This window comes from Sorghum bicolor, chromosome 4 (genome assembly GCF_000003195.3).
Source record: "Sorghum bicolor cultivar BTx623 chromosome 4, Sorghum_bicolor_NCBIv3, whole genome shotgun sequence".
In the NCBI taxonomy this organism is placed as follows: Eukaryota; Viridiplantae; Streptophyta; class Magnoliopsida; order Poales; family Poaceae; genus Sorghum; species Sorghum bicolor.
The window spans coordinates 13290556-13362644 of NC_012873.2; the positions used below are offsets into that span (position 1 = coordinate 13290556).

Below are 72089 nucleotides of genomic sequence, written 5' to 3' on the forward strand. Positions count from 1 at the left end.
TCGCGCCGGAGGCTGCAGCGCCGGTCGGGCGGGCCAACCGCCGCGGAGTACTGCCAGGCCGCGGAGGGACGAGGAGGTGGTGGAGGCGGCGGCGGCGGCGGAGGAGCGCAGAAGTCGCAGCGAAATCCGCTGCATCGCCGGAGCACGGAGGTCGTAGCGGCGAGGAGTTTGGGCTGGGCCGGCTCTCTGACTTGAGAAACGCAACGAGTCTGTGTGTGAAGGCTGGGAGCCGAGAATATCGAACTTCAATGCCGAGTTTCCCTCCTACTGCGACCCACACCGCAGTTGTGGTGCTCAAAATGGCCACCACGGCACCATAGTCTATAGTGCGATATGAGTTTTTTTATACTCCCCTCTGTTTAATAAACCACATCTTTTTTTGATAAATTAAATATTTTAAAGTTTAATCATATATATATATAATGATGTTAATGATATAAAATAAATATCATTAGATTGAGCATAGAATATTTTTTATAAAAAATATTTAGAAATATAAACATTGATATTGTTTTCTATATTTCTAGTCAAACTTTAGAAAATGTTTAGCTCCTCGAAATGCAAGATGTACGTTTATTCTCGTAAAAAATATGTATGTTTACTTTGGGACAGAGATTTTTTAATCTCTTAACTGCAGTGATCTGTGATGGGCAAAGCTTCTTCGCTTGGTAGAAAAGTCATGATTAGAAGTACTATTTGCTAATTTTTTATAAGAGAAAAATACTACTGAATGGCTAGCAGATTCGACAGATAAAGTCAAAAGAACATGCTCTAAATCATCTACTAAACAATTATTATTTCAATACCTGTGACGTGTCGTAGTTGCAGTGATGGAGCTTTCTAGAGGCCAAAGTGGGCTATGTCCCCTCCTCCCTTGGTGACTGAAGAAGCATCTAGGCCCCTATGAGTTTCGGTGATTAATGACAATGTTGATTACTGTGACTAACGTGTGTTTTGCAGAGGCAAAGTCATTAGTGTTAGGTCATGGTAACAGGCAATGTTTTCCTAAACGCTAAACGGTAAACAGTCGGTCACCTACCGTTTAGCCATTATTCGGGCTAAACAGTCCATTAAACGGGCTAAACGGTCAATTAAACGGACTAAACAGATGATTAAACGGAAACGGTGTATCATTGTGTAGCGTTTACACGGCGTTTAAACGGTCTAAACGGCCGTTTAGGCGAACAACGGTAACAGGTACTCGATGGACAGGGACGTACATGCCTACTTAATAGTGGAAATCGTTTCGGTTTTCAAAGGATGGTTGGACATCGTCAAGACTAGACTAGGTCTAAGTGCCATATGGTGAAGAAGGGCACTTAGAGTAGTTTAGGACTTTGTTTTTCTTTGACCGTACTATTAAGAGAGGCTTTGATCTAGTAGCTTGACTTAGGCAAGGCTTTAAGTTTAGGTGTGTGTTGGGTATTTTAAACGCAAACAGAAAAATCCGCAAGCGCACGGATACCGATGTAGCCTTCACCCGGGAGTATTCCAGAGTATCGATTTTCCACAGAGAACGTGAGTGTACTAATTAAGATCCAAGATCGCCCAAGGATAACTATATGAATATTTTTGGTGGGAAGAGAGGAAGTTTCCTGAGAGTTCTCTAGTTGATCTAAGAATCAAGAATTACTTCAAGATTATCTATATCGGGACATCAGAGCACTAACCACAGAAAGAGATGAGAAGGGGGCTAGGAAGGTCTGACTACGGTCCTACAAACACCGATCCGAACGAGGTAGAATACGTCGACCATTAGGGCTGTCACTACCCTAAGGCTACCACAACAATCCGCAGGATTGGGTGCAATTCCAGGTAATTGCAAGACTAAACACCACGTCTAATCTATTAATTACTACTCTAGCGTTATAAAGACTAGAGCACTTGATGCAAGCGGGAATCCAATAAATAACTTGAATGTAAATAAAAGTAATTAAAGAACTCAGGAATTATGAATTGAAGAACCTGGAGAACGATGAAGAACGAACCAGTTGTTGCAAAAGTACAATGTTGAGGAAGATCCGACAGATCCGGCTCCTCCTCTGCTCTCCTCTTCTCTCTCCCTATTTTCTAGATTACAACTATAACTAACTAGAACTAGAACTAGAGGAACTAGAACTAGAACTAGATGAACTAGAACTAGAACTAGATGAACTAGAGGTAGAACTAGAAGAACTAGAGGGATCCTCTCTACTTGGATGAAGAATTGAAACCCTGACTTTGATTCTGTAGAAGAGGTATGATCTCCAGGGGCCAGGAGGTCTGGTTTTATAGTCCCTTCAAGTGAATCTGGGCCATCGGATCAAACCGACATTAATCGCACGGTTTTCCTTGATCCTTTAGGTCGGTGGAGCATAATCCGCGAAACGTGTCCTGATTGGGCACTGTAGCTGGGCGAGCGCCCAGAAGAGTTGGGCGGGCGCCCTGCCTCCGAGCCCGATTGCCTTCCCGTTCGGTCCCGTGGCTTCTGGAGTCTTCTAGATGATAGAAAATTGTACGGCACGTTAATATCTCTATGTAAACCCGACGTGTGGGCCTTTCTTCCGTATTTCCTGATAACCCCCTGCAGAAATAGACAAACACCAAAACTCGTGGAATTCTGTCAGATAAAACCCTAAGTCTAGGTGTTGCTTGCATTTGGATCCTTTTCCATGATTAATTGATGGTTAAATGTGAGCATTAAGGACCGTCAACAAGCTCCCCCAAGCTTAACCTTTGCTCGTCCCTGAGCAAAGCTAAAATCATCAAGAAAACAGGGGTTACTTTTATGCCTTTTACTAAAGGGGTTTTAAGTTATCACTAAGGTCTTAAGTGATTGAAAAACAGAATGATCAAGTCAAGCACTATGTCTCAAGTTCTTCTGTCTTACCTTTGTTCTGGAGTTGTTTGTAAGTTTCCAAAATAAATCTGAGGCATTTGCCCTCTTCTCGAAAGATATATAAGTAGAGCTTTAAAAATTTTAGCATACTTACTTTGCATTTTGCTATGTCAATGCTCGGAGCAAGGGAGAGGAATGTCATACTCCTAGATCAAGACCTTTGACCTTTTTGAAGAGTTTGTCATCTCTTACTGGCATATTGCTTATTAGAGGGACCATGGGCTATCAATTTTTTTCCTTTTTTTTTCTCTTTTTTTTAGTCTCTTTTTTTTCAAGTGGGCAGCAAGTACCCCTAATTCTACTGTCGGACACATGTCCATTTTTTTCACTCAGGTGGGTATCTTTGTACCCCTAATTCTACTTCGGACACTTGTCCATTTTTACCTCTCATCTCACTCTTTTTTTTTCGAATCAAATTTTTGCATAGTCCCATGCCTCTAACGCAATAATACTTCGGAAGAGTGAATCTTTTATATTTTTAAAACAAAAAGATCTTGATCTTGGGAGCATGATAATTCTCTCAACCAAAACTACAAGAATTAACAATGGCTTGAACAAAGAAAGTACCCACAGTTTTAATATTTATTTCTTATAAGACTCTAGGTATTATGATCTCATTTTTTTTTATGAATTTTTAGATTTTCAAAAGATAAAATCTCCAGAACTCTAGCAAAACTTGGAACAAGTTAAATAGTAGCTCAGACCTTCTCATATCATGTTTGTCAATTACCTAGACTTGAATCAAACTTTCTTTTTATTTTATTTAAAACTTAGTATTACATAAAACTATTATATATTACTCAAAACAAAAACTGTGTTTGGTTTCATGGTTATGCATTTTTTTCATTTCTGAATACTAGTAAATAAAACTAAGAAAGAAAAATAATACTTATCTTGATTTATTTTTTTTTATTTAGCAAACTAAGCAAAGATATATATATAAGCACAAAATCTTTATTTGGGTTTCTATGATTATGCATCATTTTATTATTAGAGTAGTATAAACGTGAGTAGAATACTTAGCTGGATAAATGGGGGTGCTCTCCCCCAAGCTGGATTTTGACGTATTTTCTTCTGTTGTAGCTAGCACATGGCGGAGGTGAATTTGAATGTCTGCAGCACTCTGACAGCGAGTAGGATGTCCTCCGTCTGCTAGTCTTCTTTGATCCTTGAATTCTGTGGAACTCAAATAGACAACAAAGCTTTGTGGAACTAGTTAAGTGTTAGCATAAATATCTAACCTTTATCATGTTGAGCCTCCTCAATAAATATTACTTTCTTTGGTAGGATCATAAATTTATTTTTATATTTTTATTTTTATAGGATAGGAATATATTTATTTTATTTTTACGCCACCACTGTGAATGTACTTATGGGTTTTATGCCATGAGCATACTCACATGGGGCTTACTATTTTTAACATTTTTATTTTCTTTTCAAGATGATGTGAACCTGATTAACTAAGCAAACTATTTTAAATAATTGAAAGGAGAAAGATAACTACCAAGTTTACCTCTTGGCAAGGCGTTCGGTGTTTTTAAGTCCTCCGAACGGGACTCTCCGTTTCCTCAGTCGTCCTGGGATTTGCTGGATGGCGTAGTTGGTGGTTCCGGTGGAGCCTGCTCTTCATGTATAACTATCTTTTTTCTCCACACCTGACTCGATGCTACGGTCTCCTCAGGACAGTTCTGTTCAAGTTATATGACTTCAGACCTTACAACTTCTCCATCATAGTCTACCCATCCGTCCTTGATGATTTTGCCTTCTCTGGTTGCGGTTGCGTCTTCTTCTTCTTGTCTTGACCTGCTTAGAGTCTTCAACTATATAATTAAGGTCAGTAAAATAGCGGCGTACCTTGTTAGAGGGGAAGTGCATGTGGACTTCTCTGGTTCCAATCTAGATGATTGCTTTAACAGTACTGAGGAATGGTCTTCCAAGGATGATGGGTGGATCGTACTCGTCTTCTCCCATGTCAATAACCTTCAATCTTTCAGAATATCTGATCTACCATCTGAAGCTGAATGTATGTCGGTTTTAGGGGCATGGTTCCGAATAGGAGCTGATAGGTGACTGGCGGCCATTATGTCGACGCCTGACCCGGTGTCGCAAAGCATCTTCTGGAAGTTGTATCCATCAATGGAGCACTGGATGCTTGGCATACTTGGGTCGTCCTTTTTGGTTAGGAACGGTGACTTAAGTTGACGATCTTGACCTCCTTGAGCTGCAGTGACCATCTTAGCTGACGCGGTACACATTTGCTTGTTCTTGTTCCTCCTGTTGGTCCTCTTCCTTGGTTCATGTCGGGATTGCTCTGGGATTTGTGTAGTCTTGTTTCTTGAAGGAAAACGTCTCCTTCATCCCCTTGATGTAGAAACTGATCTTGGCAGCACTAGCGTAGATGACAGCTCCCGAAGTGTTTAGGAATGGCCTCCCAACTCGGACGCAGAGGTTCTTCAATATTCCCTGGGCATAATGTTGACGCTGGAGCCAAAGTCGTAGAGTGCTTCTAGGAAGTCCACCATGTCGATGGAGATCGGGATGACGGAGCGTCCTGGATTGTCTCTCTTGACCGGCAGAAGGTCAGTAATTACTTCCACAGCGGGGTTACTCCAGTAGTTACGTCCTCAAGCATCTCAGGGCAGTGATTGCCTGAGTGTCTAGTCTCTCCAGTGTGTTTGTGCTCGTAGATCTAGGTTCTTCACTTGGTGGAGTCTAGGAGTTGTAAAAGTCCTTCATATTTTGCTCAAAGTGTACCTGCTCATAGAGACAAGGCAGAGATCAAGTGCATGGGCCCTGTTGGTGAAAAACACCAACAGAACCAAAAGTGTATTTATTCTTCTCTATCCTTAAGCATAGTGAGCAAAACAAAGTTGATGGATAATAAGATCATGAGTGTAGCATTTAAAACATTCGTCAGATCAGATTACTCAACCTAATGGAAAGATAATCTATCTATACTTATCTTTTTTTATATATCTTCCAAAGATTGCATGTGCAACATTTTAGCTCATATTAGGAGTATGGGATCACAAAGGTGGAAGGACTAAACATGTTGAATCGATTGGGTTGGTTAATCTAGAGTTGTAAATCATACATGTTTGTCTCTTTTCTTCATGTGAATGCCAGAACCAAGGAGAAGCTTATAGAAGTGATAGTCAAGTACCTTAAAATGTTACCTTACTTGAAGAATGGTGGTACAGTATCACCTTGTGGAAGCTTTCCTCTCTTAGCGGTTGTGCATCGTGTTTGTGGCACCTCCATGGATCATCTCTTGTGAGCTATGCCTTCCTTGTGTAAATTATTAAACTTCATGTGTGTCTCTCTTTGTCTCCAATGTGAGTTTATCTCAGGACTTCCCAGGTCGATATTGAAAGTTTTCCTGCAGGGGTTAGTCCAACAAAATATACCAATGTCTACACAAGCAGTTTTTAGTTCAATAACCAAACTAGACTCCATGTCTAATTAGATTAAGGAAGGCTGTTTAACCTAAGCACCATGCTTAATTTAAAAACCAATAGAAGTATGTACAGTACTTCCAAACTAACACTTACTAGGATAAACAAAGGTAGCGTGATGGCTTTTATAGAGATCTACTCAAGTGGAGATGAAGTAGTGTGATTACTATTTAACAAATTGAGCATGTCTCAAAGGTAGGGACAACCAACATAGCAACATGGCAAATGATGGTTTTATGTAAAGTACTCCCCCAAGCTTGAATTTTGCAAAATTCAAGTTTGGATGAATTTAATTCAATGTTGTATGATGATTGGTTGTACATACCTTGTGCTTGTCATTCATCCGATCTTCTTGCTCCAATCCTGGAAAGGTTAGTGACAAGAATACCCGAAGAATTTTTTTTACAATTATCCTTATATGCTCAATACACAAGTTAATGTTGCAAATAATTAAAAGCTCATGTTACAATCTGATCAGTGCTTGTTTTAGGACACTAAGCTTGTCCTTGGGAAACCATCAATTTATGTCAGTGAAGTGGTTTCCCCTCCAACGCTGACCTATATCAAGATCAACTCAACGAGATCTGCAAAATTTATTATAAACATATGCATTGACAACCGCCCTTTTAAAGTTTTTATGAATAGAAAGGAAGAGGGGGTTGGAGATCTCGAATGTGGTGATGTTGGAGAGACCAATGGATTGTGAAGATGTTGCATATGAGCATGGAGTAAATGAAGTGGCTATGAAATAAATTCCATGCTCATTAATGCTTAGAGTGAAATCCATGTGGTGTGGTGAAAATGGTAAGGTGAGTGTGGTATAAAAGGAAAAGAAAAAGGATACACGGACGACTTGGTTCGAAACTAGCACAGCTACCGTTCCCCGGCAACGGCGCCAGAAAGCTTGTTGGGTATTTTAAACGCAAACAGAAAAATCCGCAAGCACACGGATACCGATGTAGCCTTCACCCGGGAGTATTCCAGAGTATCGATTTTCCACAGAGAACGTGAGTGTACTAATTAAGATCCAAGATCGCCCAAGGATAACTATATGAATATTTTTGGTGGGAAGAGAGGAAGTTTCCTGAGAGTTCTCTAGTTGATCTAAGAACCAAGAATTACTTCAAGATTATCTATATCGGGACATCAGAGCACTAACCACAGAAAGAGATGAGAAGGGGGCTAGGAAGGTCTGACTACGGTCCTACAAACACCGATCCGAACGAGGTGGAATACGTCGACCGTTAGGGCTGTCACTACCCTAAGGCTACCACAACAATCCGCAGGATTGGGTGCAATTCCAGGTAATTGCAAGACTAAACACCACGTCTAATCTATTAATTACTACTCTAGCGTTATAAAGACTAGAGCACTTGATGCAAGCGGGAATCCAATAAATAACTTGAATGTAAATAAAAGTAATTAAAGACCTCAGGAATTATGAATTGAAGAACCTGGAGAACGATGAAGAACGAACCAGTTGCTGCAAAAGTACAATGTTGAGGAAGATCCGACAGATCCGGCTCCTCCTCTGCTCTCCTCTTCTCTCTCCCTATTTTCTAGATTACAACTAGAACCAACTAGAACTAGAACTAGAGGAACTAGAACTAGAACTAGATGAACTAGAGGTAGAACTAGAAGAACTAGAGGGATCCTCTCTACTTGGATGAAGAATTGAAACCCTGACTTTGATTCTATAGAAGAGGTATGATCTCCAGGGGCCAGGAGGTCTGGTTTTATAGTCCCTTCAAGTGAATCTGGGCCATCGGATCAAACCGACATTAATCGCACGGTTTTCCTTGATCCTTTAGGTCGGTGGAGCATAATCCGCGAAACGTGTCCTGATTGGGCACTGTAGCTGGGCGGGCGCCCAGAAGAGTTGGGCGGGCGCCCTGCCTCCGAGCCCGATTGCCTTCCCGTTCGGTCCCGTGGCTTCTGGAGTCTTCTAGATGATAGAAAATTGTACGGCACGTTAATATCTCTATGTAAACCCGACGTGTGGGCCTTTCTTCCGTATTTCCTGATAACCCCCTGCAGAAATAGACAAACACCAAAACTCGTGGAATTCTGTCAGATAAAACCCTAAGTCTAGGTGTTGCTTGCATTTGGATCCTTTTCCATGATTAATTGATGGTTAAATGTGAGCATTAAGGACCGTCAACAGTGTGGTGCACACTTGGTAAATCTAGCACTAGGCAGCTCAGAGATAGTCCTTAGATCGAGAGAAACAAACTTCGTTTTGGAAAGATCGCTTTTCGACGAAGTTTAGGTGCCCAAGCAGGCACCGAACGCTCTGTGAATGCGTCCGGTGAGGTCGTTTTGAGTGAGAGTGCCTGAGTGCCTAGGGTTAGGCACCGGATGCTAGCACCGGACTCACCGGGTAGGGTCCGATCCTAAACCCAGGGAGGTCTTCAGATGACCTAGGCATCGGACGCTAGCACCGGACTCATCGGGTAGCGTCTGGTCCTAAACTCAGGGAGGGTGAAAGTTCACCCTCGCACCGGACGGTGTCACCGGACGCTCAGAGGTAGCGTCCGGTGCTCTGTCAGAAGCAAGTACAGTTAGCCGTTGAGTGTCACCGGACGCTCGGTGCAGAGCGTCCGGTGCAACATCAACAGCGTCCGGTGACTCCGTTTTCTATGTAAAACGGTTGGCCAGCCCTTGGACTTGATGGGGAGTATTTATATTCCTCCACCTCATCCATGGGAGGCCTCTTGCCCATTTGATCAGTTGAGAATCACCTTGTGGTGCAAGAGAGAAGCAAGAGCCTAGAGAGAATTGAGATTTGAGAGATTTCTTGTGAGAATCCTTCTCTAGTTGAATTCTAAGAGTCAAGTGTGCATCCACCACTCTCTAGTGCCTTGTTTGGGTGAAGTGAGAGTTCATTGCTTGTTACTCTTGGTGATCGCCATCACCTAGACGGTTCGGTGGTGATTGGAGGCACGAAGACCGCCCGGACTTCTTGTGGGTGACTCGTGTCAAGCTTGTGAGCGGTTTTGGGCGATTCACCTCGACGGAGTGTCAAAGGATCAGCTCGTAGAGAGCACTTGGTCCTTGGGCGGACCAAGGGGGAGCAAGACCCTTGCGCGGGTGCTCTAACGAGGACTAGTGGGAAGTGGTGACTCTCTGATACCTCGGCAAAACATCGCCGAGCACTTTCTTGCCCTCCTTCTTTACTTTCTAGCATTTACTTGGTGCAATTACTTTGAGTTTTTACATTCCGAGAATTGCCTTGCTAGATTGGATTGGAACTAGGTTGCAAAACTTTTATCCAGTAGCTCTCTAGTCACACTAGGCACAAGGGGTTGAATTGGAGCTTGTAGGTTGCTTAAATTTTTAGAGCAGCCCAATTCACCCCCTCTCTTAGGCATCTTGATCCTTTCAGTGACTGTAGAGCATCCCAGCCGTTTGGCAAATAGGCTTTGCATTCATGTATTTGCAAAAAAAAATATCTAAAAAACACATATCCAATGGTTTGGCAATTAAGCTTTGTAATTTTGTTAACTTGGCAAATAGAGGGGAAGGACTCCCATATATGTCAAGCCCCTCCGCGCTTGGCATCACGTCCCTCGCACGAAATCTGTCGCCCCTGCGTGGTCGCGCGACTACTCCCTCCTCCCGCCGCCAGATTTTCTTTTTGCCAAGTGATTAATGTCAAACCATTGGAGATTGTCTCCTTCACCTTTGCCATATTTATTTGGTAGCAAACTCTCTCATTTATCAAATAAACTATGCAAAACAGTTGAAGATGCTCTATAATATCTATGTTGAGTCATTAGAAACTAATAAAGATTTGCACAATATGAATAACTTAAGTACTATTGGCCCCTCTTCAAATCCTCTTCAAGCTCCGTCAATGTGTAATTGTGCAGTGGCTTCTAGGGGAACCAAACATCCTATAATATACTCACAAATTACATATTTGTTTTCTAACTTGTTCTGTATTCTTATTTGGGTCTGTTCGCTGGTCTAAAAAGTCAAGGCTGAAATTATTGTTGGCTGATTTATTGTGAGAAAAAAACACTACTGACTGGTAGAAAAAGTACGACCGAAAAGAAAAAAAAACCTTAAGTTTTGTTATTTGTAAATTACACACATGGTCTGCAGCGCTGTGTAGCACATGCACGCCACACCTGCGTGGCTGGCTCTGTCCTGCACCCTCTGCCACCAAGCATCTGGTGTGCCTACGTTGCATCATCGCCAGTAGGTGTCGTAAATGTTCACTCGCATTGTGCAAAGCAATGATAGAGCTAGAGTAAATCGAAAGGGAGTGTGTTTACCTTTATAAGTGCGAGAATTTGTAATGCGTAGGTGTACATATGGTTGAAATTTGGGTCTTATCACAATTTTTCATTTTTTTGATGTCACCTCACCCAATAACTTCACTATAGCCACATATGCACGTAGCAACGACGTTGCGTCTACATATGCACGTTGCCACAAAGTTGTGCCCTTGCCACGGTCCCTACTAGCCTACCAATAATGGTGTGGGTGCGCATATCCATGTGGATGAGCTCTTCGCGGCATGAGTTGAGGAAGACCAAGAGGGTAGGGAGTGTGTATGAGGAAATGATAAAAATGTGAGCTTGTGCAACAGGGAGAGGAAGGAGTGTGGCTGTTGGTGTCAAGTGCGACATGCGGGGCAAGGGTTCACATTGGTGTCGTGGTGATGTGTGGAGGAGGAAGTAGAGCAAGAGCATGGAGGATCATATGTGTGGGTTTCGATCAGCCACTTGGTGTTGAGAAAGCTTAGCTCACATGGCATGGTATGCAAGGAGCAGACGAGCGGGGTAGAACCTGGCATAACAGCATGGGTATGGTAATGCGGCACAGGTAGGCACAACAGCAGTTGCGTGGCCACCTACTGAGCCGGGCATGCGTGACATGGCAAGATGAGGGCGTGACAAAATGTAGAGGAAGAGAGATGGACCAAGATGGTACAATAATACAAGTTTAGAGAGTTAAATATGCAATTTGCAAGTGTTAACAATGAAAACTTAAAATAAGTTTAGAGAGCGAAGTATATAATTTATAAGTTAGGGATGAGAATTAAGGATAAATTTAGAGAGCTGATTGTATAGTTTTTAAATACTGAAATTAAAATAAGAACTCGAATAAGGGTCCAAGAATGCTCGTGAACTAGGGATGAGCGGAAGTGACAATTTTAGAGAGTTGAATGCGTAATTCTTAAATACTAGGACCGGAATAAAAACTCAGGAAAAGGTAAAAAAACGTCTCTTAAATTTACTCATTAGTTAAATTAATATAATTTATCTTTTATTTATAGTTATAATTTTTTATATGACTGTTGTAAAGTGTGATTCATCAACTACTGCGTAGCTATTTTTCTTACGATTTATTAATAATAGCCAGAAAAAAAAGTCTCAGTCTCAGCTGCTTTCAGCCGTATATATATGTTCTCCGTGCAGCCCAATCACAGCTACTCAGGCCTGTTTCGCCACTCCACGTTTGGCCCCTACAGATTTATCAGCGGAAGTGCTGATCGAACGCGTCGTTCAATTCGGTCTGTTGCCGAGACTGTTGGGGGGGCACCATGGCGTCTCCCAACAGCGGCGAGGTCGGCGCAGCAGGCGACCTCCTAGAGACCGGTCTGCTGCTGGCCGCCTCCAAGCAGGAGGAGGCGGCGCCGCCAGCTGCCGTGGAGACGACGACGACGACGACGTCGTCGGGGCGGCGTCTGGCGGAGCACGAAATGACGGCGACGCGCTCGCGGGTGCGGCAGGTCGTCCGGCGCGCGGCGGCGCAGTTGCAGGAGGTGTTTCTGGGCACGAAGCTGTTCCCGCTCTTCTCCGCCGTGCCGCTAGCAGTCGCCGCCGAGCACTTCAGCTTCGGCCGGGTACGTATACACAGCAAACAACCATGAACCATCGATCATCCCTTGATTTCTTGCCTTGTTACTCCAAAATCTAAATTTTTCAAGATTCTCCGTCATATCAAATCTTCGAATTCGCATGCGTAGAGTATTAAATATAAACGAAAATAAAAACTAATTACACAGTTTAATCAAAATTTACGAGATGCATCTTTTGAGCCTAATTAGTTTATAGTTAGACAATAATTACTACAAACAACAGTGTCGTGAAATTTTTTTCTTCACCCGGCCTAAGAAAAAAATTAAGCGAGGAAGTAGAAAACTGTTACCGGCGGCCTTTGATTTCTGCTCTAATTAAGCAACAGTTAATCGATCAAAACGTCGTGCTAATTAATTAAGGCTACCTAGGAAATTGCTTGCGTGGCAGCTAGTAGTAAAATGTTTCTCTGTTTCCGTCATTGGAAGACAGGTTTCTCTGTTTACGTTTGTTGGAGGTGAGCCAGCCAGGCGTATGTGGCCACGACGGCCATACCATATTCCTCCTCTCTTTCGCCTTTAAGCGCCTCACCGTGACCGTGGACGATGGATGGATGGCACCAACACACAGGGCGACCTCGTGGCTCAACAGATGAGCATAAGTCAGAAGTGTATGGGTCCCTGCAAAATTCTTGTTTTGTGGATAAGAGGCCCTCCTCATAGGGTGACAGTTAAGGGATCGAATGCCGTGTGCCAAACTGCTTTATTTATGCATGTGCAACTAGGAGATGCAGACGGGAGTGGTTCATTTCAGCATCAATTCAAGTTAGCTGGCGATCAGACCAGTGTACCCTACCATATAAGGCCGTATTTAGATCAGTTAGGGTAGCTACTAGTTCTTTTAGACTAAAAATTTCACCCAAAATAGTTAGGAGTGTAGCTAACAACTGGCTAGGGAGACTTGGACCACTGTTTAGACGAGCCAGGGCTAATTTTAACTCAAGATGTATTTCCCACAACTATGTGCGGCAACTCCAACTATTCTCTGTCTGGACCATGGCCTTGTTTAGTCCAAATTTTTTTGCAAAATAGAAATAGTACCACTTTCGTTTATATTTGACAAATATTATCCAATCATGTACTAACTATACTCAAAAGATTCATCTTGTCAATTCTGACTAAATTGTACAATTAGTTTTTATTTTCGTTTACATTTAATACTTCATGCATACGTCTAAAGATTTGATATGACGGAGAATTTAAAAAATTTGCAAAATGTTTTGGAACTAAACAAGGCCCATCTCTCTCTTCGGCCTTGTTTAATTTTGAAAAGTGAAAAAATTTCGGTACTGTAGCACTTTCGTTTGTTTGTGACAAATATTATTCAACCATGGACTAACTAGGATCAAAAGATTCGTCTCGTGATTTACAACTAAATTGTGTAATTAGTTTTTGTTTTCGTCTATATTTAATGTTTCATGCATGTGCCACAAGATTCGATGTGACGGAAAATCTTGAAAACTTTTTGGTTTTTAGAGTGAACTAAACAAGGCCTTCCTCTCTCTTTCTATCTCGATTCCAGCGCTACTACACTGCTGCCTTTTCCAGCATCGTACCACCAGTTACACGTGTCAAGGCATGGACCGGCGTGGGTGGGTGATGTGCGGCTGAAGATAACCTGAGTTGCTGCACATGGTTGTGGGATTGATTTTTCGATTTTCACTTAGTAGTTATTATCCGAACAAGCTCTAAGGAAGCGCCTTTTGTAAAAGAAAAAGAAGAGTAGTTAAGCAATCTAAATTGGGTTTGAACTTGAACACAACGGGTCTAGTAAATTTTTGGGTAAATTTAGTACTAGACACCATATTGGTATTGGAATCTTCTGATGACGTAAGGTATTTTATAGACTACACATGTATAACTTGTTTTTTTCTAATGGATGCTATTCAATTTACTACTTTCTCCGTTTCAAATTATTAGGAATTTTGACTTTGTAAAAACACTATTATATTTTACGTTGGACCTGCTAGACATAGTGTATATAAGTATATAGCAAAAATTATGTGTCTAGAAAAGCCAAAACGTTTTATAACTGGAAGCGCAAGGAGCATATCATAAAACTATAGATACATAGTGAAACTATATTTCGTGATGAATCTAATTGCACTTATTTAGTAATAACAATATTGGTATTTTTTCTATAAAACTTAGTCAAATCTAAGATAGTTGAACTTAAGAAAAAACCAGTACAACGTCATTCTTTTGGGACGGAGGGAGTATACCATAATGAAGATTGCCCAACAAACAATTCCAACATTAAAGATTGTCCACTTGTCAATTTGCTAAAAAAATTATATATATCTTTATCTAGAAAAGATATGAACGTTTTTAGGTATTTACTCTCGGTAAAACATATGTATGCACTCGACTAGAATCAATTTGGTGCACCAACATAGTCCCACAATTTTCAACTAGATTGGACATGTAGGGACATGTAACTGTGCTTAAGACGCCAACTAGTAGAGATATTATGGCCGTGGAGGGCCAATAAAGTGTTTGCCTGGCTGACTGATCAAGGCTTTTCGTACAACAAATTAAATGGGGCGCGTAAGCAAGCATTTGTTGTCGTTGTTGACTTGTTGTTTATACAGCGGGCGTAGCTAGGACACCTGTCAATCAGTCGTGAGTTCGTGACGGCCACAGGCTTAGCTTTGCCAAGAAAGATTTATTCAAGAAATGACTAGGACGGGCACTGAGAAAAAGTGATCCACGGGCACATCGGGCAGATGAGCCATTCACCGTCATGCCGTCCCTGTCAGTTTATCACCAATTCTGGGTCTATGGAGAGTAGTACAAGAGCTGTAGATCCTTGTAGATCATTTGATAGCTCGGTGGATTCCCATGGTAACCATGTGTTTTTTTTTTTTTCTGAACGCACTGATAGCGTGATAGGAGTCCTTTCTTTTAATTCTGTCTTTCAACTAGAGTAGAAAAGCGTTGATTCAGTATATACTAAAAAAGACCTAAACATGTTACCGAGATATGTTCCAGTAGAGTGCATGTTACCTAACTATGTATGCATGGTTAAATAAAGAATAGCCAACAAAAAGTTCCAAACATCAACAATATAGCCGGAAGGACCAGCACAAAACAACATGCGCGGGAGCTTGGAAATGTAACCGAGTAGCTCCAATTTCTTGCAAAGGACCAATTGACCAAAACCTAAGCCTCAAAGTCACAACATACACCTGTAGGGTAAACTAACACCACCTAAAAGAGATTGTTAGATATCATTGTTGCAAAGAGCTATGTCAAACCCCACAACACAACAATCTCGATTTGACCATATCCAATCTATCAAGAAGGTTAAGCATCCCTGGACAGTATGACACAACACCAAAAGATAGAGACTCACCGAAAATCGGCAAGAGTGCCCAGTGGCGGTCGGTCAACAAGATATACAAAACCAATGCTGCATCAGGAGAGTCACTGTCGCGCATCTAGGGAATATGCATAGGACTTTCACCAGAAGAATCTTGTAAAGTGGAAGGGAGGGTGTCTCAATAACGCACCGAATAAAGAGCGCGGCGCCCATAGACATAGCTATCATTGGCTTTGGTCACACCAGCCAAGCTTTAAGCCATTGGCCTTCCATCCACACTTGCTACGTCAAGGTGTGCTATGCCAAGATTTTTAGCTCTAACTTCTTGCAAAGGACCAAATCCTAAGCCTCAAAGTCAAAACATACACCTATAGGAAAAACTAACACCGCCGAAAAGAGATTGCTAAACATCATTGTTGCAAAGACCTATGGCAAACTCCAAAACACAACAACCTCAACTTAACCATATCGATTCTTTCAAGAAAGTCAAGCACCCCTATGCAATACAACATAACAACACCAAAATATCAGCAAGAGTGCCAAGAGGCGATCGATGAACAAGATCTTCGAAACTGATGCAGCATTGCAAGCGTCGCTGTCACTCATCAAGGGAATATGGATATGACTTTCACATGAATAATCTTCCAAAGTGGAAGGGAGGGCACCTCAACAACGCATCGAATATGGAGTGTAGCGCCCATGACATCGCTATCATTGGCTTCGGTCACTTGTCCAAGCCTTAAGCCCTTAGCCTTCTATCCGCACTTGCCACATCAAGGTGTGCTATGCCAAGATTCTCAGCTCTGACTTCTTGCGAAGGAACAAAGCCTAAGCCTCAAAGTCACAACATACACCTATAAGGAAAACTAACACCACACAAAAGAGATTGCTAAACATCATTGTTGCAAAGAGCTATGCCAAACTCCACAATATAGCAATTAACCTCAACTTCAACGTATCCATTCTTTTCAAGAAAGTCAAGCATCCCTATGCAGTACGACACAAAAATACCAATTGATAAAGCCTCATCGAAACTCAGTAAGAGTGCCAAGAGGCAGTCGGTGAACGAGACCTCTGAAACCGATGCGGCATCATGAGCGTTGCCATCACTCGTGCAGGTAATATCCATAGACTTTCAACAAAGAATCTTGCAGAGTAGAAGGGTGAGCACCTCAATAACGCACCAAATAGGGAGTGCGATGCCCACAAACATCATTATCATTGGCTTCAATCACATTGGCCAAGCCTTAAGCCCTTACCCTTCCATCCAAACTTGCCGCATCAAGGTGTGTTATGCAAGACTTTTAGCTCTAACTCCTTGCAAAGGACCAAAGCCTAAGCCTTAAAGTCACAACATACACCTATCAGGAAAACTAACATCACACAAAAGATACTATTAAACATCATCGTTGCAAAAGAGCTATGCCAAACTCCAAAACATAGCAACCTCGACTTCAACGTATTCTTTCAAGAAAGTCAAGCAACCCTATGCAGTATGACACAACAACACCAATAGATATAATCAACAAGAGTGCCAAGAGGCGGTCGATGAACAAGACCTAAGAAAACAGATGCAACATAGGGAGCATCACCATCGCTTGCCTAGGGAATATGGATAGGACTTTCACCCGAGGAATCCTACAAAATGTAAGGGATGACACCTCAATAATGCACCGAATAGGGAGTGCGGCACCCACAAACATTGCTACTATTGGATTCGGTCACACTGGCCAAGCCTTAAGCCCTTAGCTTTCCATCCACACTTGCCACACCAAGGTTCGCTATGCCAAGATTTTCAGTTAGCCTTCCATCCATGACACATTGAAGCTATGTAGTACTAGCGTAGCTCACCAACACTGCAATGTCTACACCAAACTGTGGTCACTGGTCGAGCTACTATTGTAGATGTCGCCTAAAGGGATAGCCAAGGTTGCTCCATAAATACCACTTGGAGCTAGTGAATAGTCGACCCAACGTGCGGTTGGAGCCCGACTGAGATAAGCCCTTAACTAACCTTTGGCTAGATTCGGTGTGACCCTCGTGCCACCGTGTAGACACATAGCATGGCCTTCATGCTGCCACCGCCGTGTAGCCCAGCATGGCCTCCATGACGCCCATATGGGTAAGCATCGCTCAAACTTTAGGCATCTTCCATGCCCCCTCGTATGTGACATATGTAGCCCTTGCTGCCACCTCTGGATCACGCCTCCATGCATTTCCATTTTCATCTAACACCACACGACGGTCCCAAAAGCAAGGACAGAGGAGACAGATCCGCACGCGCAGCGCGCTAGACAACGGATCTAGCCAGTACAACATTAGATCCATGCCAAGCCGCTTCCATTCGCATGATCTGGCTGGGAGGAGGGAGGGGGAGGAAACGAAGCAATGAGGATGCTCCGCCACCACCTTCGTCAACATCGGGATTTCGGCCGCTGCTAAATTGACCATGAGGGAAGGGGGTGGGGGTGGCCAAACGCAAGAGGGACAGGAAGGAACAGGTGACAGGTGGGTCAGATGGTTTGGTACCAAATAATATTTGCCTATTAATTTGGTAATACCATCAAAATTCAATCATTTGCTATAAGGGTTCCTGCGCTTAAAGAGGCCCTATAGCTACTATTTTTCCATGGTATATCGGTGTTGCCATTTTATCATGAAAAAGATTAATTTGGTATACATCATTAAATCTAATGTAAATCCTTTTAACTTAAACATATCCGTCTATAGAACTTTTCCTGTCATTTTCATCCAAAATGTTGAGTTATTAAAGATAACTAGACATGCGAAGAAATTGGAGGCACGCCAGTGACGCTACGCACGGGGATTTAATTATAGAATTATAATCAATGTGTGGTTTAAGTAGCTTGCAAGTGCGGTCACAGGAGTAGTCAAAAACATGCTAGGCAAGCCACGACTCGATGCAAAAGACCATGTAAAAGGCCAGCTCATGGCATCCTTGCCTGCTAGTTTCCTTCCAACCTGAAATTTAACATCTGAAACTTTCACGGAAGATTCTTTTATTCGCCTATAACATATATTTCAATTGCACTTACTACTGTGGATGGCCTATTGACTTGGCCTGTTTTCATGGTTAATTAATTCTGCTAGGATTTTAGTAGTTTTGAGATCAAAGTTCAAAAGCTGCGAGGGAAGCATAGCTCGTCCTATTGCAATTACTGTAGAAAAAAATGTGCACCTTCCAATTTACATCAAAAATAGTGTCTTTTCATCTACAGTGTGCTTCTGCTCTTGTTGGAATAAAAAAATCAGCTAGTAGTGTGGAGAGAAACTGCTGGCCTGCCAGCAAGGGAACCGTACGACGCTCTCCCTCTGGCTGTTGAGTTCTTCCCCTTGGATGCAGCTTTTTAACTGCATGCTCTCCTGAGACCTAATACCTACGTTGGATCAGCGACATGCTTTGTATTTGCACTTGTACTATGTGTTTTCCTCACTTTGCACGCAGTGGATTATTAGTTGAATCCCTGGTTATTTTATTTTCGTTTAATATTTCTCTTCAACTTGTTGAATGTTATCAGGCATGGGTGTTCGTTTTCAGCTTCATAGGCCTTGCTCCTCTCGCAGAACGTGTGAGCTTCCTAAGCGAGTAATCACTCAACTCCTTTTGTGTTTCTGTATTCTTTTTTTTTTCATGAATAACAGTTGACTGCTAGGTTTCTGATCTTTGGCCTGATGTCTGTTTCTACAGGCATGTTGCCGATACAGCAGGACCAACAGGTAACTACTGTAATCTTTATATGATGTCCCTCCTTATTATATGAAGGAAATTTGTGTGGATTAACAGACTATGAAAAACAAAAGCTTCAACTAAAATATTCTTGTACACATCGTATTATATGTTAAATAGAACATGAGAGAAACTACATTACGATATTTAGTAGAAATTGATTTTTTTCCCTGATAAAATAAAGTTAGGCTTCCTTTCAGTGTGTTGACTACTTGACTGCATTGCTAGTGAGTGAAAAAAAGGATAGAGGAAATGTGTGGCTAGGTTCTTTATTACTGCATTTTCACTCCCTAGCATCACTCTGAACTATGAAAAGGGGTAATAATAAATTAATATTTCCGCTGCTAAGATATTGACTTCTCAAAACTGAATGACTCTTAAAGTGGCATGCTCAATAAGATAGCCACTGCCACAGCATACCTTTATAAGCTTTAACAACGTGCCCCAGTAACACCTGATGTCCTTACTGAATTGTGCACCCTCAGTATTTGTTCGTTGTTTTGAATTTTTTAGCCTAAATGCTAACTGACAGTGACAGGTAGTGATTTCAAAAATAAATGGAACACATTCGATTACTCTTTTTTTTGAGGAGAAACATTCAATTACTCGTTGGAAACAACAAACAAATACGGCTATAGTTTATTTACAACTAGTTTAGAAACCCCAGTATTGTTATGTTCAAGCATTTGCTTCTTCTCAATACTGCATTTTACCATCTTGTTTTTTTAACATGGCATTTCTATGTGAATTGGAGCAATTTTTTTTTTGGAACAATTTTGATTACAGCTGGAGGGCTTCTGAATGCAACTTGTGGGAATGTACCTGAACTAGTTATTGCACTGTTTGCCCTGCACAAAGAGAAGATGGAAATCCTAAAGTGGTCTCTTTTAGGTTCCATATTATCTAATTTGCTCCTAGTCCTTGGTTCATCACTCCTTTGTGGTGGGCTTGCTAATACAGGCAAGGAGCGTCCGCTAGACAGGGTACGGATGCAATTAAACAGTACCATTGCATTACCAGTAGAACATCAAAATAATGTTTTAGAATAGAAAAATAACATATGCAAAATCTTCTTTGGTCATTAACAGAGACAAGCAGATGTAAGCATAGGCCTCCTGATGCTGGGTGTGCTCTGCCACATCTTACCTCTATTGTCAAAGTACACAACAAGCACTGGAGATAGCACAGGCTCGGTTCTGGTGTTATCAAGATTATGTGCAATCGTAATGCTCATTGCCTACTTTGGAGGTCTCGTCTTCCAGCTAAAGACTCATCGTCAATTTTTTGTGCAAGAGGTATAATGCTTTCTTTACTAAGGATGCTGCGAATCTGGGACTGGTGTCAAAGAACGCGGAGACCACTGGTCAATTTTCTTTAAGATAACCACGATTTCAATATGCTGTAGTTAGCACTATGAACAACTTGATTTTATATTGTAGTATAGGCAAATAAATTTATACTCCCTCCGTCCTAGTATATAAAGCGTAACCACCTCTAGTTCAAAGACCAAGAACACATTTAATTCTCTCTCGCAGCACTTATACTACCGCATTTATGTTTCTGAAGGAGCTCGCCTTATATTATGAGACATGAACGCAAAGTGGTTACGCCTTATATACAAGGACGGAGGGAGTAGTAAAGTTTTGAATTCTCGAATGAACTTTAGAAATTCATATGCACTATGTAGTGATGATTTTGACTCAGAATTGACAGTCATTTACTAGCAATGATCTCTCTGATTTTAGCTTGGTTGGTCACGCTAACTTTTCCTGTTAGTATGAGATAATTTTCTAGTTATGTGGTGATTTGTTAAATTGCAAATAAGATAGGTACATAAGTCTTAAACTTTCTGAAGTTTTGAATATGGTGAATATTGGTGCAGTTTTCTGTCATTTTAAAAGAATTGGTATTATTTTATTTGCTCATCATCTCACAGTTTACTGATTTGTCCAAGAATTGAATTGCAGGAAAGTTCACAGAGCAGCAGCAGCAGCAACAGTGACGATGAAGGTACAAACAATTCAGTTATAGGATCTGCCAGTACAGTGATCTGGTTGATTGGGATGACGGTAGTCATTGCTGTGCTTTCTAATTACGTTATCACTACAATTGAGGTATGTACATCAACATTGTTAAGTTATTTCCGCTTTATTTCTGCTTCACTATTTTTCGTTTCCAGGAAGCATCAGATGCACTTGGTATCCCAGTCAGGTTCATTAGCATTATCCTGCTACCTGTTGTTGGAAATGCGGCGGAGCACGCAGGCGCTATAATATTTGCTTTTAAGAACAAAATTGTAAGGATGTATCCTAACAAAAGTTTGTTGTTTAAGTTTCTGAGTTAAACAGCCCTACCATTATATTTCTTGTAGGACATCACCCTGGGAATTGCTCTTGGCTCAGCTACTCAAATTTTGCTGCTTGTGGTGAGAATTAAGAAATTTTTCTTATGGTTCAGTATGTTAACCTTGGAGAACCGATCAGATTAGGAATTCAAATTTTGTCAGGAAACAAATGTGCCCTTAACTGGTTAGCAAAATCTAGCGAATTTATGGTTACAGAGTTTTTTTTATTCAACTTCCTTCAAAATTTATGTCTCAATGATAAGGTAAAATATATCTATTCCTCCAAAAGATGGAAATCAAATTGGGCCACTCTAACCGATGATATGGCCCTTATCCTAAATAATGGTACGTTCCAAAATTTCGGTTTCAGCTGATAATAAGGAGTTTACTTGTCATGACAAGGTGCCCGTTATTCTAATTGTGTCCTGGGTGAATGGCATCCCTATGGATCTTGACCTGAACCTTGTTGAGACTGGATCATTGGTTATGACAGTATTTACAACTGCTTTTACACTTCAGGTAATGGCACAAATTGCTAAAACAGATTATGAGAAAAGGCGGAGCTAATTGATATTATTTTAAATTCACATCTTTCTTTTGGGCAAGAGGTGTATATATGATGATCTTAGTGTATCTTTGCAGGATGGCAAATGGCATTACTTGAAAGGCTTCAATTTGACACTATGTTACATTGTAATAGCAGTGTGCTTTTTCACCATAAAGGCCATCCCAAGTAAGAAGCATGGTTGCGCACTGAGCATACACTATGAGGATCTATTGTTTTTTTAAAAAAATCCAAAATTTTATTGCCAAGATTATGTTTTTTAAAATTTTTCATTTATCAAGTTCCTACTAATGATTGCTTGGTCATCTACTTCGGGGGTAACTATGTTCAGCACCAAAGAAGCACATGCCTGAGATGCTGGGTTTGGAATCAAATTGAGGCATCTCAATTCAAGGTTGTGGATTGGCGTTCCCTCGAGCACCTGAGGCCCTGATGATCAAGTTGTTTGTGAACACACCGGTGACCAGCATATTTGACACTGACAGTTTGTCATGTGGAAGTATTGCTAATCTATCTCCACCTCTCTTACTGCTGTCAAAATTAAGTAGGGCCAATCACAAGGAAGGTAACATAGGATGTGATGTGATGATAGTGTGTGTTAGTGTCTCATGGAAAACATTTGTGACTCGATCAAATAATGGCACTATCAAAGCATACTCCAAGAGAATTTGTATTGTAGATGTTTGTATAAATTTCTTGATTTAAAAAAATGACTTAAGACAAAATTAAAGTGAACTATATTTTGAAATTAATGAAGGAATTTTGATTGTGTTTCATAAATTTCACATGAGGCTCTTGTAGTTGCTTGCCACGAAAGTAACACTACACCACAGCCCAAAATTAACATCACTTGGGGGGTCGTTAAAAATGATGATTTAACGTTGGAAGGTTAGATGTTAAAAATTCCTAATGGATGGTCTGTCGTTATATCTCATTTTGATCACAGATCGTCGGTCGTTAATTCTATTTAACTTTAACATCGGATGGTGCGTCACTATATCCAACTTTTAACGACCCACCGTACGTCACCATGTTTGGCTCCACTCGCCTGCGCCAAAATAAAATGCTTCTTGCCTAACTTTTTAACATGGACCCACTTGTCAGAAAAAATTGGAGCCCACCATTCCAGCCCGCCAAGCGGCCAGCCCATTTCCTCTCCTCTCTCATAGGCGCTTAGCCTGAAATCCCTAAGGCCAGTCTTAATGCATAGTTTCATGGCACAGTTAACAAGACTATAAACTAGGTAACCGAGCCACATGAATGAAACTCCTCTCTCATCTGATGAAACTCCTTCATTTAATGACCCTGCCAAGTCAGCAATTTTACTTATGTGGCACCCTATTTAATATGCATGACACTCTCATGAAACATGCATTGAGACTGGCCTAACCCCCGCACCCTCTCCCAGTCTCCCCTGCCGCACAGACAGCTGCCAGCACCCGCTCCAATCAAAAAAAAAATTGACGCCGCCTGCAAACGCTCACACGACCGGCCCCTATCATCGCCCCCGGCCGGCCGCCGGCTGCCCTCACTGATGCCCCAAGGGTGCGCCCCCTCTTTCTGGTACACGCGCACACGTGCTCTGGGAGGGTGCTCTGGCCCGATGGATCTGCTTGTTTCTTTGTGCAGGGAGCCAGCGACCAACAAGAAGGCCACGAGCATCCAGGTACTAGCCTGTATAGATCCGTGCATTTGCTCTAATGTTTTGATGTCTTTTGGTGGAATATTTCTTGATGGATTCGTATGGCATGCTGTGCTTATAGATAGAATAGTCTGCTGGACAGTTCTGAATTTTTACATGTGTTTACATAGTGCTATGTGGCTGTCAGTTTGTACAGCTCGAATAAGAGGCTAAAAATAAGATATCTCAAGCTGGCTCCCCGTGTCTCCCTCGGTTGGCTCAGATCCAAAAGAAGGGAGCTGAATATATCTCCCTCTGCACTTGTATTTGAGTTCTTCTTGATTAATTTCACTAGTATCTGCAGTTACATAGATATATTAGTAGACCCATTTGTTCATCGATAATCTTACTTTTGCTGACAATGCAGACATATTTTAGTACAATGTGCTCTACAATTGGATTAACATTTCTGAGCTCATTCATCACCCACATTTTTGGTTGTTCTATTTGGATTTGACAGATCTGCAAATAAAATGGTTTTTTGATTTTTGTTTACCTGCTAGTATGTGTGCTGCTAATTAGTACATAAGTTCCTTGTTCATGTGCAAGCCTGAGAAGAAGTCCCTTTTTCTTATTGAATCTTGAAACCATATTACCATTATAGTTCTTTAAGATGTAAGCTTCTTTTTTCTTATATATTTGAGATTTGTTACCTAAATCATCGATCTATGGTTTCCTCTATCGTAGCCGACAAGAAGAAGTAGCTCCTTGGATCTTTGCCCTAAGAAAAGCCGTAGCATCTACATACACCTTCTCACCAAGCATTAGGAGCCAGCTTGTGGATTAGACTTAGGAGTATCATCAGATAAAGTGCTCTCTACAGCTTCACTACAGTTGTTGATGCTTGTCTTCCATGGAATCTTATGTTGTTGATGCTTGTCTTCCATGGAATCTTATGTTGAATGCGATTGACGATATGTATGCACAATGTGCGTGAATTTGATGCCATGATCTACTTTTGTGTTTATATTTATAGAGTCTATTTGGTCAGCTTTTGGTTGTCCCTAGTAAAAGCTGATGGATAAATCTTGGATTGATGATGATGCTAGGTAAACCTTGTAATGTTCTCATCATTTTTCATTTTGTTTTGCTTCTAGTTCAATGGTGTTTTTTAATGAATACAATTCTCATAAATACATTGTTTGCTTCAGATTGGCAAAGAAGTTATACTCCATGCACTCCATAGAGATGAACCTGTGGCCAAGGAAATAGTTATTTGAGTTAATCCTAGCACCATGCACGCAGGACTTGCTCTTGGAAGGAAATGCTGTGAAGTTGTTATCAGGTTTTGTGATGAAAAGGGATGCAAAGCTACCTCGCCCATATCCTGGTGTGCAAGAGATGGCGGATGCTAAGGACCTGTCAATTGCATGGCCATATAACAAGGTAACTACACTTGTCATTCTTTGTTGTTTTTGTATGTAATGAGTGCCTAGATTTTCTAATCATTGATATGTCTAACAGATCAAGAAATGCAAGCCTAAAAAACCATCCCATTGAATAGGTGTGCTATTTTAAATTTTTCCCATCATACAACTTGTTGAACCTTTGTACATATCTTCAACCTAGAAAACATAGGTGCTACTGATTTGCTTCTTATTTGTTATACTTTATGAGTGTATAGATAGATGGATGCTTGTTTCAAACCATCTTTTCAGATAACATTGAATTAATGTCAGTTAACTGAATGTCCAATGTCCAATGTTCCAAAGTTTGAGCTTGTGTTTCTTTTTGATGAATTTCAACTTTTATTTACAGGTAGTGGGAAGAAGTAGCTGGAAGTAGAATGCAGCCAATGATTGGATCAAAGTGTTCATGTCAACGTGTTTTTGTCATTTTAGCTATAGATGAAAACTTGGGTTGGACTTAGGGGGTGTTTGGGACTGCTCTACAAACTCTGCTCCATAAACTCCACCATGGAGCAGCTCCACAAAAAATTGGAGTTTGTGGAGTACCTCTTTAGGTGCTCTCACAACTCCACACTTTTTCCTCGAACTGAGTGCGTGGAGCTAAAACCGTTTGGCTAAAAAACGGGAAGCAGAGCTGAAAAACGTGGAGCAGAGCAGTCCCAAACACCCCCTTACTAGAGGTGGATCGTTTTGTAAAGAGTGGAAGCGAACTATGAGACTTGGGTTGTCAAACCAAATACCTCTTGCATTTTGGCCAAGCTTATTTTATCTTAGCTTTTCTATGCCATGAATTGTATGTAAATGGCATGACACATTGTGATATGATGGCTTTAATATAACTTGTGAGCTTTATTTGGTCTAGTTTGCATGTGTTTCATGATTATGTATTATATTGTTTGAATGTATGACATGACACTGTTGATTGTATGGTTAACATATAAACAACACATGATATTATGTGGTAAATATTTGTATGCATAGTGACGGACAGTGGGTCGCTATAAATATATATCATCAGACAATGCGTCGTTATAAGTTTATTAAAAACGGCAGAGAGTCGGTCGTTATATCTTTTACATAACATCAGACACGGTCCGACGTTAAATGTTTATAGCGTCACCACTATTAACGGCTGATATATCTGTCGTTATAAGTTTATAACGACCGACCATATGACGCTGAAACGGCTTTTAACGACCCATTGGGCAACGCTATATGTGGGCTGTGGTGTAGTGTAAGTCCAGCAAATAGATCTAGTATAACCAAACACCCAACTAATATCCTAACTCATAGCTCAAAATGACCTAGCTAGCTCTGCTAACTAAATGCAACTAGCTAGATGAACGCCATAAACTAGACAAGGGCCTCCTCCACACCACCACCTAGACAGGTCCTGTTAGCTAATTAGATGCCTATAATTGTAATTCGTTCTGGTATTGGAGTCTGTAATAGTTGGTTAGGGAGATGAGATCATAGGCGTGCTTGATCTCATCGTAGCCTGGTTAGAGTCGATGTAGTCTCCCGTCATGAGACGACAGCGCACGTAGCGCGCACCGAGTAAACGGGGCGGCGTTCTGGCGTATCGTGACGGGGGAGGGCTGTGCAATCTTGGCAAGCCCATATATATCAAGTAATAAAGGTCGAACAAGCTGCGGTTGCTGGGCAGCATAATATCTCATCTTCTTCCTCGCTTATATTGCATCTTGTGTCTGATTTCGCCGCGATCACCCCGTGGTGACCGCGCTCTCGTCGTGCCGGCGTTTGCCATCATCGTCGGGCGTTGTGTTCTAACACGTGGTATCAGAGCCGTGGTGGCCGGTGCCGGAGGCGTGAAGAGGCGTGGACAGCAAGAGAGCTAGGTAGATCGGATCTACCGTACGTGAAGAAGAAGAAGGAGAAACTTCCAGGATCGTCGACATGTCGGACAGCACAGGCGAGAAGTCTAACAAGGACACGATGGAGCATGCGTGGAACCAGGCGGCTGGCAGTCTCGTCTGGCCAATGCTTTCCCGCACGAACTATCAGGAGTGGTCAGCTCATGTTCGCTGCAACCTTGAGGCGATGTACCTGTGGGATGCGATCGAGTCTGACAAAGTCGAGCGGCGTCGAGATCGGCTCGCGCTCGGGGCCATGTTCCGTGGCGTGCCTCCTGAGATGCATTCGATGATGTTGAACAAGAAGTCAGCACACGAAGCATGGGGAGCAATCAAGTCGATGCGCATGGGTGCAGAAAGAGTCAAGGAGGTTAATGCCCAGAAGCTCTTGGCGGAGTTCGAGTCGATCTCGTTCAAGCCGGGAGAATCCATAGAAGATTTTGCTGTCAGGATCGGCAAGTTAGCAACCGATCTGAAAGGTCTTGGTGAGGACAGCGTGACAGATACAAGGGTCGTCAAGAAATTTCTCCGAGTCGTGCCAGCGTGCTATAACCAAGTCGCGGTGACGATTGAGATGTTTTGTGACCTGAAAACGCTTACTGTCGAGGACCTGATAGGACGTCTCCGTGCGGCTGAAGACAGGTTCGAGCCTGCGCCGGAGTCCACCGAGAAGCCAAAATCATCTCTGTTGCTTTCGGAGGAGGAGTGGATGGCAAAGAATCGGAGTCGTATGATGAACGCTGATTCATCCTCATCAGGCGGAAAGAAAGGCGCTTATTATGTGCAGAAAGATAAAAACGGAGGCCGTGGCGGCGGTAAGAACGACCGCGACAAGAGGGACTCCAGCAATTGTCATCCGTCGTCTGGAACGCCGAGACGCAACGGGAGATGTAAGAAGTGCGGCGTCTATGGACACTGGGCCCGAGAATGCTTAAACAAGAAGCCTGGGAAGGAAGATCCAGAAGATGCAGCTCACCATGTCGCAGGTGAACAAGAATGGGGGCCAGCACTTCGGGTGGCGAGCGTGTGCAATATCGAGCGTTCGTCGGTCTCGGGTGCGCCTGGTCTGTTCCTAAATCAGGAACGGATATTCCTAGCAAAATATGATGAAGGAGCGTGGGTACTTGATACTGGTGCCACAAATCACATGACAGGATGTCGATCCTCATTGGTAGACCTGGATGAAACAATTCGTGGCGCTGTGAGGTTTGGTGATGGATCCACTGTGGAAATCTGCGGCGTCGGAGCAGTTACGATGGCAGGCAGAAACAGGGAGCACCGCGTACTCACAGAGGTATATTACATCCCATCTCTTCGATGCAACATTATAAGTCTTGGTCAGCTGGAGGAGGCAGGTTGTCGGGTGGAAATCGACAAGGGCGTGATGCAGGTGTTCGACCGTGAACAACCTGGAGCTGCATGGGGAATCTTGATCCGAGCAGAAAGAAAGAATCGCCTGTATGTCATGAAGGTTATCTAACGCCGCCGATCTGTTTACTGACCAAGATGGAGCAGGAAGCCTGGCGGTGGCACGCGCGTTTTGGTCATCTGACTTTCAGAGCACTGCGTGAGCTCAGGTCAAAATGTATGGTAGAAGGCCTACCTCAGATCAAGCAGATAGAACAAGTCTGCGATGGTTGTGCTTTGGGCAAGCAGCACCGAGCGGCGTTTCCAAGAGTCTCTAATTATCGAGCCTCAGCTGGTCTTGAGCTGGTTCACAGTGACTTGTGTGGGCAAATTTCGCCACCCACACCAGGAGGGAAGGAGTACTTTTTGTTGGTTGTAGATGATTACAGCCGTTTCATGTGGATTGAGCTCTTGGAGAAGAAAAGTGAAGCATTGATGTGCTTCAAGAAAGTCAAGGTGGCGGCTGAACTGGAGTCTGGCCGTCGACTGAAAGCACTCAGGACGGATCGTGGTGGAGAATTTAACTCTGGAGCGTTCGTGGTCTTTTGCAATGAGTTTGGCATCAGGCACAACACAACCACACCGTTTACACCGCAACAAAATGGTGTAGTAGAACGAAGGAATCAGACAGTAGTTGAGATGGCGCGCTGTCTATTGAAAAGCATGAAGGTTCCATCGAAATTCTGGGGCGAAGCTATCAAGACTGCTGTGTATATTCTGAATCGTTCACTAACAAAGAGCTTGAGTGGCAAGACTCCGTTTGAAATGTGGCATGGCAAGAAGCCTAGGATCAACCATCTACGTACATTCGGGTGTACTGCATATGCTAAGATAGTCGGGCCTGGGGTAAGCAAACTGACTGATCGGTCGGTCCCAGGTGTTTTCCTTGGGTACGAACCAGGAACCAAGGGCTATCGAGTTTATGATCCGGTCAAGGACAAGCTGATGGTGACTCGTGATGTGGTTTTTGATGAAACAAAGCCATGGAATTGGGAAGGGGATGAAGGCAGGGCGACAGGTGAAGCAGCAGCTGTGCCGTTTTCAGTTCAGAACCTGGATGACGATAATCCGACAATAGGGCCTGCGGCCGTGGAGGAGTCTGAAACTTTTCCGACAATAGAGGGCGCTGAACCGAACTCGCCTGCCGTGTCAATTCCATCAGTGGGGGGTGACCAGAACTCTCCTCCCCATACTCCTGATTCTGTCCATGGAGCACCGGTGCCGATCCAGTGGGCCACACCGCCTACTGGTGGGTCTATTGATTCAGAAGGCGTGCCATTGAGGTATCGCACGATCCCTGATTTGCTTGATTCAACTGATGAACTTCATGAGTTTGAATACAGTGGATTGTGTCTGGTTGCTGCGGAAGAACCGAGATCGGTGGATGAAGCATTGACGGAGCAATGTTGGCGTCAAGCAATGCAGTCTGAAATGCAGGCAATTGAAGACAACAGGACTTGGGATGCGTGTGTGTTGCCACCAAAGCAGAAGTCCATTGGTCTCAAGTGGGTTTTTAAGATCAAGAAGGACCCTGAAGGGAATGTGGTCAAATACAAGGCACGTCTTGTGGCAAAAGGCTACGCTCAACAACATGGAGTTGATTTCGATGAGGTTTATGCTCCAGTAGCAAGGATTGAAACTGTGAGGGTACTGCTGGCACTAGCAGCTCGAGGTGGATGGGAAGTCCATCATATGGACGTAAAGTCAGCGTTTTTGAACGGAGATCTCACTGAACAGGTGTTTGTGCAGCAGCCTCCAGGGTTCGTAGTTGGCACTGGTGATAAGGTACTCCGGTTGAGGAAAGCGTTGTATGGGCTTAAGCAAGCCCCGAGAGCGTGGAACGCCAAACTTGATAAAGAGCTTATCTCTCTTGGCTTTGAGAGGAGTAAGCTTGATCATGCTGTGTACCGGAGGAGCAACCGAAACTCTTTCTTGCTTGTGGGAGTATACGTGGACGACTTGATCATTTCAGGACCAAATGTCAGGGACATCAATGTGTTTAAGTCTGAGATGAGAAAGAAGTTCAGCATGAGTGATTTGGGTCTACTGTCGTATTACCTTGGAATAGAGGTGAAACAAGAGACTGACGGCATTACTCTTTGCCAAAGCTCATATGCAGCAAAGATACTCGATAATGCAGGGATGAAGAACTGCAATCAGTGTGAGACACCAATGGAGTGTCAACTCAAACTGAGCAAGCTAAAGGAAGGAGAGCCTCTGAATGCAACCGAGTACAGAAGCATTATAGGGAGCCTTAGATACCTGGTGAACACACGACCTGATCTGGCCTATGCAGTAGGAGTGGTGAGCAGGTATATGGAGGCACCTGGGAGAGAACATTGGTCAGCTGTGAAGCACATCCTCAGATACCTTTGGGGTACGATGGGATATGGCCATATGGGTGTAAGTATGAGAAAGAAGCAGAATTGAAGCCAATGTTGATAGGATACAGCGACAGTGACTTCGCTGGAGATGTGGAGGACAGGAAAAGCACTTCGGGTGTGGGTTATTTTCTTGGCAGCAGCTTGGTCACTTGGACCTCGCAGAAGCAGAAGATAGTCGCATTATCCTCTTGTGAAGCGGAGTACGTCGCAGCAGCAGGAGCAGCATGCCAGGGAATCTGGTTAAGCCGACTGGTTGCAGACATGTTGGGAACGAAGGTGACAACGGTGAAGCTACTCATGGACAATATGTCCGCTATCGCGCTCAGTAAAAATCCGGTGCATCACGATCGAAGCAAGCACATAGATACAAAGTATCATTTTCTTCGTGAGTGCGTTGAGGATGGCAAGGTGGAGGTTGATCACGTTGGGACTGCAGAGCAGCTAGCTGACATCTTCACGAAGACGTTGGGGCATGTGAGGTTCGTGGAACTGAGGAGTGCTCTTGGAGTTGTCAAGGTGCATCTAGATTAGGGGGTGTTTTGTTAGCTAATTAGATGCCTATAATTGTAATTCGTTCTGGTATTGGAGTCTGTAATAGTTGGTTAGGGAGATGAGATCATAGGTGTGCTTGATCTCATCGTAGCCTGGTTAGAGTCGATGTAGTCTCCCGTCATGAGACGACAGCGCACGTAGCGCGCACCGAGTAAACGGGGCGGCGTTCTGGCATATCGTGACGGGGGAGGGCTGTGCAATCTTGGCAAGCCCATATATATCAAGTAATAAAGGTCGAACAAGCTGCGGTTGCTGGGCAGCATAATATCTCATCTTCTTCCTCGCTTATATTGCATCTTGTGTCTGATTTCGCCGCGATCACCCCGTGGTGACCGCGCTCTCGTCGTGCCGGCGTTTGCAATCATCGTCGGGCGTTGTGTTCTAACACGTCCTTCCCCTCTCCCAGTCTGCCAATTGGTAGTCTTGCAAACTAACATTGCATCTCCCATTAAAGCCAAGTAATTTGCTCAATTCTTTTCAATTCTTTGCCGTGTGCCTACGGATTGCGCACGGCAAACCTACAGGCACACGGCAACGTCCGGTTTTCCGGTAGTGAACAGAGAGCAAAGAGCAAAGAAATTTGGTAAGAAGCTTACGACCCCTCTCATCTATGAACCAAAATTTTCCAAACAATGGCTTTGAAGGCACGTTCAATGTCCTCACCCATACCTGTTTTAAGTATAAGGTTCGGATAATAAGCACAGGTGTGCTCATATGGCCTATCTCGGATGGTGGTGTACGCCGTCTGTTCGCGGTGGTTGCAAAACTTGATTTGCGCTTCTGAGTCAACACTCGTTCCTGCATTGGAATTAAGCAGAAATATCAGGATCCATTGACTACACTAGTTAGGTAAATCAGGTCATCCCGGTACAATACTCATATAGTGTACTAAATGTCCAACTTTCATCCAAGAACATTGCAGCGGAGAAGTACATCACAGCCCATATCAAGTTTGGAGTTCATGTATACGCTCAGCTCACATGGCATACAAAGATCCTGATGGCCAGATCCGAACTGATGAAGTTGATAATATATTTTTGCCTACCTGCAAGTCCAAATAAACGACGGCAGTTAATCACTATTACTTCATTTACACACCGACCTGCGCTACTGATGCTGCTGTCCAGGTGCAGTGCAGGCCGGAACCGCCGAACCGGATAACCATATATCCGTGCCACTGAAGGAACCAACGACATCCTTTCTTAGACAATGTATGTACGGTGAACACGCAAGAAAGTGCAAAGCTGCCGTGGCCGTTCCCTTCACCTTGAAAGGAAGTCAAGCAACGATAGATCCTCTGAAGTCTGAACACTGGAGAAGAGAAACGGCGAACTGATGAAAACACAGACTAAATTTAGTCTCTCCGTCCAGATTGCACCGTAAGCAATGCATGGCCATGTGCAGGCTACGGTTATGTGTGGCTTGCTTCATTCGATTGATGCACTTAATTTATTTAACTACTAATCAGTCGTGATTGGTAAGGGTAAGGCCGTGTGTGTATATATCCACCAGACCATCGCCCAAATCATCACAACAAAAAATCAATCTAGTAGACTCAAGACACTAGTAGTAGAACAACTCAACCATTTCTAGCAAGCAGGCACCAGTCAGCATCACAGGCACACAGCTCTAGTCTTGTGCAGTTTCAAGGCATACAAAATCCGAGCGATTGGTATGGCTCTAGCTCGAGTTCTTGCAGTCCTGTTGCTTGCAGTCGCCTGCATGCTGACCGTGGCTGCCGCTGATGACGCCACTACGAGGAGTCTTTCGTCTCCGGCACCGACCGGAATGGCTCACGCGAATAATGCCACGTTCTACGGCGGCGCCGATGCATGAAACATTAAATATAGATAAAAAAATAACTAATTATACAGTTTGTCTATAATTTACGTGACGAATCTTTTAAGTCTATTTAGTCTGTAGTTGGACAATAATGATCAAATACAAACGAAAATGATACAGTAGCCAAATCTAAATTTTTTTAAGAACTAAAGAAGCAGTAACATGATATCCACATCATCGTTATGTGTCATAGGAGGTGCGTGTGGGTATGGGAACCTGCACTCGCAGGGCTACGTACGGCACAAGAACGACGGCGCTGAGCACTGCGCTCTTCAACGGTGCCTCGTGTGAGCAGTGCTACAAGACCGCGTGTGACCGCAAGAGGGCCAACCCAATGTTTTGCAAACCTGGCGTCACGGTGACCATCACGGCCACCAACTTATGCCCGCCCAACTACGCACTGCCCGGCAACAACGGCGGTTGGTGCAACCCTCGGCCGCACTTTGACATGGCCCAGCCGGCCTGGGAGAAGACCGTCGTCTACAACGGAGGCATCATCCAGGTCATATACAAAAGGTGTATATATATATTTGCTAGTCTCTACTCTTCTTACAAAAACATGATGCATGCAGTATGTTACTATCTTCTTATCTTAAGGCAATAATTTGCGTGCTTTAATTTATAGGGTTCCTTGTGTGAAGTGAGGTGGGGTGCGGTTCACAATCAACGGTCATGACTACTTCAATCTCGTGCTCGTGACCAAATGTTGCAGGTGCTGACTCCATCAAGTCCATGGATGTCAAAACCTCCAACTCCAATAGCTGGATACCAATGGCGCGAAACTGGGGTGCGAACTAGCACTCCCTTGCGTATCTTACTGGGCAGATGCTCTCGTTTAGAGTCACCAACATAGACGGACAAACTATTAAATTCACAAACGTGGTGCCATAAGGATGGAAGTTTGGCCAAACATTTTGCATCCAAGGTACAATTCAAGTGAGACTGAGAGCTCCATGTGTTGAAATACATCATAACTGAATCAACTATTTTTTGGGTGTTTCTACTTTGTACTACACGTCAGGTTGTTAGGCTCCATTAGATAGATACTAGTTGTTGTAGACTTGGAATGTAAGTAGATAGATATAGATATCTTTTGTATCTTTTTGTTGTACAAGCCACGCTAGGGGCTCTTCCTAGCTATATTAACACGGAGCCATGAACCTGAGAAGGTACACGTTAACGCCATCTTGACATAGTAATCAGAGCCAGCTACTTTCACAAACTTGTCCATGGCTCCATCCTCCGCGCTACCTGCTGTCTTTTCCCTGATCGGCTGCCCCGTCACTGAGAAGTTAGGGAAGGACAATTACCCGTTGTGGAGCCTTCAGGTGCTCTTGGCTATTCGCGGTGCTCAACTTGGCCATTACCTCGACTCCGAGACGGCGGCACCACCGCCCAAGAAGATTGTGAAGGATGCAACGAAGCCTGATGAACTCCCTCGACTCCAAGACGGCGGCACCACCGCCCAAGAAGATTGCGAAGGATGCAATGAAGCCTGATGAACTCAGTTCTAATCCTGAGTACGAATCCTGGTATGCAAAAGATCAACAAATATTCAACTACCTCTTGTCTTCCGTATCCAAGGAGGTCATGGTGCAGATCTCCACGTGCATTACCTCTGCTGAAGTTTGGAAAGCGATCCAAGATATGACCGCATCGCAGTCTCGTGGGCGGATCATCAACACACGAATGGCCCTTGCTACTACACACAAGGGATCGTCCACCATTGCTGAGTTCTTCAGCAAGATCAAGTCCCTAGCTGACGACATGGCGTCCACCGGGAAGAAACTAGAAGATGAGGAGATAGTGTCCTACATCCTCGCAGGACTCGACGTGGATTTTAACCCTGTCGTGTCCTCCATCTCCACACGCGTCGAGCCTTTGACGCTTGCTGAGCTCTACACCCAGCTTGTAAGCTAGGATCAAAGGATCAATCTGCAGAACAACGGTGGCTCCGGATGATCGGCCAACACGGCCACATGTGGTGGTCGTGGCTCCTTTAGTCGCGGCGGCGGCGGCCGTGGCCGTGATCGTGGACGCGGTCGCGGCAACGGCGCCAACAACGGAGGCAATGGTGGTCGCCCTCAACAAAACTCCGACAACATCTGCCAACTCTATGGCAAGAAGGCCATACCGTCCTCCGATGCTTCAAACGGTTCGATGCCTCGTTCACAGGGCCTCTCAGAAGCGCTCGGCGTCGACTGCTAGCACTACCTCCTACGGCGTGATACAAACTAGTACACTGACCTTGCGCTCGGCGTCGACTGCTAGCACTACCTCCTACGACGTGATACAAACTAGTACACTGACACTGGTGCCACAGATCACATCACGGGGGAACTAGACAAGCTCACCGTGAGGGATAAATATTACGAGACGGATCAGGTACACACGGCCAGTGGAGCAGGTATGAGAATCAGCCAAATAGACAAAAGTTTTGTTTACACCCCAGATCGAAATCTTCTTTTGAATAATGTTCTTTATGTCCCTGAAGCTAGCAAAAGTCTTGCTTCTGTTCATTGTCTTACATCCAATAACCATACCTTTATTGAATATCATCCAAATTATTTCTTGATTGAGGACCAGGCCACGAAGAAAACACTCCTTAAAGGGAACTGCGAGGGAGGTCACTACCCTCTGAAGCCGTCTAAGTCTTCCAATAAAGTGACGCATGGTGCTGTCAAGTCTACATCCTCTAGGTGGCATAGCCGACTCGGTCACCCATCGTCTGCAATAGTTCGTCAGGTCCTTAGCAGGAGTCAAATTTCTTTCATTCCTGAGTCCAATAAAGACACCGTATGTGATGCGTGTCAGAAGGGTAAAAGTCATCAGTTACCCTATCCTAGATCAACGAGCATGTCTTCGAGTCCCTTTGAACTTGTGTTTTTAGATGTATGGGGGCCGACACCCACTTCTGTCAGCAAGAATAATTACTATGTCAGTTTCATAGATGACTTCAGTAAATTTACATGGATATACCTGCTGCGTCATAAATATGAGGTGTTCCAAAAATTTAATAACTTTCAGTCCATGGTAGAACGGCAATTTAATAAGAAAATCCTAGCTATCCAAACAGATTGGGGAGGAGAGTATCAAAAATTAAATACCTTCTTCCAACGCATAGGGATTTCCCATCATGTGTCCTGCCCTATGCCCATCAGAAGAATGGATCTGCTGAAAGAAAACATCGTCATATAGTAGAGGTCAGCCTCTCCTTGCTTGCGCATGCTTCTATGCCCCTAAGTTTTGGGATGAGGCATTCATCACTGCTACCTACTTAATCAATCGTCTTCCTAGCAAAGTCATAAAAGACCAAACACCTCTTGAGCTCCTATTTCATCAGAAACCTGATTATCTTACACTTAGAACGTTTGGGTGTGCATATTGGCCAAATTTGCATCCTTATAATTCCCGCAAGCTCCAATTCCGCTCCAAGCAATGCATATTTCTTGGGTACAGTAACATGCACAATGGTTTTAAGTGTCTAGATATTTCTGAAGGCCGGGTCTATATTTCTTGAGATGTAGTATTTGATGAAAATGTTTATCCCTTCACCGACCTCCATCCAGATGCTAGAGCTCGCCTCAGATCCAAAATTTTACTTCTTCCATCTAGTTTACACAATCCATCATTTGATCCTGGGAGTGACAATACTTTCACCTATGATGGTAATGATTCCCTGCACACTAACCATACCCATGAGCATGCAGGTTCTATAGAAAACTCAGCGCAAACTGAGCAAAATTCGGCAACAAATGGTCATGATTTTATGCTCCCAGGCGTGTTTCCTTTTTCGGTAGGGACAGGCGCATCTTCCCAAGCAGATTCTCCTGCCTTTCCCCCTGATCCGCCTGCAGCATCCACCTCTGATCAGGCGCCGCCACCAACCCCGCCACACACTCCTCTGACGCGATCACCTGGCCCTCCTCCGCGAGCGCCACCTGTCCCATTCTGCCCTTTGCCTTCGACGATGGGGGGACCGGCGACTGGTGCTGGATCCTCTGTGGCAGAGGCGACAGGTGCAAGATCTTCTGCGCCGAACTCCCAAGAGCTGCTAGTGGGATCATTTGGTGCGCCTTCAAGCTCATCACTTCGGCCTGTTACTCGTCTTCAACGGGGGATCCGAAAACCCAAAACGTACATTGATGGTACTATTCGGTATGTTCAGCTAGCTACCACTTCTGAAGAGTCGCCCTATCTAGAACATGCTCTAGTCGATAAAAATTGGAAAACTGCTATGGATGTTGAGTTTGATGCATTGCTTAGAAATAAAACTTGGCACCTAGTTCCACCTTCGAAAGGGAAAAATGTGATACATTGCAAATGGGTTTACAAAATCAAAAGGCAGTCTGATGGAAAGATTGATAGGTATAAGGCTCGTCTTGTAGCAAAGGGGATGATCAAACAAAGATATGGCATTGACTATGAAGATACTTTTAGTCTTGTGGTTAAGGCGGCTACAATTCGTCTTGTGTTGTCCCTTGTTGTTTCAAGAAATTGGTGTTTGAGACAGTTAGATGTCCAGAATGCTTTTTTACATGGTTTCTTAGAAGAAGAAGTTTACATGAAACAACCCCCAGGATATGAGGATAGATCCAAACCACATTATCTGTGTAAACTTGATAAGGCCCTATATGGACTCAAGCAAGCTCCTCGGGCTTGGTACTCACGTTTGTGCAGCAAGCTACAAAGTCTCGGTTTTATTCCTTCAAAGGCCGACACCTCTTTGTTCTTCTATCGTAAGGGAAACCATGTGATCTTCATGCTTGTTTATGTTGATGACATTATTGTGGCTAGTTCTTCGCATAAAGTTGTAAGTGCACTACTTCACGATCTAGAGAAAGATTTTGCAATCAAGGATCTTGGAGAACTGCACTATTTTTTGGGTGTACAGGTTCAGCGAAAGAATGGCAATCTGTTACTATCACAAGAACGGTATGCCTCTGAAATTCTGAAGAGGGTAAACATGCAGCTTTGTAAGCCGGTCAAGACATCGCTGTGCACCCTAGAGAATGTGTCAGTCACCAGTAGGACACGTCTGGGAACAGGGGATTCCACAAGGTATAGAAGTGTTGTTGGTGCATTGCAATATCTTACTCTGACAAGACCAGACTTATCCTTTGTAGTTAACAAAGTTTGTCAGTTTCTCCACTCCCCACTACGGTTCATTGGGAGGCAGTAAAACGAATCTTGAGACATGTACAAGTTACTGTTAAGTTGGGTATCAAGATCAGTAAGTCTAATTCCATGCTTGTGAGTTTTAGATGCAGACTGGACCGGCTGTCCCGATGATAGGCGATCCATGGGGGGCTTTGCCGTATTTCTTGGTGGCAACCTGATATCTTGGTGTGCAAGAAAACATGCAACAGTGTCTCGTTCAAGTACAGAGGCTGAGTACAAGTCACTTGCCAATGCAACGGCTGAGGTAATGTGGGTTCAGAAGTTACTTGATGAATTAGGAATTTCACACTCAAGCAGCCTGTCTATGGTGTGATAATATTGGAGCTAAGTATCTCTTAGCCAACCCAGTCTTTCATGCACGCACAAAACATATTGATATTGACTATCATTTTGTGAGAGAGCAAGTTGCAGCCAAGTTGCTCGATATTAGATTCATCAGTACAGTACATAAGATAGCTGATGGTTTCACAAAAGCACTTCCTGAGAAATTGATAGTGAAGTTCAGAGACAATCTCAACTTGACAGATACGTTACATTGTGATTGACGGGGGGGGGGGGTGTTGAAATACATCATAACTGAATCAGCTATTATTTGGGTGTTGCTACTTTGTACTACACATCAGGTTGTTAGGCTCCATTAGATAGATACTAGTTGTTGTAGCCTTGGAATGTAAGTAGGTGCAGTAGCAGAAGTGTAACAATTTTTATGCATATTTCAAACTACTAAAGTGGTGTTTGACCTGTATGTAACCGACTTCTGGAGAAATTTTATTAATTGAATTGTTAAATGGATTTTACTGACTTGTGCGGCATACCCACTACAAAAATCCTAGGTCCCCCACTGTGTGCATGTCAGATGTCATATGTGTCATGATTAGAGAGCAAATTACTGGACCTACGTACATAAATCATATTTTGATTAGGGGTTAAAGTGAGTGGTGCACTGTTTTAGAAAATCAGCGGTGAGAGAACTACATTATAAATTTTGTTTAGGTCTTATCCTGACGAAGTTGTAGAATAGAAAAAGTAAAATTGACTTTTTCGTTGATATAGTTTGAACGTAGTTTGACGAGGTTATCCCTTAGCGTGTTCGGCGGACGAAACGTCTGCCACAGCTTAGGCATGGCCGCCTTTGCGGCACGGTAGGCATCGTCCAATGATCAGGCCTTCGTTTCATTCCGGTGCAGGTGCAGATCATCACTCGTGCCTCTGACGAAACAAACGACATCCTGTCTTAGAGAAGGGGAAACCGATTGTTATACTCAAATTTCACACCCATGCCGCCGTGCGCGTCTGCAGTGGATTATACAAATGTCCATTATAACGCGCATCTGCGGCGGCGTGCGTCTCTCTCTTGTGGATTGCACCTTAAGCCATGCATGGATGATGGGGCTGATAGCCATAGATCGACATGCATGTGCACGCTAGCCTAGCTTACCAGGCTATAGCTTCGTTCGACGGCCTTGCTGATAGAGGCCTTGTTTAGTTCACCCAAAAAACCAAAAAGTTTTTAAGATTTCCCGTCACATCAAATCTTGCGGCACATGCATGTATGAAGCATTAAATATAGACGAAAACAAAAACTAATTACACAGTTTACCTGTAAATCGCGAGACGAATCTTTTGATCTTAGTTGGTCCATGATTGGATAATATTCGTCGTCACAAACTAAGAAAGTGCTACAGTAGCGAAATCAAAAAAGTTTTCGCATCTAAACAAGGCTTAGCCAATATATATAAATAATCCCAAGAGCCGCCAATCAACCGTGATTCCGAAGGCTAATGACTGCGTATATATACAAGACCAATCATCGCACCATCATCATCATCATCATCAAAGCAAACTCTATATCCATACCCATACATTACATACACACACCACCAAATTGTTCAGGCAACAGGGCAGCAGGTCCACTTTCTGAGCTACATATATCTCCAGCTTCTTCTCGTACGGTTCTTAGAGGTATGGCGGTTCCAGCTCGAGTCTTCACGCTCTTGGTGCTCGCATCAGCTGCCGGTTGGGTGTCGGCCATGGCAGCTAATGCTCCGGCACCACCACCAACAGGGTGGCTGAAGGCGCATGCCACCTTCTACGGAGGCGCAGATGCCTCCGACACCATGGGTAAGCTAGCTAGCTAGCCACTCAAGAACCATGCATGGGATAGCTTTCAGATTTCTATCTCTATATATGCCATGAACATGATGCACATCTGTCATCTTGGTCTGATCTATCAAATAATATACGTCTACGGTGGTGGTGGCAGGCGGCGCGTGCGGGTACGGCAACCTCTACTCCCAGGGCTATGGCACGCGGACAGCGGCCTTGAGCACGGTGCTCTTTCAGGATGGGGCCTCATGCGGTCAGTGCTACAAGATCGCGTGCGACCGCAAGAGAGCCGACCCCAGGTTCTGCAAGCCCGGCGTCACGGTGACCGTCACGGCCACCAACTTCTGCCCGCCCAACTTGGCGCTGCCCGAGGGCGGCTGGTGTAATCAGCAGCGCCCGCACTTTGACATGGCGCAGCCGGCATTTGAGAAGATCGGCGTCTACAACGGTGGTATCATCCCTGTCATGTACAAGAGGTATTCTTTTATGTCATTTCCTACCTCTTCCTAGCTAGCCTGGATCTATTAGAAAAAATCAAAACCTTACTAGGATGCAATGCAATATCCTAATACTACAACTAATTAATTTCTTGCTTGCATATAGAGTTCCTTGCGTGAAGCGAGGTGGGGTACGCTTCACCATCAATGGGCATGACTACTTCAATCTTGTGCTTGTGACCAATGTTGCGGCTGCCGGCTCCATCAAATCCATGGAAGTCAAGACCTCGAATTCGAGTAACTGGTCTCCATTGGCACGCAACTGGGGTGCAAACTGGCACTCTCTTGCATATCTTACAGGGCAGATGCTCTCGTTTAGGCTCACCAACACGGATGGACAAACTATTGAATTCACAGATGTGATGCCACAAGAATGGAAGTTTGGCCAAACATTTGCATCCAAGTTGCAGTTCAAGTGATGATGAGAGCTCCATCATGCATCTAGGATTATTATTTCTGGTGACTCATTTAGTTACAGAAGTTTGATTTAAAGATGTATAGCTGGTCAAAATGCATGAATAATGGACTTGCTTGTCTTGTACACTTGTACTCATCAGCCACCGCTATGTATGGCTTTGTATCTCTCATTCTTTCTATTGTACAGTCCTATGTTTAAATTTATTTTTTATGGTGTATATAAATATGTTCAGTTTATATCTTCATTAGTTATATTGTACCAATGTAAACTTACAATGGTTACATGAGTTATTGCTAATACAATAATAACCTTGCTGGATATTCCGTCGAGCAACAATTATGAATGCCAATGAACCGATATCAACCAAATCGAGGCTATGACACCCTTGTGACAAGGTTCCATAGTTCAATGTAATGCAATAATTAACAGTTCGAACTCCAAAAATCATAATATAAATGCTTCTAATAATTAGGCTGTTGTGTTTGTAATGAAACTTTAGGATTAGAATGATACTTGTCGTTGAATTCACCAGTGTCGGCAGATCTCAAGATTATTGATAAAGTCGCCATAAACATTTTACTGTTAAGAGGCATGTCGTCTACCACTAAAACACATGCACTCGGTAGATCTCAGGATTAACCAAAATCCGAACCGACAGGTTACACGACAATAAATTCAACCAGCTACACTCTGTAACTATTCATAAGGTACTTAATTTGCCTCGAGTTTCTTTGGTCCTACCTCAAGAATCATTCTTCTTTGTACTACCATGTTATGACGAGTCTTGAATTTATTCAGTTGTTAAGGATCTGCAGACACATATTGTTTTTTTGTGAATGTGCCTGAGCACATGTTTCATTAAGAGGAAAAGAATTACACAACATAGCTTCAAGAGAACCTTGTAGCTCAGATTACAAACAACAAAGCTAGTGGTTAGAAACCTGGACCAACCGAAAGCAACAAGAGAAAGAAGATGTGACAGGAAAAGGACCCTCTACCTCAAAACTCTAATTGACTAGACCTGATGTGAAAGGAAGATTACATCAACGTAATGGTAGCCAACAAAGAAGATGATACCGCGATGGCAAAGCATACACCAAGAAGAGACGAGATAAACATTCAACATTAACAGCAGCAAAGCGTCCTCCAAAAACGATCAGGGCAATAGAAGCAGCAAAGAATCTACATGTGAAGGGTCCATTATGCTCTCAACAACAAAGCATCTTCCTCAGAGGGGGGACTGAAGTGATGTTAGTGGCAAAGCATCTGCCAAAGAAGAGTGGTAGTGGCAAAGCATCCGCTGAGAAGAAGAGTGGTAGTGGAAAAGTATTGCCCAACAAAAAAGAAGTATTACAAGCAAGATAATAGATCTGGACCTAAAGAAAATACAATTTTCTCTCTCGTCCATGATAAGATGAATCTAGATCTAGATCTAAATCTAGAGAGCCCCAAATGATGAAGAAGATAGAGAAAATGAGGTTTTGGAGCATGTTTCTACCTTTTGCGATGTCCTCCAAAAAACCAAGAGCAAAATTTCTTCCCCTAGATTTTGCTTAATTTTTAAGGTTTTGGTGGTCAAAACTCTAAAAATTATAAGATCAGCTGTGAGGTAGAAGAAGGGGACGACATCGCTGTGTTGGAAATATGTCCTAGAGGTAATTATAGAGATGATGATATTACGATTGTATCCTTGACATATATTATGAGTTCAATGAATATTCATTATAGAGAAACTTGTATTGATTGACAATTATGTGAATTGTTTGTGAAACACTTTTACTTGTATGGTTATTCTAAAGTTGTCCCTGATCAATGTTTGTGTGAGGACATACATGAATATTAGATTAGCACATGTATTAGTTGATGATTATGTTTCACAAGTCATAGACATAGAGATGTCAAACTAGGGAAAAAAAGATCTCAAATGAAAAAAATTTTAATACAAAAGAGTTAGACCTCACCAAGGTCTACCTTTGATACATAGTACATTTTTGTATTTGGAAAAGTTCCAGTAAACTCTAGTCACATGTTTTAAAAATCTAAAGCGTGACTTGGTCAAACGAGGCACTAAATGATCTCAGATAAAACACTTTTGAATACAAGGGTGTTAGAGCTCATCAAGATACACATTCCATACCAAGGATATTTTTGCATTTGAAAAAGTGTTGGTAAACTCTAGTAACAAAGTCTTGAATCTCACACAAACTTTATGAAACTATATGTGAGACCTATGGATTTAGAACTATGCTTTCGTAACGCTTTGTCAAATGCAAAAATATCCTATGTATCAAATGTAGATCTTGATGAGTGTAACAAACTTTCTATTCATGACTTTTCGAGTTGGGGCCATCTAGGGTTTCGAAAAGTGTGTGTAGTTATGATCACTACTTAACATATTAATTTAAATCCATTGTCAAACAAAGTCTCAATTAATTAATTATTACATAATATCTTTAAAACCCACTATCATGTGGGCAAAATAGAAACTTCTTCTTGACATATGACCCTTGGTTATGATCATCCCTTAACCATGGAGTGTCCTTATTGTTTAACAAAATGCTTGGGTCTTTGTTCACTTTGAATGGCGGAATTCAGTCATCCCTTTCATAATCACCTGACATGTCTGACTTGTCCTCAATTCTGACAATGTTTCTTTTCCTGGAAAGAACTATGCGGCGCTTTGGCTCATGATTGACTTTCGAGTTGTCATCATTTTTCCCTCTCTTTGGTTTTGTAGACATGTCTTTCACATAGAACACCTGACTCACATCCACAGCAAAGATGAATGGTTCATCTTTGTACCCAACATTGTTAAGGTCCACGATTGTCATTCCATACTCCTTGTTGACTGTTACCCCACCTCCCATCATCTTTACCCATTTACACTGGAACAAAGGAACTTTAAAATTTGCTACATAGTCTAGTTCCCATATGTCATGTATTTGGCCATAATATGTTTGTTTGTTCCCATTTGGATCTGTGGCATCTAATCGTAGACCACTGTTTTGGTTGGTGCTCCTTTTATCTTGGGCTACTGTGTAAAATGTATTCCCATTGATCTCATACCCTTTGTACGTGCTGATATGCCACGATGGCTGCCTAGCCAACAAATAAAGCTGCTCATCTATGTTTTCATCACCATGACATTCTTTTCGCAACCAATCGCCGAAGGTTTCCATGTGTTGACTGTTGACGGGAAATAAGACCCAGTTCTATATACACAAAAGCCCATCAACAGTCCTCGATTGAAGGAAGATAAGCATCACATGAACATATTTATCACTAATAAAGTTCCACTTGTACTCTTAGCTTGTTCAATGCAGGGAAGAAGGAAATGAGCCCTATGGGCCCCATAACCTTGGTCAGCCGACCATGGTTTGGGCCCACCAGGGGCTCCCCTCCATGGCATGAGCCATGGCATACTCCAAGGAGTCAATTCCAACCCTTGGATCCAAGTGTGCTTGCCCTCAACGGTTCAAACACTTAGCACATAGATCTTTACTTACCTTTATCTAACTTATCTATTATTCTATCTTGCTACCCTTACCCCCTATTAGCACTAGTGAACTTAGATTGAGTAGACACAAACCACAGATATCCACCCATATATTTATTAGAGAGTCTTAGTCTGCTTCCCGTGAGCGAACTATAAATTACGACACCGCGTATACTCACCACGGTTGAAGTGCTACAACGGTACCTGTGCACTTGCAGAGTTACCCTTGGTACGTCTGGCGTCACCGCTAGAGTTTAGCGTTGCTTAGCATTTCTGGAGCCGTTGCTCAGGGTAGCCTGCCACCCTATCCTAGTAACAGCTCAGGCTTGCATTTAAGCAGTGCTGGTTAGGCGCCACCATTTCTAGATACTTGTCACATCTTACTCTAGCCGGTGTGCGTTAAGATTTGCCAACAAGCATTTCTGGTGCCGCTGCCGGGGAAGCGTCGTACTAGGAATCTCTAATAAATTGGAATACGTGGTCTACTCTAAAAATCTAAGTATCCATTAGTGTTAGGAGCTTACCCTTCACTTGTCTTGTTTCTTGTTATTGTGAATCTAGACAGTGCATGAGTTGTTTTCAATTGCCGCCAAACTTCGTTGAAGATCCTGAGCAATTGTTGAGGAGAACTAGACGCCATCAGGTTTCTCCTCAAAGGTTCATCTTAGAGACCGAATTGCTCGTGGAAGAAAGTCCCGCAACAGTTGTTGAGGCAGTCATGGTGCAAAAGACCATCGCTGAGTTCTCGTCCCCGTCAGCTGACTTTGTCGCTATGGGCCCGAACGAACTTGGGTGATGTGACCTTTGACTCAAGCCTGCACTGATCAACATGGTGCAAGCCAATCCATTCTTTGGGAAGCCACATGAGGATGCCAATGACCACCTTCAACACTTTTTGGAGGTGTGCAACAGTTTCACCGTCAAGAACGTCACGGCGGACGCCATCCGCCTTCGCCTTTTCCCATTTTCACTCTTGGGGAAGGCGAAGCAGTGGTTCTACGCCAAAAAGAGAGAAGTGACAACTTGGGACAAGTGTGCCAATGCTTTCCTCAAGAAGTTCTTCCCAGCAGGCAAGACCAGTGCCCTGCGTGGGAAGATTTTGAGCTTCCAGCAACAGTTCGACGAGATGATTCCTGAAGCATGGGGACGTCTCAATGAGTACATTCGCGCCTGTCCTCATCATGGGATAGATGAATGGCTCATTATTGAAGGTTTCTACCATAGGCTGACCGGCATGGCCCGTAGTCACCTTGATGCCTCAGCTAGAGGGGCATTCTTGTAGAAAAATATCAAGGATACCAAGGACCTCATTGAAAAGATGGTCATCAACCAATGATGGAATGAGGAGCACCTCCAGCCCAAGAAGAGAGGTGTCCATGCCCTCAATGAGGTGGACATGCTCTCTGCCAAGATGGACCTCCTTATGAAGAAAATAGAGGAATCTTCCTCTAAAAAGGAAATTGAGGCCATCCAGACCCCTCCGCTGTTCGTGCTGTGGAAACTGATCCATGGTGCGAGGTATGCGGAGGAGATGATCACTCAAGCAATAACTGCCCCGAGACCCAGGAGGAGGTGAACTACATCAACAACAACTTCAACAATGGGAACCAACCCCAACAACAACAATGGAGTTCATGTCCCTTCTACCAAGGCCAAGGTATGGGTTACAATAATAATTCTGGTAATTCCTTTGGTAACCAACCTTCTCTTAAAGATCTTGTGCTAGGCCAAACTAAAATTAATGATAGTATCAATAAGAGAATTGTGGCTAATGAAAAGATCCTAGAAAGCCTTAGTGCGAAAATGGACAGCTTTAATTCTACCATTAAGAATCAATTGAGCTCTAATAAAATGTTAGAAACACAGTTAGCTCAATTAGCTGCAGCTGTTCCATCATATGAGCAAGGTAGGATCCTAGGGAAACGTGAGGACCCTCTTGAGTCCATTAAAATAGTCTCTATGAGGTATGGTAAGCCTCCGGTCCGTTCAAATTGGGGATATCTCCTTGATCCCCCGTTCATCACAAAGAAGGACGACCCAGGCATGCCGACCATCACTTGCGAGATCGGACCACAACTCTTCCACAACATCTTCTGCGACCTTGGATCAAGCGTCAATATCATGTCCAAGGTAATTTATGAAAATCTGTTAGGGGGCGCTTTGCTCCCTACCTTTATGAGATTGTAGATGGCGGACCAAACCATTTGGTTTCCGGAGGGAGTCGCTAAGGACATCTTGGTTAAAATCCAATATGAATATGCCCCTGCCGATTTCGTCATCCTCGACATGGGGTCGAACATCGACGTCCCCGTCATCCTGGGACGGCCATTCCTGAACACGGTGAACACAGTCATCTACATCGGGTCTGGCCAGATCCATCTACAGTTCACATATAAGAGGATCAAATGTCCTTTCAATGGCTATAAAACTAACATGTAGCTGAAGGACACGAAACCGGAGGAGAAACCTCGCGGGAAATCTTGCTAGAGGTACAACAAAGGCAAGTCGGCCAAAAAGGCCGAACAGAAGGAGGAACCCGCCAAGCAAGCAGAACATTCCAAAAAGGAATGGCGGGAGAAGGAGATGTCTGCACGGTCCCCGTCTCCGGGACCAACCAAGGCGACCATAGAATGAAACCTGACGGAGAGGTCCTTCTCTATGGACCTAAAACATGGAGCCCTCCACTGACTAGGTATGTCAGTAGTTATCTCATATTTATTTTCTGCATTTAAATTTTTCTTTTCAATGCATGCTTACTTAAAAAATATATTTACATGTTTTTGCACAATTTTTTCGACCAAATAACTTAGATATAAATAATAAAACTTGAGAAGAGTGATTAGAAAAAAGGTGAGTGTTGACGGTCCTTAAGTACCAAATATAGTCATCAAATAAATAAAGAAAAGGATTCAAATGCAACCAACACCTAGACTTAGGGTTTTATCTAACAGAATTCCACAAGTTTTGGTATTTGTCTATTTCTACAGGGGGTTATCAGGAAATAAGGAAGAAAGTCCCACATGTCGGGATTACATAGAGATATCAACGCACCGCGCAATTTTCTACCATCTAGAAGACTCCAGAAGCCACGGGAAGAAAGCAGAGGCCGAAAGGGGCCAGGCCCAGGGCGCTCGCCCTGAGGACCTGGGCGCCCGCCCTGTCCTGGACTCCGTTCGGGACTCTTTTCGCACACGATGTTCCACCGACCTAAAGGATCAAGGATAACGTAGTACCACATCGCCTACCGACCTAAAAACGCATAGAGGAGGAGGACTATATAAGGAGACCCCCCTGGCCCCTGGAGGAGACAAGAAGTTATCACAGAGTTGAGGGGTGCCCTCGAAGGAAAACCTCTTCTCTAAATAATATTTCTTTTTAGGCTTAGCAACCAATGTAAGTAGAAATAGATCTTCTAGTTTCTACTAGATTGAGAGAGATAGAGTGGAGGTGTAGATCGGAGGAAGGCCGGCCTGTCGGTGTCTCCTCCGAGGTTGTACCTGCGGGATCAAGTCTTCTAACCCGAGGCTTGCTTCTAAGATTCTTCAGTAATTCGACTTCTAATTCTAGTAAGTTCTTGTTTTATTGTTCTTTGGTTTATGAGTTTACTTTAATCCTCTTCCGGTTGAGTATTAGAGTAATCATTGCTAGTGTAAACGTGGTGTTTAGGCTAGGGTACTCATAGATATCCCCTGACTAGCTGGACCGTGGTAGTAGCGAGGAACGTGACATTTCCGAGTTACCTTTGTATCCCAAATCTTGTTAGCAGGACGGGTAGGTTTATAGGTGCGGGTCGAACATCCTTTGTGGTGTCTAGATTCTGTAAGCTTCCCTAATAGAACAGTAGATCATCCTTACCAAGGTTAGAACGAGACTATGGTTGCAGTCTTCTCTATACATCACTCACATCGAGAAACATTCTTTGTAGCCTAAAGGGATAGTAGCAATAGATTTGGTTAGTCAGATGCACCCTTTCTCCCAGTGGTAAAAATATAAATACGATAACTCTGGATAACCTCCTGGGTGAAATGCTCACCGATATCCGTGCGCTTGCGGATCATTTCCTTATTGCGTTACCAAATATCAACAAGCATTTCTGGCGCCGTTGCGGGGAGAAAGACGGTTTGCTGAGATAACTTTGAGTCTTGCTATTATCTTGTATTATACTTTTATACTTTTATACTTTTATCTTTTTATTTTTATCTTTATGGATAACTCAAATTCCATACCTATTATTGAATTCTTTGCACCTTCGGAGACCAGCCATAGACCATGGGAGTCAACACGTCCTGCCCCTAATTATGATCTGTGTCCGGAGTTGATTGCAATAGGTCAAAACCAACCCTTTTCTATAGCCAAGGTCCTATCTTTTAATCAAGAAGATAATGCACTTTTAGCTACACCTAGGGAATCTTTTAATCTTTCTATAAATTCTGGTTTACACCTAGCCCTACAAGACCATGTTTTTTCTCGATATTTTTACATTGGTCTTAATCATATAACCTTTGGTAGAGTCTTTCTTTCTTTATCTATTAGTAAAGGAAGGTATGTCTTCATTTGTGGACATCCTTCTTGTACTAGTCTTCGTAGAAAAATCTTAGAAATAGAGAAGGAATCATCTCCCAGACGAGGAAAGGAAGTTTCAATAGCCGATTTCCAAACATTTCAATCCCATAATTCGGCTATCCAACCCATCCTTGAGCTTAATAATTTCTACTATGCTCTTTCTCTTGAACCTCCCGATAATCCTATGAATCTCTCTAGACATCCCATGCATAAGAAGGAGGATCAAGAAGAGCAACATCGATGGCTAGAAGGCATTAAAAATCCATGTGCTATCACCATTGAATGGATAGATAAAACAAACTTGAGAGACAATCCTAGAGGAATTTTAAGCATTCATGAAGAATCATCCTTGGAGTTTGAGAGAAACAACAGTGAGCATGGAAGTTATTTTATAAATACCTCACCCAGTCCTTGCTCATATAAAACATCTCCCCAATCAATTGGTCTCTCCAACATCACCACATTTGAGGTCTCCAACCCTCTCTTCCTTTCTATTTATAAAAACTTTAAAAGAGCGGTTGTCGATGCATATGGCTATAATAAATATCGCAAATCTTGTTGAGTTGATCTTGATCTAGGTCAGCGTTGGAGGGGAAACCACTTCGCCAACATAAATTGATGGTTTCCCAAGGACAAGCTTAGTATCCTAAAACAAGCACTTATCAGATCGTAACATGAACTTCTAATTATTTGCAACATTGCCTTGTGTATTGAGCATATAAAGATAATTGTAGAAATATTCCTTCGGGTATTCTTGCCACTAACCTTTCCAGGATTGGAGCAAGAAGATCGGATGAATGACAAGCACAAGGTATGTCCAACCAATCATCATGCAACATTGAATTAAATTCATCCAATCTTGAATTTTGCAAAATTCAAGCTTCGAGGAATACCTTACATAAAAATATCTTTTGCCATGTTGCTATGTTGGTTATCCCTACCTTTGAGACATGCTTGATTTGTTAAATACTAGTCACACTACTTCATCTCCACTTGAGTAGATCTCTATAAATATTGTCATGCTACCTTTGTCTATTTACTAGCAAGTGTTGGTTTGGAAGTACTCGATATACTTCCATTGGCATTTAAATTAAGCATGGTGCTTAGGTTAAATAGCCTTCCTTAATCTGATTAGACATGGAGTCTAGTTTGGTTACTGAACTAAAAACTTCTTGAGTAGATATTGGTATATTTTGTGGGACTAACCCCTGCAGGAAAACTTTCAATATCAACCTGGGAAGTCCTGAGATAAACTCACATTGGAGATGAAGAAAGAGACACATGAAGTTTAACAATTTGAACAAGGAAGACATAGCTCATTCATCACAGAGAGATGATTCATGGAGGGTGCCACAAACATGATGCACAACCGCTAAGAAAGGAAAGCTTCCACAAGGTGATACTGTACCGTCACTCTTCAAGTAAGGTAACATTTTAAGGTACTTGACTATCACTTTTATAAGCTTCTCCTTGGTTCTGGTGTTCACATAAAATAAAGAGACAAACATGTATGATCTGTAACTCCAAATTAACCAACTCAATTAATTCAACATGTTTAGTCCTTTAATCTTTGTTCTTAGTACTACCTTCGTGATCCCACACTCCTAATCATATAAGCTAAAATATTGCACATTCAATCTTTGGAAGATATAAACAAAACATAAATATAGATAGATTATCTTTCCATTAGGTTGAGCCATCTGATCTGACAAATGTTTTAAATGCTACACTCATGATCCTATTAACTTTGTCTTGCTCACTATGGTTAAGGTTAGAGAAGAATAAATATACTTTTGGTTCTGTTGGTGTTTTCCACCAACAGGGCCCATGCACTTGATCTCTGCCTTGTCTCTATGAATAGGTACACTTCAAACAAAACATGGAGGAGTTTTATAACTCCCAGACTCCACCAAGTGAAGGACTTGGATCTACGAGCACAAACACACTGAGCAGGATATTGCCAACACCGCACTTCGAACTGCTAGACAAATAAAGAACATGGGTGACTCTATATCAAGAAGTGCAGACGTCAAGGTCCACACCTAATCAAATGATTCACCTAAAGGATGAAGACAGTAAGAAGTCTTGTCCATAAGACTTAAAATATTGGATCCTTGTCGGAAGAGGTCAACATCGTCGACTCAAGTCGCCTTTCTTGATCAAGAAGGACGACCCTGGTGTTCCAAGCATCGAGTGCATAATCAATGGTTACCCTTTTCAGAAGACACTCTACGACACCGGATCTGACGATAACATAATGGCCGCAGTCACTTATCAGCTCCTACATGGAACCATGCCCCTACAACCAACATACATTCAGCTCCAGATGATTTTCAGGTCATTAACATGGGAGAAGACGAGTATGATCCACCCACCATCCTTGGAAGACCGTTCCTCAACACTATAAAAGACATCATCTATATTTGAACCGGAGAAGTCCACATACACTTTCCTCTGAAGAAGACGACGCAACTAAAACCAGAGGAGGCAAATCATCAAGGACGGATGTCGACGAAAGCTAGTCGGCAGTCTACCTTGGGGTATACCCACGGTAGTAGTTTATCGGTAGACGGTGTGGAAGCTACGAACTTGATGGTGACGCAAGACACAGACAAGCTTTATATCTAGGTTCGGCCGCCGTGTGGGCGTAATACCTACGTCCTGCGTCTGGTTATATTGATTGTGTTGATATGAATTGTCTAGGGGGGACCCCTGTCCCTCCTTATATATCCTGAAGGGACAGAGTTACAAGCAAAGTATCCTATTTGGTACAATATCTTGTAGCCTTGCGGTGCACGCCGACCAGTCGTGCACCGCACGTCTTCATCCTGTGGGCCGAGCCACCTCTGATGGTGTGGCCCAAATAGGCCCATGAGGGTATAGGGGTTTATACCCCCACAGCTAGTCCCCGAGCACCATGTATTGTGATGTAACATGCCGTGAGCTTCTTCGATCAGTGAGGCTTGACGTCTTCAATAAGCAGGAAAGTCGCCCAAATAGTTGCAATGGTATTTTGACCAACTCAAAAGACAGTTGATCAACATTAACATCGAAGAAGCAGGTTGTTCGAAGAATGTATGGTGCTCTAAATTAAAAAATATTTCTTTCCTGGTGAAGTGTGCCCACTTTACTTTTCCGAAAAGTATAGACCTCAAAAAAGCAAGCATATTCACCGCAAGGTGAAGTGTGCCCACTTAGTCCCCGAGCCTGGTAGTAGGTGACGTAGGCACGTGGTGCCAGGGTCTAAAAAAGTCTTCATAGAAATTCCAAAACTGAGATGCATCGCCAGATGCATCGTAACGATGTAGTCCCCGAGCTTGCTGGAAGGCGAAGTATGAGCCTTGTAGCAAGGTCTAAAAAATAAAATTACCCCTCAGTTGTATATGAGTCCAATTCATATGTAACTGAGAAGAACAGTCCCCAAGCTGTGGTTGAAGAGTGATCGAAGCAAGTCCCGAGCACAGCGCAGGGAGTGATTGATGAGTCTCCGAGCACGATCGGTAGTCAGCATAGTCCCCAAGCACGACATAGAGACTGATCGGCCAGTCCCCGAGCGTGGTTAGGAACGTAAACGTGCTCGGTGGTCGGCACAGTCCCCGAGCACGGCGTAGAGGCTGGTAGACAAGTACCCGAGCGTGGTTGGGAACGTAAACGTGCTCGGTGGTCGGCACAGTCTTCAAGCACAGCGTAGAGAGTAGTCGACAAGTCCCCGAGCATGGTTGGGAACGTAAAGGTGCTCGATGGTCGGAGCAGTCCCCGAGCACAGCGTAGGGAATAGTCGACGAGTTCCCGAGCGTAGCTTGTCGACTGGACCAAACTCCTGAAAAATAAATATAGAGAATAGGTAGTACATGATGTATAAATAAACTCTAGATAAAAAAAATCAGTACTGAGATAAGTTTTAGATTTTTTGTTATAAAATTAGCATAAGTAGTTAATTCATCCTAGAGCTTGTACCAGCTCTGGTCTAGCCAACAATCAGCATGAGGTGCGGAACCTAGACACGCGTGGGATTGCCAGCCTCGCCAGAGAGCTACTGCCGACCACCCGGAACGCAGAGAACGGATCTCATGCACGTGTAGGGAGGAGTCGGAGACAGTACCGGTTCTGGAAAACTCGTGTAGGAGAAAAAACTAGTGTGGCTAAACAAAAAGTTGTTTTTGAAGGATAATAAAAAATATTATGCCAAAAATAAATAAAATATTAGAAGTGTGCTTATCTTTGGACGAAAGTCTGGTCGGTGGTGACAGAATTGTCTGGCCCTCGAGCTTTTTGACTTGCTGTCATGACAGTGGTCGCGGTTGTCGTAGCGCCGTTCTTCGCGGCGATTATTATTGCGAGTCGTGGTCAGAGCAAGTAGGCCAAACAACTTGGTCGATAGCCTGAGCAGGTCGGTGTCGTCGATCTACCTACCTTTGTAGCTGGGAAGGGGCGACGCGTTGTCGGCGTGGTCGGAGACGTTGCTGGTGTGGTCGAAACCATGGCCAGCGTGGTTGGAGCCGCAGCCGACGTCGGTGAAGAAGTGATCGGCATAGATCGGATCTACGCCTCCTCTGCGGTCATGGCGATGAAGCTGTTGAAGCCGACGATGAACGTGAAGCCGTCCGCCATGGCCGCGAAGTATGGGATGATGGCCATCTTGTTCGTCTAGGAGAGCTGTACGCACACCCCCTACCTGGCGTGTAACACTCCTAGTGTTAGCTTGCATGTTAACCATGAGCATTGCATCAACATAAGCATCATCATGCTCATTCATAAGCATCTATCATGATCACATGTCATCTTATGTATACCATGTATGATTGAATTGCTTGTGTGACTTGAATTGAGTAACTATAAGGGGTAACCAATGCAAATAAATGTACATTGTCTTCCAAAATACTTCAATCATAATTAGAATATCATTTGAAGCAAAGTTCATGTTGAAGGTTTTGGCCAAAAATGCCCCTAGGTTAGGGTTAAACCTAGAATGGCTTATTTGACCCCCTAGACCTCTCTTTAAAGATGTTTTATGAAAGTAATGTTAGAGACTTTGCATGTCTGTGGAACCTGAAGCAAAGTTGTAGAGAATTTCATAAGCTACAAAAGTTATGTTGATGACTTTTTATGAAAAAGCTTAGAACACATCCAAAAATTGCTCACAAGCCAAAAATCAGGGCTGATTTCATACTTAGCCGAATTTGGCTAAGTGTTGGATCACGCAGTTTCGACCAAGGGTGATTGGGAGCCTTGTAGTTTGAAATCCAGACCGAGTTAGGCTTCAATCCTGTAATCAAAGTTGTAGAACTCGTGTAGCTCTGTCCAGAGGATCAAATCCCAGCCAAAACCACCGATTGAGCTGAGAGTAAAACGTTGACAAAGTTCGAGTTTAAGTCACTGTTGGCGGCGCCTGAATCACGCGATTCAGTTTCGTCAGAAACCGCCCGCCGCCGCGTGTCCGGCCAGGTGTCGGCCGTACGCCATCGACGACCCCGCCTGTCAGCTCCCACGGCATCTCCAAGTCGCCACGCACCGAGTGGACGCCTCAGACGCGCTCTCCACTCGCTCAGCGCAGCACATTTCGCTCCGCCGTCGCCTCGGTGAGCTCCGCCGCGCTTCGGCGAGCTTCTCCGGTCGTTCCACCACGTCTCCGGCCAAGCCAGTCCGTCCAGAGCTCTGCCTTGACGTCCTCTACCTCGACGTCCACTCCATTCCCTTAGCCGAGCACCGGTGAGGTCACATTGTCATCTCCGTCGCGAGCTTCACCTCGCCGGAGTTCACAGAGATTACCGGCAACATGGCCAGACCTCTCTGGTTCACCTCTGGCCGTGATTCTTCTTCCTATAGCTTCGCCTTGAGCTGCTCTTGCTCGTCCGCAACCTCTACCGCATCGCCGTTGCCTGGATCCGCCGGCGTATCGCCGCGCAGCGCCGCCGCTCCGCCATTCCCGACGGCGAGCACCCTAGAGTCCAGTAGAGCGCGCGTAAAGTAGGTCAACAGAGTCGCCTTGACGAGAGGAACACGTAGATGCCCTTGGATCCGGCCGAGACCTCGTCGTCGTTGAGCTTCGCCGGCGACGAGCATCTCCCCTGTCCCCGTCTCACTGACGCGTGGGTCCCGGGTGTCAACCTCTCTGTGTCACCCCCTCTGGTTCACTGTTGTGCAGAGCCAAAGCTGGTTTTGTAAAATTCATATCTGGAGTTTTAGAGATCCAAATGTGGTGCTTCCAATTTTGCTAGGTTCCAGCTCAAGCCTAGTTTTTAATAAAAATATGAAACATGCTATGTTTTTGCAGAAATAAATAGATATAAATTAATCTTCGATTTTCAGTGGGTAATTATATCTTGAGATCTATTGATCTGCTGGCCATGCAAATTTAGGGAGTTGTTACTTATGTTATGAATAGGCTCTGATAAATTTTTCATGATTTTTGTAAGCCTAGTTAAGAAGTTAAAAATAATTCTTGCTTAAATAGGAGTTTCTTGTGATATTTTTAGTAATTAAGTTATAACTCCTTTTGTGATGAAACTTGCTGAGTGTTGTACTTATGTGTGGGCAAAGCTAGGAAAAATATGAAATCTGTTGTTTGACACTTTTTGATGAGGTTTCACATTTATGCTATGCATGCCTATACTAGCTTGTTATTTTTATACCTCACAATGTGTATATGCTAATGTTCTGAAAATTTTACAGTGATCTTGTGTCAGCATAAGTAGCTTGCTGTAATTTTCTTAGGATTTTTGGAACACTTGGAGTATATGTTCATTAAATCACCTTCATAATTAAATAAATGAAAAAGGTGATGATAGAAATGAATTTAGACCTTGCCATGATGTTTTCTAGTGTTTCTTAGTCATGTTCTATCTACTGGTGCAATTGGATTGTTCCTTTGATACATTCTTACTATGTGTAAAATATTATTTTAGCTATTTTTGCCTTTCCTAGAGCATTTCCATACAGCTGATGGGAATTGATTAGGAGCTATGTGAAGATTGTGTTTTCTGGGAAACTTGTCTACAACAAACTTGTAGCTAACTTACTGATCTACTTCGTGTCCAAATTTCATGACATTTGGTTGAGTAGTTTGAAAGTTATGCATATTTTAAGTAGCTGCTACAAAGTGCTTGCTCTCTGGAATTTCCAGAGCAGCCAGCCAACTTTGTATGTTTTAGCATATTTAAGTTGGGAATCAGTCTGGGATGTCTAAAGGTGAATTGTAGTTAATTTACTAAGCTTTCCAGAAAGTGCTTACTTTCTTAGTTTGGTTAAATGATGCTTAAGTTATGGCTGAAACTTTTGACTGGTTGGCTCGTCTACTAAACCAGTGGCTGAGTAGGCATAACTAGGATTTGTTAATTTGTCTATTTAGTCTCTTTACCAGAAAAGAAGTATGCATTTACTTGTTATTCCATGACTCACTTATTCTTAGAAGTTTATGCTCATGTTATACCTTGTTTATGTCCCTTTGGCTCTTCATCATGATATCATGCCTCATATGTGCATTCTCTATATTCATCTCCTTGTCATGCATCCCTAGGTGTACCCAAGGGTGTGACGGTATTGGAGTACGAGTTGCCGGAGCCGGAAGGACAGCAAGGGGAACTACCTCAAGGAGTTGAGGAGGAGGAGGACTTGCCGGAGTGCCCTGACCATCGTCCCTCTACCTACGTCGAAGGCAAGCCCCGGAGCATTATAAGCCTCCTACTATTTTATTATCATGTCCGGCTATCAAATGACTATGGTTATATATTGTTGCATTAAGTGGTAGGCATTGATATGACACCCTTGCTGCATAATGACTACCTTGTCCACCTTAAACAATACCAAAGTAGGTCCAGGATCGAAGTAATGCTTAGTCATGCTTAGCTCGGTAGAAGCCGGGTGATTTCCTGTCACCTGCGAGAGTTAGGTGGATGATGATCACGGTTGGCTATATTTGCTATCGTGGAAATAACCATGTGCTAATAATGAACTTGAGACCGGGCGGGATGACGATAGTGCAGCAACAAGGCATGGAGGTCTTGGGTGTGAATCTATCCCCGTCTGTGTCGTTTAAGGACCGAATCGCTGTACGTCCCCGTGTCATGTTGAACGCATGCCTATCACTTAGTTGGCCGGATAAGTCGTTCCGACCGCGAAGCCTACGAGTGCATCTCCAGCCGGATACCCCGTTCGGTTCAAGTGCGCACCCCGGTTGGTAGCAAGGATGTGCGGGGCGTCAATGGCGTAAGACCGAGGTGTCAGGTTAGAGTCCTGACCCTGGCAGATTGGCGGTCCCTGGGGGTGCGGCGCCGTACGGACCCGCGAATTGGTCCGGAGTTGTGCTAAAGGTGATCCGAGCTGCCGTCATGAAGTATGGTTGGGTGAGTGTTAGGAATACCCCTGCAGCTGGATAGGAATCGATTCGAATCGCCGTCTCTCCCGGATAGTGAGAACTTGACTTGGGCAGCGGCAACGTAGAATTCACTAAATGAACTTAATGGTTATGATGAGAATGATGATGGCTATGTGATAATCCGGATATGGTTATTATTGTAATGCTTAAAGACTCAAGTGTATGCTTAGAGCAGGTGCTAATCTAGTGGATAGTTGCTAAGTAATGAACTTGCTGCTGAAATCTGATAAATGAATTACTTATAACAAAGGCTTTTATGCAAAAGGTGAGTCAAACCAGTCCACTAAGATCAGCCTTGCATACTCCTTGGTGTCACTTTATTTCTGGTTTATGACGGGTAAGTCTAGCTGAGTACATTCTCGTACTCAGGGTTTTATTTACCCCTGTTGCAGATGATGTCGTCTATCACGGCTATTGCGCTAACTGTCATCACCCAGCTGCGGATGATGAATAGATCATGGGCGTGATCACTTCTCTACCTCAGGTTATGCTTTTGTTGGACTTGTCCATGGAACTGGCATGTATTATAAACTGGGTTGTTGTTGTTGTTTCAAAACTACTTTGTTTCCGCTACTGCTATGGTTTGTAATAACCTGTTTCAACTCTGATGTGATGTAAAACTATGTTCTGTGAGGAATGTTGTAATCTGTGATGGTGATGCTTGATCATGTACGATTTTGGTTGTATGTTGGTTGAATCGAGGTCTTTTGAGATTTCGTCGGACTACCAGGTTTATATGGGTTCAAGTCCATTGGCTTGACTGCCTCCGTGGTCGCTAATTCACTTGAATTCTTATAAATTGGACGGTTCTGTTACAGCTGGCATCAGAGCAAGATTAAGCATATAACCATCATAGATGTATTTGAAAACAAATGAATTTGGTTTTCTGAAACTAAATTGGACAAATTAGGTTATAAATAGGGTGATTTTAAAAAAAGTTTTGATAACTTATACCATGCCAGTGATCATGCCCTTTATGCCCGTACAAGGACTTCTAGGTGGCTTAATATTACTAACATGGGGATTTTTCCTTTCGTCGTCCATATGGCGTGCAATTATATGGATACCGCTTACTTAAGTGGTAATGAATGGATCACATACCTCTACGCCATGGTAAGCTTGTTTGTTTTCTTTCGTCGTCCATACGACGTGAAATTGTATGGATACCACTTGCTTGAGTGGTAATGTATGGATCTATATGCCTCTACGCTACGGTAAGGGTGAGCTGTGAGAGCATGACCGTCCAACCGTCGGTCTAGGGGAATGTTAGCTGTGGTTACTGGAATATTTACATGTTTCACACATGTATATATGAAGGTACTTAATTGTGGGTAGTAGGTGCAGCCATGTATACATAGTTGATGTATATGTGGGTGTATTCCAATTGGGTAGTGTGCTGCGGTATATGTTTGGGAATATATACCGGAGTACCTAGCTTGATTGATCGTAATTGGATTTACATTTCTGCACTTATACTACTGTGGGGCTGGGCTGAAATGAAATCTTCTGCAGGTACACTAACAACGAGACGTGTAGACCGTGTAGTTGCGTATAAAGAGTGCACGTATGTATGCCACCGACTATACCTTTAGAACTTTCTTCTAAGTTTGGAAAGGACGTATGGAACGTGCATGCATCATGAATCATTCATACATTCTTTATGCAATACTTGGGTATTAAATTCTGAAAATACGATTCTTTATCTCTCCTTGTAATTAATCTCCCTTACTCAAATGTGGTCTTTCTACAGATGGCAGCCCCGCACGCGAGTGAGACTTTCTTGGACATGTTTGGCACTCCTACTTTGTTGTGGAGGGTGCTAAGTTCAGTTGGATATGAGGAACCACCTAGGTACACTTGGACTGAGGCCGAGCATGCAGGGGCCTTACCTTGGGTAGATGTCCAAATTACAATTCCCCCTTGTCCAAATAACCCACAGTGGCTAGGTTGGCTAGTTGACTGTGATGGCCAAACTCCTTGGGAGGGTGCCCAAGTAGCAGCCCTGGAGGTTTTGCTAGAGATTTGCCAAGAGCATGGTGATGAACTAGTGAATGGCCCAGCGGGATCCGTTCCCAGAGTGAGTGTGACTGACACATTTGTGTCCCAGGTTGGGAATGAGTCTTTAGAGATGAGAGAAACCTTGCTAGGATATAGCTCTAGCCCTGCCATGAGTGCCATGCTAGCGGTACTTAAGCTGTACTATGTGCGCCAGGACACCTACATAGATGCCATGCTAGCGCTTCAACAAGCACAAGTTGGGCAGCGCAAGCTGCGCAAGCGTGTGCGTAAGCACCGCAAGGCTTTTTTGGATGCACAAGCTGAAATCCAAAACTATCACACCGCTTTGCAAGCCCGCCGCAATCAAGTTGCAAACGCAGTTAGAGAACGCAATGAAGCACAAGCCCGCATGATGCAAATGACTAGAGAGAGAGATGAGGCTATGCGCTTGGCTGAAAATAGAGAAGCTGCTAGAGTTAGAGCCTTGTTCCATTCTGAAATGAGAGAGGAAGAGCTGATTACTAGAATTGCTGAGCTGCAGTTAGATGTCCATCGCTTAAATAATATTATAAATCCTATTCCACATCCAGCCCCTTTTAATCATGAAGAAGCTCCTAGTGAGGAAGATCAGGATGATGGCATCGTTTCGAATGGAGAATCCGAGGAGGATATGTAGCCTAGCAATGATTTTATGATCATGTATCAGTTTCCATCTCTTTGTGCAATGGACATGTAATCTGAATTTTAGTTGAGACTCTATGTATTTGGCCATGGTGTCCCTCCTGTAAACCCTTAAGTTGTGACAATGACTCTATGTAACCCTATGCACTTATTTGTGATGCTCTATGTTTTATCTTGAGCCTAAATAATTCTCTGCAATGTCTTTAATCTTTGTGAAATTGTGGCTGTGATTGATCGCGAGAATAACCAAGTGTCATGGCAGATATTTTCTTATTGTACATGGATTATTGCTGCTTGATTTATGTGAATTTACTTCATTAAATTCCGTATGGCAGCAATTGAAGTTCATGACAATTATATCTGTCGTCTGAAACAATCGCTTGGTATGCCTTGTGCAGATGGCTCGCAATACTCGCTCCGGTCACAACGAGGTGCCACCGCCACCACCTCCTCCCCCGCCTACGCCTAGTGAGCTATTGGCAGCTCTTGTTGAGGGCCAGCGTATGCTCAATGAGGCCATGCAGACTATGGCGCAGCAGAACCGGGGTGGTCGCCATGCACGCCAAGGCGGAGAGGCAAATCAGTATAGCAGTTTCAAGGATTTCTAAGACATCAAGCCGCCGCTGTTCAAGGAGGCTGTTGAACCTCTAGAAGCTGATGAGTGGCTTAACACTCTTGAACAGAAATTCCGTTTGCTAAGGTTAACCGAAGAGCTGAAGGCGGAATATGCAGCCCACCAGTTGGAGGGCAAAGCAGGTGTCTGGTGGAGTCATTGCAGGACCAGCTTACCTGCCAATGTTGTTGTAACCTGGGATCAGTTCACAACTGCTTTGAGGAACACTTATATTCCACAAGGCTTAATGACTATCAAGCACACTGAGTTCATGAACCTGACGCAAGGCACTAAAAGCTTGACTGAGTATCTTCATGCTTTTAATAATTTGTCTCGCTATGCTCCTGAGATGGTTGACACTGAAGTCAAGAAGCTCGCTAGTTTCAAGAGAGGGTTGGGACCCAAGTTGTCCAAGAACATGGCTGGTAACAAGAGTACCACCTTTAATGAGTTTGTGAGTGATGCATTGACTCAAGAGAACTCCAATGCTGTGTATGCCGCGTCCAAAAACCGCAAGAGGGCCTATGAGGCAGGTGCTTCACAATCCAAGGCTCCAGTGACAAGTAAACCGGCCTATCGCCCACCCAATGCTGTGACAAGGTACAGGCCGCCGCAGAAAAAGTCCAATGTGAAGACGGGAGTTCGCAAGTCCTTCACAGTTGCTCTCCCAAGAGGTGCCACGGGTCAATGAGGTCCCAGGACTCCTCCTGATAACCGTCCCTGCTTCAATTGCAAGCAAGTTGGTCACTGGGCGAGAGATTGCCCTTATCCTAAGAGAAATGCTGCGGCTGGAGGCAATAACCGTATGGGTCGTGTGCACTACACCACGGTTGAAGAAATCCCGGAAGGTGAAGCAGTCACTGCTGGTATGTTCCTTGTAAATCAACACCCTGCAGTTGTCTTATTTGATTCTGGAGCTTCACATTCATTTATGAGTCAAGCATTCGCATCTAAGCATGGGCAACATGTCATTGACCTTGATAGTGGAAAATTTTGCATTAGTGCTGCTGGTAACCAAATTTCCACAAACCAATTAGTGAAGGATGTGAATATTGCTATTGAGGGTCGTAACTTTTCAGCAAATCTGGTAATTTTGCCGGGCTTGGGCATAGATGTTATTTTAGGGATGAATTGGATGAAAAATAATGGGGTACTAATAGACACCTCTACGAGGGTAGTGATGTTGCGAGAGCCTGATGGCAAAGAAGCCTTCTTGGTCCAACTTCCCAAGAGCGATGACATTCGTCACACTACTAATGCTATTAGACCACTCACTGTGGCAGAGATTCCGATAGTGTGTGAGTTTCCGGATGTCTTTCCAGAGGATCTGCCTGGGTTGCCACCGGACAGGGACATTGACTTTAAAATTGATCTAATTCCGGGTACCGCACCTATCTCTAGAAGGCCATATCGAATGCCACCCAATGAATTGGCAGAGTTGAAAAAGCAATTGCAAGAACTCCTAGAGAAGGGTCTTATTCGGCCTAGCTCTTCTCCATGGGGTTGTCCGGCTCTCTTTGTCAAGAAGAATTACAAGTCTCTACGTATGTGTGTAGACTATTATCCGCTGAATGCCGTGACTATCAAAAACAAGTATCCACTGCCTCGCATTGATATCCTGTTTGATCAATTAGCCAAGGCCAAAGTATTCTCCAAAATCGATCTGAGATCTGGGTATCATCAAATCAAGATCTGACCTGAAGACATTCCTAAAACGGCTTTCTCTACCAGGTATGGGTTGTATGAGTATTTAGTCATGTCCTTGGTCTGACTAATGCCCCTGCTCATTTCATGTACCTGATGAATTCGGTGTTCATGCCTGAACTGGATAAGTTTGTGGTGGTGTTCATCGATGATATATTGGTGTATTCTGAAAATGCACAAGAACATGAGAAGCACCTTCGGATTGTACTCACTAGATTGCGAGAACATCAGCTCTATGCCAAGTTCAGCAAGTGTGAGTTTTGGCTAAAGAAAGTGCCTTTCTTAGGCCATATTTTATCCGAAGAGGGTATTTCTGTTGACCCGTCAAAGGTGCAAGAGGTTCTCGACTGGAAGGCCCCGACTTCAGTACACGAAGCCCGGAGTTTTCTCGGTCTAGCTGGATATTATCGGCGCTTTATTCCAGACTTTTCCAAAATAGCTAAGCCTATGACCGGGCTACTGCAAAAAGATGTGAAGTTTGTGTGGTCCGAGGAGTGTGAAGTTGCTTTCACCACTTTACGTCATTTGCTGACCACCGCTCCTATTTTGGCACAACCTGACATTGAAAAGCCATTTGATGTCTTTTGTGATGCATCTAGCACTGGCCTAGGTTGTGTGCTTATGCAAGAAGGCCGAGTTATTGCCTATGCTTCTCGGCAGCTGAGGAAACATGAAGCCAACTACCCTACTCATGATCTAGAGTTAGCAGCGGTTGTACATGCGTTGAAGCTCTGGAGGCATTATCTGTTGGGTAATCTTTGTCACATTTACACTGACCATAAGAGCCTCAAATATATCTTTACACAACCCGAGCTGAATATGAGACAAAGAAGATGGCTAGAATTGATAAAAGACTACAATTTAGAAGTACACTATCATCCAGGCAATGCCAATGTTGTAGCTGATGCTCTCAGTCGGAAACAACATGTTAGACCTCTCCTAGAGGAAGGCTTCAATTTATTGCATCCTGTGGTCTTACACAACATCATAGTCAGCTGCTCGTTAGAGAGTCAAATCATAGAGCTCCAAAAATCTGATCCGGGTATTTTTCATATAAAGAGAAAAATGCAAGAGCAAGCCACCAAGCATTTCCGAGTAGATGAGAAGGGTGTACTGTGGTTTGACAATCGGCTAGTTGTGCCTAAAGATCGTGACCTACGCAACAAAACCCTAGAAGAAGCTCACTCTTCCAAGTTGTCCATTCATCCGGGTAGTAGCAAAATGTACCAAGACTTGAGACCTCGCTTCTGGTGGACCAAAATGAAGAAAGAGATAGCAGCTTATGTTGCTAGGTGTGATACTTGCTGCAGGGTAAAGGCAGTTCACCTCAAACCTGCAGGTTTATTGCAACCCTTGTCGGTTCCAGGTTGGAAGTGGGAAGAAATCAGCATGGATTTCATTGTTGGACTTCCCCTTACTCAAAAAGGACACAATTCTATATGGGTGATTGTTGACCGTTTAACCAAGTCAGCTCATTTTATTCCTGTACACTCTACATACCGGCCATCCGACTATGCTGAGTTGTACTTCTCTCAGATAATTAAATTGCACGGAGTGCCTCGCACTATCATTTCTGATAGAGGTCCTCAGTTCACTGCTCGCTTTTGGGAGCATCTGCATTCACTCCTTGGTACAAAATTGGTTCGCAGTTCAGCCTATCATCCTCAAACCTCCGGTCAAACTGAGCGTGTGAATCAAATTCTAGAGGATATGTTGAGGGCATGTGTTATATCTGCCAAGGGTGCATGGGAGAAATGGTTACCCTTAGCTGAATTCTCATATAACAATAGTTATCAAGAGAGTATCCAAATGGCTCCTTTCGAAGCTTTGTATGGCCGTAAATGTAGAACTCCTCTAAACTGGGTCGAACCTGGTGAAAGGAGGTACTACAGAATTGACTTTGTCAAGGAAGCCGAAAAGCAAGTTCTCCTGATCCAACAACACATGAGAGCTGCCCAAGCTAGGCAGAAAAGCTATGCTGACCGAAGAAGAAAGCCAATCGAGTTCGAAGTAGGTGACTTTGTGTACATAAAAGTATCGCCTATGAAGGGAGTAAATCGCTTTGGTGTTAAAAGAAAACTTGCCCCTAGGTATGTGGGTCCCTACCAAATCATTGAGAAGAGTGGTAAGGTAGCTTACAAAGTACAACTACCTCCCGAAATGAGAGCTATTTTCCCTGTATTCCACGTGTCTCAACTCAAGAAGTGTCTTCGTGTGCCCGAAGAGAGAGTTGAAACAAGAGATATCAAGTTGCAGTCAGACCTATCTTATGAAGAAAAGCCTGTGCAAGTTCTTGATGTCAAGGAACGGGTTACTCGTGGGAGAGTGATCAAACTTTTTAGAGTTTTGTGGAACCGTCAAAATGAGAGAGATGCCACTTGGGAAAGGGAAGACTATTTACAAGTAACTTATCCCTCATTCTACGAAAAATGGTACGTCTTTCAAATCTTGGGACGAGATTTTTGTAAGGGGGGAGGGCTGTAACACTCCTAGTGTTAGCTTACATGTTAACCATGAGCATTGCATCAACATAGGCATCATCATGCTCATTCATAAGCATCTATCATGATCACATGTCATCTTATGTATACCATGTATGATTGAATTGCTTGTGTGACTTGAATTGAGTAACTATAAGGGGTAACCAATGCAAATAAATGTACATTGTCTTCCAAAATACTTCAATCATAATTAGAATATCATTTGGAGCAAAGTTCATGTTGAAGGTTTTGGCCAAAAATGCCCCTAGGTTAGGGTTAAACCTAGAATGGCTTATTTGACCCCCTAGACCTCTCTTTAAAGATGTTTTATGAAAGTAATGTTAGAGACTTTGCATGTCTGTGGAACCTGAAGCAAAGTTGTAGAGAATTTCATAAGCTACAAAAGTTATGTTGATGACTTTTTATGAAAAAGCTTAGAACACATCCAAAAATTGCTCACAAGCCAAAAATCAGGGCTGATTTCATACTTAGCCGAATTTGGCTAAGTGTTGGATCACGCAGTTTCGACCAAGGGTGATTGGGAGCCTTGTAGTTTGAAATCCAGACCGAGTTAGGCTTCAATCCTGTAATCAAAGTTGTAGAACTCGTGTAGCTCTGTCCAGAGGATCAAATCCCAGCCAAAACCACCGATTGAGCTGAGAGTAAAACGTTGACAAAGTTCGAGTTTCAGTCACTGTTGGCGGCGCCTGAATCACGCGATTCAGTTTCGTCAGAAACCGCCCGCCGCCGCGTGTCCGGCCAGGTGTCGGCCGTACGCCGTCGATGACCCCGCCTGTCAGCTCCCACGGCGTCTCCAAGTCGCCACGCACCGAGTGGACGCCTCAGACGCGCTCTCCACTCGCTCAGCGCAGCACATTTCGCTCCGCCGTCGCCTCGGTGAGCTCCGCCGCGCTTCGGCGAGCTTCTCCGGTCGTTCCACCGCGTCTCCGGCCAAGCCAGTCTGTCCAGAGCTCCGCCTTGACGTCCTCTACCTCGACGTCCACTCCATTCCCTTAGCCGAGCACCGGTGAGGTCACATTGTCATCTCCGTCGCGAGCTTCACCTCGCCGGAGTTCACAGAGATTACCGGCAACGTGGCCAGACCTCTCTGGTTCACCTCTGGTCGTGATTCTTCTTCCTATAGCTTCGCCTTGAGCTGCTCTTGCTCGTCCGCAACCTCTACCGCATCGCCGTTGCCTGGATCCGCCGGCGTATCGCCGCGCAGCGCCGCTGCTCCGCCATTCCCGACGGCGAGCACCCTAGAGTCCAGTAGAGCGCGCGTAAAGTAGGTCAACAGAGTCGCCTTGACGAGAGGAACACGTAGATGCCCTTGGATCCGGCCGAGACCTCGTCGTCGTTGAGCTTCGCCGGCGACGAGCATCTCCCCTGTCCCCGTCTCACTGACGCGTGGGTCCCGGGTGTCAGCCTCTCTGTGTTACTTATGTTATGAATAGTGGGTCCCGGGTGTCAGCCTCTCTGTGTTACTTATGTTATGAATAGGCTCTGCTAAATTTTTCATGATTTTTGGAAGCCTAGTTAAGAAGTTAAAAATAATTCTTGCTTAAATAGGAGTTTCTTGTGATATTTTTAGTAATTAAGTTATAACTCCTTTTGTGATGAAACTTGCTGAGTGTTGTACTTATGTGTGGGCAAAGCTACGAAAAATATGAAATCTGTTGTTTGACACTTTTTGATGAGGTTTCACATTTATGCTATGCATGCCTATACTAGCTTGTTATTTTTATACCTCACAATGTGTATACGCAAATGTCCTGAAAATTTTACAGTGATCTTGTGTCAGCATAAGTAGCTTGCTGTAATTTTCTTAGGATTTTTGGAACACTTGGAGTATATGTTCATTAAATCACCTTTATAATTAAATAAATGAAAAAGGTGATGATAGAAATGAATTTAGACCTTGCCATGATGTTTTCTAGTGTTTCTTAGTCATGTTCTATCTACTGGTGTAATTGGATTGTTCCTTTGATACATTCTTACTATGTGTCAAATATTATTTTAGCTATTTTTGCCTTTCCTAGAGCATTTCCGTACAGCTGATGGCAATTGATTAGGAGCTATGTGAAGATTGTGTTTTCTGGGAAACTTGTCTACAACAAACTTGTAGCTAACTTACTGATCTACTTCGTGTCCAAATTTCATGACATTTGGTTGAGTAGTTTGAAAGTTATGCATATTTTAAGTAGCTGCTACAAAGTGCTTGCTCTCTGGAATTTCCAGAGCAGCCAGCCAACTTTGTATGTTTTAGCATATTTAAGTTGGGAATCAGTCTGGGATGTCTAAAGGTGAATTGTAGTTAATTTGCTAAGCTTTCTAGAAAGTGCTTACTTGCTTAGTTTGGTTAACTGATGCTTAAGTTATGGCAGAAACTTGTGACTGGTTGGCTCGTCTACTAAACCAGTGGCTGAGTAGGCATAACTAGGATTTGTTAATTTGTCTATTTAGTCTCTCTACCAGAAAAGAAGTATGCATTTACTTGTTATTCCATGACTCACTTATTCTGAGAAGTTTATGCTCATGTTATATCTTGTTTATGTCCCTTTGGCTCTTCATCATGATATCATGCCTCATATGTGCATTCTCTATATTCATCTCCTTGTCATGCATCCCTAGGTGTACCCAAGGGTGTGACGGTACTGGAGTACGAGTTGCCGGAGCCGGAAGGACAGCAAGGGGAACTACCTCAAGGAGTTGAGGAGGAGGAGGACTTGCCGGAGTGCCCTGACCATCGTCCCTCTACCTACGTCGAAGGCAAGCCCCGGAGCATTATAAGCCTCCTACTATTTTATTATCATGTCCGGCTATCAAATGACTATGGTTATATATTGTTGCATTAAGTGGTAGGCGTTGATATGACACCCTTGCTGCATAATGACTACCTTGTCCACCTTAAACAATACCAAAGTAGGTCCAGGATCGAAGTAATGCTTAGCCATGCTTAGCTCGGTAGAAGCCGGGTGATTTCCTGTCACCTGCGAGAGTTAGGTGGATGATGATCACGGTTGGCTATATTTGCTATCGTGGAAATAACCATGTGCTAATAATGAACTTGAGACCGGGCGGGATGACGATAGTGCAGCAACAAGGCATGGAGGTCTTGGGTGTGAATCTATCCCCGTCTGTGTCGTTTAAGGACCGAATCGCTGTACGTCCCCGTGTCATGTTGAACGCATGCCTATCACTTAGTTGGCCGGATAAGTCGTTCCGACCGCGAAGCCTACGAGTGCATCTCCAGCCGGATACCCCGTTCGGTTGAAGTGCGCACCCCGGTTGGTAGCAAGGATGTGCGGGGAGTCAATGACGTAAGACCGAGGTGTCAGGTTAGAGTCCTGACCCTGGCAGATTGGCGGTCCCTGGGGTGCGGCGCCGTACGGACCCGCGAATTGGTCCGGAGTTGTGCTAAAGGTGATCCGAGCTGCCGTCATGAAGTATGGTTGGGTGAGTGTTAGGAATACCCCTCCAGCTGGATAGGAATCGATTCGAATCGCCGTCTCTCCCGGATAGTGAGAACTTGACTTGGGCAGCGGCAACGTAGAATTCACTAAATGAACTTAATGGTTATGATGAGAATGATGATGGCTATGTGATAATCCGGATATGGTTATTATTGTAATGCTTAAAGACTCAAGTGTATGCTTAGAGCAGGTGCTAATCTAGTGGATAGTTGCTAAGTAATGAACTTGCTGCTGAAATCTGATAAATGAATTACTTATAACAAAGGCTTTTTTGCAAAAGGTGAGTCAAACCAGTCCACTAAGATCAGCCTTGCATACTCCTTGGTGTTACTTTATTTCTGGTTTATGACGGGTAAGTCTAGCTGAGTACATTCTCGTACTCAGGGTTTTATTTACCCCTGTTGCAGATGATGTCGTCTATCACGGCTATTGCGCTAACTGTCATCACCCAGCTGCGGATGATGAATAGATCATGGGCGTGATCACTTCTCTACCTCCAGTTATGCTTTTGTTGTTACTTGTCCATGGAACTGGCATGTATTATAAACTGGGTTGTTGTTGTTTCAAAACTACTTTGTTTCCGCTACTGCTATGGTTTGTAATAACCTGTTTCAACTCTGATGTGATGTAAAACTATGTTCTATGAGGAATGTTGTAATCTGTGATGGTGATGCTTGATCATGTACGATCTTGGTTGTATGTTGGTTGAATCGAGGTCTTTTGAGATTTCGTCGGACTACCGGGTTTATATGGGTTCAAGTCCATTGGCTTGACTGCCTCCGTGGTCGCTAATTCACTTGAATTCTTATAAATTGGACGGTTCTGTTACATGGCGCGCCACTGTCGACGAAAGCTAGTCGGCAGTCTACCTTGGGGTATACCCACGGTAGTAGTTTATCGGTAGACGGTGCGCAAGCTACGAACTTGATGGTGACGCAAGACACGGACAAGCTTTTTATCCAGGTTCGGCCGCCGTGTGGGCATAATACCTACGTCCTGCGTCTGGTTGTATTGATTGTGTTGATATGAATTGTCTAGGGGGGACCCCTGCCCCTCCTTATATATCCTGAAGGGACAAAGTTACAAGCAAAGTATCCTATTTGGTACAATATCTTGTAGCCTTGCGGTGCACGCCGACCAGTCGTGCGCCACACGTCTTCATCCTGTGGGCCGAGCCACCTCTGATGGTGCGGCCCATATAGGCCCATGAGGGTATAGGGGTTTATACCCCCACAACAGATGGGTAGACTACGAAGGAAAAGTGATAAGGTCTGAAGACATGCAGCTTGAACAGAACTGTCCTGAGGAAACCGTAGCACCGAGTCAGATGTGGAAAGAGAAGATAGTTATAGCCGCCGAAACCACCGACTACGCCATCCAGCGAATCCCAGAACGACCGAGAAAACGGAGAGTCCCGTTCGGAGGACTTAAAAACACCGAACGCCTTGCCAAGAGGTAAACTTGGTAGTTATCCTTTTCCTTTCAATAGTTTGCTTAGTTAATCAGGTTCATGCTATCTTGAAAAGAAAATAAAAATGTTAAAAATAGTAAGCCCCATGTGAGTATACTCATGGCATAAAACCCATAAGTACATTCACCGTGGTGGCATAAAGATAAAATAATATATTCTTGTCCTATAAAAATGAAAATATAAAAATTAAATTTATGATCCTACCAAGTAATATTTATTAGGAGGAGGCTCAACATGATAAAGGCTAGGTATTTATGCTAACACTTAACTAGTTCCACAAAGCTTTGTTGTCTATTTGAGCTCCATAGAATTCAAGGATCAAAGAAGACTAGCAGACGGAGGACATCCTAATCGCTGTCAGGGTGCTGCCGACTTTCGAATACATCTCCACCACCTGCTAGCTACATGAGAAGAAATTACGTCAAAATCCAGCTTGGGGGAGAGCACCCCCATTTATCCAGCTAAGTGTTTCTACTCGCGTTTATACTTTACTCAAATAATAAAAGATGCATAATCATGAAAACCCAAATAAAGATTTTGTGCTTTTATCTTTGCTTAGTTTGCTAAATAAATAAATAAATAAAGTTTGCTATGAACCCTCATGATAAACTCTCATATGGAAATGATGAATAGTTGCTCTACCATGACTAGTTCTTAAAATTGAAATCTCTCTCAAGTTTAGGCATGACTGTTATGAAGTAAGATTTGCTCTAAACCTGAACTTGTGAGAAGAGTACTTGATCTAAAGTCTAAGTTGTTAACGGATATGATATGGGAAGGTTCAGCTGCTGTTTATCTGTTCCTAGAGATGCTAGAATTCTGGAGAATTTTATCTTTGAAAAATCTTTAAAATATCACATGATGAACTCCTGTATGATGAGAGTTTAAGATCCTACCACAGCCATATATACATGCTTGCTAGACTTTGAGCCACACATTTACTTTTTACTGCTTATGAGCATTGAGTGTGGTCAAGCTGTGTAGACCCTTAGGAGCTTGTCATGTGGTTAAAATCAAGATTCACTTGCATGTTCACTCATACATGCTACTTCTACTCTAGAAGTACGCACCCACATACATCCACTCATTTCCATCTCCAGATTCACCCAAAATTATTCTACTCCTAATCCGGGAGAGAATAGCCAAAAACATTTTCCTATCCCTGTTATTCCCTGTGAAATAAATGCTCCAGTTATTTTGGTTACTACCACTTGCTACATTATTTCAGGAGATGAGTGCTATAAAAAAAAGAATAAAAAGAAAAAAAAGAGAAAAAAAATAAATAAATATATACGAGGAAATAAAAAGGGGCCAGTGCCCGGAACCTCGAAGAAAAAAAAAGTGAGACAAGAGGTAAAAATGGACAAGTGTCCGACAGTAGAATTAGGGGTACAAGATACCCACCTGAGAGGAAAGAAAAAGAAAATATAGAGCATCTCATTCTCCCCAAAAAGCTTCAAAGTGTAAGAAAGGTATGTATCCCCTCAAAAGAGCAAAAGTAGAATTAGACTTTCGCCATTATTATCACCATCATCACCATACACCATTCATTCGCCACACATGCACATCTTGATTTGACTTATTGACTTGTTTCTCTGGATCCATGGTATGACTATGCAATAAATGTCTTGTAAGTATGTATTAGCTGTCTCCCACCAATGAGCTCCAGATATCAAACCTTATTAGAGTAGGGTGAGAGAGAAG

General features: G+C 43.4%; 3 protein-coding genes, 1 long non-coding RNA gene and 1 pseudogene across 7 annotated transcripts in view; 4 read left to right on the forward strand and 1 right to left on the reverse strand.

Annotated features, from left to right (window-relative positions):
• The window catches only part of LOC8080379, a 3178-nt gene extending 2921 nt beyond the window's left edge, over positions 1 to 257 (reverse strand). Inside the window, exon 1 of the mRNA XM_002453624.2 lies at positions 1 to 257. This exon is cut by the window's left edge and continues 162 nt beyond it. Within this exon, the coding sequence (XP_002453669.1) occupies positions 1 to 135 (135 nt within the window). The 5' untranslated portion in view covers positions 136 to 257.
• On the forward strand, positions 11776 to 22929 carry LOC8059087 (vacuolar cation/proton exchanger 1c). 3 transcript variants are annotated; one of them, XR_002452802.1, is made up of 11 exons: positions 11776 to 12190; positions 19064 to 19131; positions 19234 to 19262; positions 20059 to 20255; positions 20361 to 20567; positions 21240 to 21386; positions 21452 to 21568; positions 21644 to 21697; positions 21987 to 22135; positions 22259 to 22349; positions 22513 to 22929. XR_002452802.1 is itself a non-coding variant. In XM_002451883.2 (11 exons), exons 1-11 carry the CDS (start codon positions 11888 to 11890, stop codon positions 22557 to 22559), a joined length of 1377 nt encoding a protein of 458 aa, XP_002451928.1. In that variant the 5' UTR covers positions 11776 to 11887; the 3' UTR covers positions 22560 to 22929. The 3 variants fall into 3 exon arrangements, 2 of the variants coding, with proteins under 2 accessions (XP_002451928.1, XP_021316182.1); XM_002451883.2 differs by having other exon boundaries at positions 22019 to 22135; XM_021460507.1 differs by lacking the exon at positions 21987 to 22135.
• Positions 23506 to 25793, forward strand: LOC110435078. Of its 2 annotated transcripts, XR_002452744.1 has the most exons (4): positions 23506 to 23847; positions 24839 to 24911; positions 25014 to 25248; positions 25621 to 25793. It is a non-coding gene; the product is annotated as an uncharacterized LOC110435078 (long non-coding RNA). The 2 variants fall into 2 exon arrangements; XR_002452743.1 differs by having other exon boundaries at positions 23506 to 24911.
• On the forward strand, positions 33163 to 34270 carry LOC8080380 (annotated as a pseudogene).
• Positions 40338 to 41755, forward strand: LOC8080381 (expansin-A23). The gene is made up of 3 exons (XM_002451885.2): positions 40338 to 40632; positions 40775 to 41093; positions 41221 to 41755. The coding sequence occupies exons 1-3, from the start codon at positions 40476 to 40478 to the stop codon at positions 41531 to 41533; spliced, it is 789 nt and encodes a 262-aa protein (XP_002451930.1). The 5' UTR covers positions 40338 to 40475; the 3' UTR covers positions 41534 to 41755.

Excerpts from the sequence above, each read along its gene's own strand:
- LOC8080381 (XM_002451885.2), top strand. The coding sequence starts at position 40,476 with ATGGCGGTTCCAGCTCGAGTCTTCACGCTCTTGGTGCTCGCATCAGCT. Across the intron at positions 40,633-40,774 it reads AGATGCCTCCGACACCATGG|GCGGCGCGTGCGGGTACGGC; the intron begins GTAAGCTAGCTA and ends TGGTGGTGGCAG. Across the intron at positions 41,094-41,220 it reads ATCCCTGTCATGTACAAGAG|AGTTCCTTGCGTGAAGCGAG; the intron begins GTATTCTTTTAT and ends GCTTGCATATAG.
- LOC8059087 (XM_002451883.2), top strand. The coding sequence starts at position 11,888 with ATGGCGTCTCCCAACAGCGGCGAGGTCGGCGCAGCAGGCGACCTCCTA. Across the intron at positions 20,568-21,239 it reads GTCAATTTTTTGTGCAAGAG|GAAAGTTCACAGAGCAGCAG; the intron begins GTATAATGCTTT and ends ATTGAATTGCAG. Across the intron at positions 22,350-22,512 it reads CACCATAAAGGCCATCCCAA|CACCAAAGAAGCACATGCCT; the intron begins GTAAGAAGCATG and ends AACTATGTTCAG.